The sequence below is a fragment of the Rutidosis leptorrhynchoides genome, chromosome 1, assembly GCF_046630445.1.
Source record: "Rutidosis leptorrhynchoides isolate AG116_Rl617_1_P2 chromosome 1, CSIRO_AGI_Rlap_v1, whole genome shotgun sequence".
Taxonomy (NCBI): domain Eukaryota; kingdom Viridiplantae; phylum Streptophyta; class Magnoliopsida; order Asterales; family Asteraceae; genus Rutidosis; species Rutidosis leptorrhynchoides.
Genome location: NC_092333.1, coordinates 46641641 through 46713729, shown reverse-complemented (window position 1 = coordinate 46713729; position 72089 = coordinate 46641641). Strand labels below are relative to the sequence as shown.

The following is a 72089-nucleotide window of genomic DNA, read 5'->3' as shown; positions in this document are numbered from 1 at the left end:
GTCGGAAAAATTTAACTCGTTGCGAGTGAGAAGATACGACCCGTTGAATATTTGGGTGGAGTTTATTTAAGATTTTTTATGAAAATGGTTATTTGACACTTTACCCCCTGTTTGGAGGGTTGATTTGAAATTTTCAAAAAAGTGTGGGGGGCTTTGTTGGTAAAATGAAATTTAGTTAAAATTAAAAAGGAAAAAAAGGTAAAAAGTCGAAAATGCCCCTGATTACTATTCGTAACTTTTGTCTATTAGTTAATATGTAAATAATAGAGAGAAGCAGAGAGTTTATTGTAAACAAACGTAAGAACAAGAAAAAATTGTTGGATGCAAAAAATGATAGAACCAAAATAGTCACACAATTACTTTGAATAATTAATGTTCGATTATCAAAATAAAAGAAAAGACTGAGTGAAAGTTGTGTTGTGATTGAACCAAACCTCAGGGCTGTCTCATCATTTTTGATGGCCATGTTCAAAATGTAAAAATGAGCCCTCATTATTTAGGTCAAGACGGAGATTTTCAGGAGCATGAGGGGTCAGATATCGTGGATAGTCCCAACTTTTTTCGTATATATTAATAAGTTCAATAATATTTAAAAAATTGTCATAAATACTATTATTATTAAAAATAACGATTGCGAAAAACCTCATATCAAATAATTATACACCAATATATATATATATATATATATATATATATATATATATATATATATATATATATATATATATATATATATATATATATATATATATATATATATATATATATATATATATAATTATAATGAATAAATAATTCAATTTAATCATAAAATCACACCTAAGCAAAAACCTTTTTGATTTATACATATGTATAGATATATGTATAAATCTATCTATACACATATATATAAATCAAAAAGGTTTTTGCTTAGGTGTCATTTTATGATTAAATTGAATTATTTATTCATTATATATATATATATATATATATATATATATATATATATATATATATATATATATATATATATATATATATATATATATAGTTATTTAAAACTTTAAAATGATGATATCATCATTAACCTAATTACCCTTTACTTTTCATAATGATGATATCATAATTATATATTAATTTAATAAAAAAAATGTGAAATCCTTGTAACATCCCCAAATCCGTTTACCAAAACGAAACATTTTTTTTATAAGTTAGGTCCCATTAATACATTACATTTTCGACTCTGTTTTAACCAAAAACATAATATCGTATCGATACGTTTAACAAATTAAAACGACCTTTGGTACACAATTAATGCATTACAAAAGCATTTGTAATAATGACTCAATCACACGCAATACGGGTTAATACTCAATAACCAAACTCGATACCAAGAGCATAATCCCGGAGACTATCACATCCCCAATCCGCGTCCGATAATACAAAAGCTACCCCATCGAGCCTAAGTGCTCCTACGCATCTAGTCTAACGACTAACTAGCTTCACAATCACAATACCTGTAAAAAGCTAAACAACGAGAGGGGTAAGCTTGAAGCTTAGTGAATGCAATAATTATACATATACATATATAATCTACTTACTTGCAATCACTTACAAAATACCTCATACAAGCTAGCAATTCAACAACCATGCAAACGTTATGCATAAACCAAAAACCGCAATTCACAATGAGCTAGCAATACCAATAGCATATAGTTCACAATTAAATATGCTAATACAAAAATCACACAATCATGGTTAACCAATCGTACAAGGGAACGGTACTCGCGAGAGACCATCGGAGTTAATAACATCCATTAGTGTACTTAAAAACCGCGTAATCACTAATCCCCCAGGTGATGTCTTAAACACCGCGACTAACTCACCCCCACCGAGAGACCATCGGAGTTAATAACATCCATTAGGAGGTATGTGTTTGGTTCGGTCACTTTTGATATACCCTTCTTTCATCTGTGCTATGCAAGCTGCATTATCTTCATAGATAATTGTTGGACTTTTATCGCGTTCTAGTCCACAAGAATCAGTAATGATTTGTGTCATTGATCTCAACCAAAAACATTCCCGAGTAGCTTCATGTAATGCAATCACTTCGGCATGATTTGATGATGTAGCAACAAGTGTTTATTTTTGAGAACGCCATGATATTGCAGTACCTCCATTTAGGAATACATATCCAGTTTGAGATTTAGCTTTATGTGGATCAGATAAATAACCTGCATCAGCATAACCAACCAAATCTTGTTTTGATTCGTTAGAATAAAATAATCCTAAATCAGTAGTTCCTCGAAGGTATCGAAATATGTGTTTGATCCCATTCCAGTGTCTTTTGGTAGGAGCAGAGCTGAACCTTGCCAACAAATTAACTGCAAAAGAAATGTCAGGTCTTGTACAATTTGTAAGATACATAAGTGATGGATTTCAATACATAAACAAAGTCACAAACCCATTTTGTTACATATAAATTCGTGTGTATATGTATATATAAAGCGGAAGCAATTTCAAGTTTATGCATGTAAAGTTTAACCCTTTAAATTTGAAATCCATTAAAGATCTAGTCTTGAAAATACACTTAAATGTAAATAGAGCTAGTTAGATGTTTATACCTACTCCAAAATGGAGGTGAAGAACTAGGATGAAGAAGATGATGTAGATGAAGAAAACTTCTAACTTGAAGCCTCAAATCTTTGATACCCACAAGCAATAATCAACACCCAAGACTTGGTTAGGATTTTAGACACTTAATTACTTGCAAAAATCAACCAAGAATCCCTTGAAGAAAGGAGAGGAAATTGCAAATATTATTTTCAAAATGCTAGAGTCAAAGAGTGTGTTAAAGTTGCACCAATGCATGTGTATTAGTCATAATTATATGGAGTAATCAAGGAAGGGTGGTTGGCACCTAGGAGCCTTCAAAAAAATGGCCCCCCACCCCTTCCATTTATTTTATATTTTATTACATATTTATAAAACATACATGCATTTAGTTGTAAGTATTTTATTTTATAAGCCTTTTATAAAATAAAATGCAACACACATATGTTACATACACTTTATATTATTTATAACCTATATAAATAATATACAACATGTAGTAACTTATAATTATCCAAATAATTATATCTAGCATTTATTTTAGAAAACCAATTTCTAAAATTCAAGTGTCGTGTATTTGCTTTAATGATCCGATTGTCAAAACAAATACATAAAGTGTTGATAGCTTGTTATTGGGTATGACCCGACTTGGATCACAACATGTAAGCCACATTAATTTATTATGTCTCTCGGGCACAAGAAAATCCTTCAATCTCCCACTTGCACGAGAAACATAAGGAATTAATGCAAGTGACAGATACCACCTAACGACCGTCCATCACCCCCAACATGTTATGACTTAGTGCCATTCAATAACATCATCCCTTTCGAGTTTCCATTTCGAATATGATTTAGGTGAATCTTTCAATATATCCTTTTGCCCTAGATGTCATGTTAAATCCAAGAGACATAGAATGATCACTCTCTTATAGATTTAACTTTGTCAGGCCTTAGACATCTGACTCTCAACGAATAAGAGGGACAAATTCCATCTTGACTACATACGTCCTAGACATTACACTTCGTACCATACCTGAAACCTCCCTTATGTACTACCATGTTTCAGAATAGCGAAGGAAAGAATCAAGGCACAATATTCGGTGAATATCTGAACCCAATATGTGTCTCAGGTCAGAGGATATAATGATATTCTCCTTTACTCAAGATTACATGTGATCAACCACAAAGGTTCCATATAGTAATCTTGAGAGCGGGTCTTCCAATATTTGTGTCCCACAAATATCTATGAACCTTGGTTGCAACCTTGCCCTACATTCACCATTTGAATGTTAACCAATCCAAGTTCATAATAGTCTAGACCTCACACTTGTTCCCACAAATGTGATCAACTACGGAATTTAGAATAATAATTTATTCATGGATAAAATATGCTAAATTGGAACATGACTCATAATTTAAATTAATACCATAATTATATTAATGAGTTTGAACTAATTCGTTCCGTTACAATACATAAAGTAGATCAATTCCAATCACTAGAATGTCGAAGCCCTAATGCACAAACATGTCCCTCATGTTTTGGCCCATGTAAAAGCTTCGTGAGTGGATCCGCAACATTTTGATCTGTGTGAACTTTGTGAATACATATCTTTCCCTTTTCAACCTCATCCCTAATGTAGTTGAATCTCCGCTCAATGTGACGAGTCTTTTGATGAGCACGAGGTTCCTTGATTTGAGCAATCGCACCCTCGTTGTCACAAAAGATCTCAAGAGGGTCCTGAATGGAAGGGACCACTCCTAAGTCGTCGATGAATTTCTTCATCCATGCAGCTTCCTGAGCTGCCAATGAGGCGGCAATGTACTCCGACTCTGTAGTGGATAACGCAACAACTTCCTGTTTCGCACTCTTCCAAGAGACCGCACCACCATTTAACATGAATACATAACCGGATTGTGACCGAGAGTCATCTCGATCAGTTTGGAAACTCGCGTCCACGTAACCTTTTACAACGAGTTCCTCCTCACCAGACCCATATATTAGAAACATATCCTTAGTCCTTCTAAGGTATTTCAATATACATTTAACCGCAGTCCAATGACTATTTCCTGGGTTATTCTGGTATCTACTTGTCAAGCTTAGAGCGCATGACACATCCGGTCTAGTACATATCATTGCATACATGATAGACCCAATAGCAGATGCGTATGGGACTTTCTTCATTCTCTCTTGTTCATCTTTCGTGGTAGGACACTGAGATGAACTGAGAACGGTTCCTCTTTGAATAGGTACCAAACCTTTCTTAGAGTTTTCCATCTTGAACCTTTTCAAGACCTTATCAATGTATGTACTTTGACTTAAGCCTATCAATCTCTTGGATCTATTCCTATAGATTCCAATCCCCAATATATATTGTGCTTCTCCAAGATCCTTAATGGAGAAGCAACTTTTTAACCAAGTTTTGACCTCTTGCATTGTGGTTATATCATTCCCAAATAATAATACGTCATCCACATATAGCACAAGGAACATTATGGAGCTCCCACTAGCCTTCTTGTATACACAAGCTTCATCACCATTTTTAATAAAGCCAAATTTCTTTGCCTCTTCATTAAAACGATGATTCCACATTCTCGATGCTTGTTTCAACCCATAGATTGATTTCTTTAACTTGCATACTTTTTTAGGATTTTTCGGATCGACAAAACCTTCGGGCTGTGCCATATAGACATCTTCCTCAAGATATCCATTTAGGAAAGCGGTTTTGACATCCATTTGCCAAATTTCGTAATCATAATGAGCAGCGATGGCAAATAATATCCTAATAGACTTTAGCATTGCCACAGGCGAGAAGGTCTCATCATAGTCAACCCCTTGAGTTTGAGTGAAACCCTTTGCTACAAGTCTAGCTTTGTATGTATCCAAGTTTCCATGTATGTCGGTTTTCATCTTGAAAATCCACTTGCAATCAACTAGCTTAGAGCTAGGAGGTTGCTCAACAAGTTCCCAAACTTGGTTTTCATACATGGATTGCATCTCGGCGTTCATGGCTTCCTGCCATTTATCTTTATCTATCCTTGATAAAGCATCTTTGTAGTTTGTCGGTTCATCCAAATCAACCGTATAGCAACCATCCACGAGAAACCCATATCTCTCGGGAGGATTACTAATCCTACTAGATCTTCGAACGTCTTGTGTACCTTGATCATCCACTTGATCATTTTCAGCATCCTCATGTTGAGTGCTAGTGTCAACCAATTGTGTATCATCGGCTTGATCTTGTACCTCTACAAGATCTATTTTTCTTTCACCATCACCTTCCATAAGGAACTTGGTTTCAAGGAATTCCGCTTTCCGAGCTACAAATACCGTTTGCTCGGATGGATCATAGAAGTAATATCCCATGTCATCTTTGGGATATCCTATGAAGATACACTTTGTGGATCGAGCATGTAGCTTATTTGCTACATAACGCTTAGGATAAGCTTCACATCCCCATACTTTCAAGTATGAAAGAGAAGGAGGTTTTCCAAACCACATCTCATGAGGAGTTCGTTCCACTTTCTTGGTTGGGGCCATATTTAAAATACGAGCCGCGGAGCTTAGACAATAACCCCAAAATGATAGAGGTAACGAGCTTCTAGCCATCATAGATCGAACCATATCCATTAGGGTTCGGTTCCTCCTTTCGGATACTCCATTAAGTTGGGGTGTTCCGGGTGGAGTAAGTTGTGAGATGATCCCACAACTCCTAAGATGATCTTGGAAGGCATCGCTTAGGTATTCACCTCCTCTATCGGTACGAAGTACCTTGATTGTCCTATTGAGTTGATTTTGTACTTCGTTTTGATATTCTTTGAATGCTTTAAACGTTTCGTCCTTGTGTCTTAGTAAATAGACATATCCGAAACGACTAAAGTCATCAATGAAAGTAACAAAGTATCTTTCACCATTCCTAGTTATGGGTTTAAAGGGTCCACATACATCCGAATGTATTAAACCCAATAAATCTTTAGCCCTTTCATGAGTGCCTTTGAAAGGTGCTTTAGTCATCTTGCCTTGTAAACAAGATTCACATACATCAAACGAATCCATTTCATTTGATTTCAAAAGTCCATTCCTTTGAAGTGTATGCATTCGGTTCTTGTTTATATGTCCAAGGCGACAATGCCATAAATAGGAATCACTCAAATCCCTTTTGAGTTTCTTGGTGCTAGTATGGTATATTGAGCTATTAGATGATGCATCATCATGAACCAATTCATAAATTCCATTTGAAGGTGTAGCCTTGAAATAGAATATATCATCTTTAGAAAAATGGATATCATTATCAATAAAATTAACATTGAAACCACATTGTCTTAAGCGAGAAATAGAAATAATGTTTCGACATAAATCCGGTGCATACAAAACATTTTCTAAAATAAGCTCCAATCCACTTGGAAGCTTCAAAACAAATTCTCCTTGAGCTTTAACATGCACCTTTGCACCATTGCCCATATAGAGACTTGATGTTCCCGCTTTATGATCACTTCTTTTGAACCCCTGCAAAGAATTGCAAATATGAGTTCCACATCCCGTGTCTAATACCCATGTATTAGAAGAAGTAATACTAAACTCTATATATACCATATATATATTACCTGAGGTTTGCCCTGCATCCCTCTTGTCCTTCAACTCTTTAAGATAGACCGGACAGTTTCGTTTCCAATGACCCATCTCACCGCAACCGAAACATGGGTCTTCCTTGGGGTTTGCCTTCTCGGCTACCTTTTGCTTCTTGGCCTTGTTGATGGTTGGGGTAACCATCTTCCCCTTCCCTTTGCCTTGATGGACGGGTCCTTTTCTCTTAGCCACCTTTGGCTTAGAGGTGTTACCTTTAGACCCACCTTGATCGATTGCTAACACGGGTAAAGCTCTTTTACCCATGCTTGTTTCCGCCGTCCTAAGCATACCATGAAGCTCACCTATGCTCTTATCCATCCCATTCATGTTGTAATTAATTACAAATTGATCAAACCTCTTTGATAGGGAGTTAAGGATAAGATCGGTGGCTAACTCATTAGATATGTTAAGGTTGAGACGGTTAGCACGATCGATAAGGCTTTTCATCTTAAGTACATAAGATGAAACCGATTGGGATTCGTCCATACGACAAGCATGAAGCGCCCGAACCGTTTCGAAACGCTCAACACGTGCTTGTTGGAGAAACATCTCCTTCAATTGTGTTATCATGTCGTAAGCGCTATGATGCTCGAAATCCTTTTGGAGTTCGGGTATCATAGTCCCAAGCATTAAGCATGAGACTTGAAGGGAGTCGTGGCAATACTTATCGTAAGAGGCCATTGCCTCCACATCACTCTCATCCGGTTGGTCGGGAATGGGGTCCTCAATCACATACATTTTATCCTCTTGTTTGAGGACAATCCGAAGATTGCGGAACCAATCCATAAAATTTGTATGGTTGAGTTTGTCTTTCTCGAGGAGAGACCGTAACGATAGGTTGTTAAAGTTAAGTGGTGCGTTGTTCATGTTGTTGTTGTTATTAGCGGCCATCTACAAAATTCAACAAAGTTCTTTTAAGTATCGATTTGGATTTAATAAACAATACCCTTTTAATTTGTTTTATTAAATATTAGAATCCAACGGTAAATCAAATTTCGGTTAGGTGACCTTTATCCCGTCATTTGATTTAGCTAGGTAGTCATAATGACAATTGCAATCCTTTTGCAACTTCTAAGTTATGGGATCATGCAATCCTTTTGCATGGCATATTAATCCCATCAACGCCTATTTGTTCCTCATGCTTCGGTGACCCTAAGTTCATGATTCCCAAATCAAGTCGTCCTACTTGTGTAGACATGTAGACTTAACATACAAGTGGTTAGGTGACCTTTATCCCACAAGCATGCAAAGTGTACTTTATTCATATTAGTTCACTCATGACGGTTAGGTGACCTTTATCCCATCATGAGATTCCTAATATGTCTAAGTGTTTCCACAAAAGGATGGCGTTTAACTTGTTTATCTTGTATTAGTAAAGGGATTTTAGGTTTTCTACATTCTAGTTTAGAAAACAAAGTGCTATACACCAACATGCATTTGGTGTGTAGTATGTTTATGAAAAACCCATTTTCATGTGCCTTTTAGTAACCAATTACTAGTTTTAACCATTTCATTACCTTTTTAAATAAACCATTTTATTCAAGTCTAATAACCAATTATTAGTGTCATTTTGTTATGTTTTATTATAACCATTTTATAATGTATTATGCAAGTGTAATCATGTGATGATCTTGTAGCAACCAAACATACAAACATACACAAACATGCATAGCAAAGTGTTCACAATCAAGAGCCATTTTGGTAGACATTTGTTTAGCCAATAAACAAATGTCACCTAAGGGGTTAAACCAAAGTAAGAGATTTTACCAAAATCTCCCACTTAATCTTGTAATCTTCAAAACTTCATCTTGTAATCTTCTTCATGAATCTTCACTTTCATTTTACAAAATCATATCCTAATACAATTTTTCTAGAAAATGAAATAACAACCTATTCTATTTTACAAACCAAAATAGAACAAATTACATACAAAATACAAGATTAATTACAACTTTTACAAACCAAAATTACAAAATAATTACAAGCCATATGAATGAATATTACACCCATGAATAATCACCAAATCAATCAACCAAACAAACACATGGCCTAGGCTCGATTGTGAACAACAACATAACATCAAACATGGCCAAAACTTGAAATCCCAAACCCATTTTTGGGACCAAATATTTCGGCCATCACCATACACCCACCAAAACTCAATATTTTTACATTCTACTTTCATGCATGTTGGTAGATTGTAAAGAAAGTGAGTTTACTAGCCAAAAACAAGAAGCATATTAACAAGACTTTGGCTCTAGATACCATTGATGGATTTCAATACATAAACAAAGTCACAAACCCATTTTGTTACATATAAATTCGTGTGTATATGTATATATAAAGCGGAAGCAATTTCAAGTTTATGCATGTAAAGTTTAACCCTTTAAATTTGAAATCCATTAAAGATCTAGTCTTGAAAATACACTTAAATGTAAATAGAGCTAGTTAGATGTTTATACCTACTCCAAAATGGAGGTGAAGAACTAGGATGAAGAAGATGATGTAGATGAAGAAAACTTCTAACTTGAAGCCTCAAATCTTTGATACCCACAAGCAATAATCAACACCCAAGACTTGGTTAGGATTTTAGACACTTAATTACTTGCAAAAATCAACCAAGAATCCCTTGAAGAAAGGAGAGGAAATTGCAAATATTATTTTCAAAATGCTAGAGTCAAAGAGTGTGTTAAAGTTGCACCAATGCATGTGTATTAGTCATAATTATATGGAGTAATCAAGGAAGGGTGGTTGGCACCTAGGAGCCTTCAAAAAAATGGCCCCCCACCCCTTCCATTTATTTTATATTTTATTACATATTTATAAAACATACATGCATTTAGTTGTAAGTATTTTATTTTATAAGCCTTTTATAAAATAAAATGCAACACACATATGTTACATACACTTTATATTATTTATAACCTATATAAATAATATACAACATGTAGTAACTTATAATTATCCAAATAATTATATCTAGCATTTATTTTAGAAAACCAATTTCTAAAATTCAAGTGTCGTGTATTTGCTTTAATGATCCGATTGTCAAAACAAATACATAAAGTGTTGATAGCTTGTTATTGGGTATGACCCGACTTGGATCACAACATGTAAGCCACATTAATTTATTATGTCTCTCGGGCACAAGAAAATCCTTCAATAAGAGCTCCAATTGCACTAAGATATGGTACTTCTGGTCCAAGAATATCTTCATGATCTTCACATGGACGAAATGGATCAGTTTCAACATTGAGTGATCTAACAACCATAGGAGTACTTAATGGTTTTGCCTTGTCCATATTGAAACGTTTCAAAATCTTTTCAGTATATGTTGTTTGATGTACAAGTAAACCATTAGGCATATGCTCAATTTGTAAACCAAGGCAATACTTGGTTTTTCCGAGATCTTTCATTTCAAATTCTTTCTTTAGAAGTTGAATGGCTTCATAGATCTCTTTATTTGTACCTATGATGTTAAGATCATCAACATAAACAGCTATGATCACATATCCGGATGTTGTTTTCTTAATGAAAACACAAGGGCAAGTAAGGTTATTTGTATACCCTTTGCTTATCAAGTAATCACTTAATCGGTTATACCACATACGTCCCGATTGTTTTAACCCATATAAAGATCTTTGTAATTTAATCGAATACATTTCTTTGGGTTTTGCATTTGATGCTTCTGGTACCTTAAATCCTTCAGGTATCTTCATATATATATCACTATCAAGTGATCCATATAGGTAAGCAGTCGCAACATCCATGAGATGCATTTCTAAATTTTTAGAAACTGCCAGACTGATTAAGTACCTAAAAGTAATTGCATCCATAACAGGGGAATAAGTTTCTTCATAATCAATTTCCGGTCTTTGAGAAAAACCTTGAGCTACAAGTCTAGCTTTATACCTTGTAACTTCATTTTTCTCATTTCTTTTTCGGACAAAAATCCATCTGTATCCTACAGGTTTCACATCTTTAGGAGTGAGAATGATGGATCCGAAAACTTTTCTTTTATTGAGTGATTCTAATTCAGCTCGTATTGCTTCTTTCCATTGAGCCCAATCATGTCTATTTTGACATTCAACCATAGATGTTGGTTCTGGATCATCATCATTATTCATGATGTCATATGCAACATTAAATGAAAATTTCTCATCAAGATTTTTCATTTCATTTCGGTTCCATAATATTTTTGAATATGCATAATTGATTGCAATTTCTGTATTGACATCATCAATCTCCTCTGCAGTAGGAGTACTGATTTGTGGTTCTTCCTGAACACTTTCTTTTACTTCATTATCAGCTGATTTTCTTTTTCGAGGATTTTTATCCTTTGAACCAATTGGTCTTCCACGTTTCTGACGTGGCAAAGATTCATGAGTGACGTTATTGCCAGCTTTTGGAATTTCAATTCGAGCTGGAGTATTTACTGCTGGTATATATGATTTTGTCACCGTTTTTGTATCTGTAAATGCATCAGGCAATTGATTTGCAAGTTCTTGTATATGCATTATCTTTTGAACTTCTGTCTCGCATTCTTTTGTGCGAGGATCAAGATACTTTAATTGAGGTTCACACCATGAAACATCATTTTCTTTATTTTTCATTTCTCCCCCTAATCTAGGGAACAATGTTTCATTAAAATGACAATCAGCAAAACGTGCTGTAAAAACGTCACCTGTCATAGGTTCAATATACCTTAATATTGAAGATGTTTCATATCCAACATATATTCCCAACCTCCTTTGAGGACCCATTTTTGTACGTTGTGGTGTCGCAATTGGAACATACACTGCACAACCAAATGTTCTAAGATGGGAAATATTTGGCTCTTGACCAAAAGCAAGTTGTAGGGGGGAATATTTATGACTTGCACTTGGTCTGATGCGAATCAATGCAGCAGCATGTAAAATTGCATGACCCCATATAGATACAGGGAGTTTTGTTCTCATTATCAATGGTCTAGCGATTAACTGTAAACGTTTAATCAATGACTCGGCTAAACCATTTTGTGTATGCACATGAGCAACAGAATGTTCAACAACAATTCCTATAGACATGCAATAGTCATTAAATGCTTGAGATGTAAATTCACCAGCATTATCAAGTCTCACCCTTTTAATGGTGTAATCAGGAAAATGAGCTCTCAATTTAATAATTTGGGCAAGAAATTTTGCAAATGCCACATTACGGCTTGATAACAGACAAACATGAGACCATCTGCTAGATGCGTCTATTAGAACCATGAAATATCTAAATGGTCCACATGGTGGATGAATTGGTCCACATATATCACCTTGAATTCTTTCAAGAAACATTGGTGATTCTTTCTCAACCTTAAGTGGTGAGGGTCTAGTTATCAATTTTCCAAGAGAGCAAGATGTACATGGAACCATTGTATCATAATGGATTTTTCTATCCTTTAGTGGATGTCCATGAGTACATTCAATAATCCTTTTCATCATTGTTGATCCTGGATGGCCTAATCTGTTATGCCATAAACTGAATACACCAGGATCAATATATTTTTCGTTAACTACCATATGTATTTCTGGTACATTTATATGTGTATAATGTAATCCAGAACTAAGTCTTGGCAGTTTTTCAACCACATGACTCTTGTCAGTGATACTTAAATATTTCTCATTTTCTGTTGTCACTGACTGATAATCATACCCGTTAAGGTATATGTCGGAGAAACTCAATAAATTTCTGCTTGACTTGGGAGAAAATAAGGCATCATTTATTAAAAATTTTGTACCATTTGGTAGTATGAAATTTGCCTTTCCTATCCCTTTTATCAAGTTAGCAGGTCCTGATATTGTATGTATAGTTCCTTCCGTTGGTTTTAGATCAATAAAATATTTCTCGGATTTAAGTATAGTGTGTGTAGTTCCACTGTCTGCTATACAGAGATCTCCACCACTTGATTGATGTTGTATTCCAGCAAAATTCATATTGAACTTCATATATAAGAAATAAATAGTGAGTACATTAATATTACACAATATTTTAAACGCAAATAGATAGTACTGAAACATTTAGCAAACATAATGACAAAGACAGACGATATTAAATCGTTTATTTTTCGAAAGACACACAACTTAAACATTCAAGAAATCTTCATATAAATCAGATGGTTTCTCAGTGACTGTTGGATCGACGTTATCCACAAAGTTTACTTCCTTTTCTTTATCTTTCAGCGAATCCTGATACATCTTAACAAGATGTTTAGATGTTCGGCAAGTATTAGCCCAGTGGCCCATTCTACCACATCTGTAGCAAGATTCTTCAGAATTTTTAGAAGAATTTTCTTCAACATCTTGTTTAGTGGGCTTGTTTTGTGGTTGATATTTATATTTTCGTGGATTATTATTTCTTTGACCACCATGGCAACGACCACGACCACGTCCTCGCCCATTACCATTACTATAAGGATGGTTTCTACCATAGTTATGGCTTTTGGCATGATGATGGTGATGGTTATTATAACCACGACCTTGCCCGCGTCCTTGTCCCTGTTTATAATTATTTGCAGTATTTGCTTCAGGGATTGCAAGTGTACCAGTAGGACGGGATTGCTGATTTTTCATTAATAGCTCATCATTTTGCTCTGCAACTAAGAGATATGAATTAAGTTCAGGATATGTTTTGAACTTTAGCATTCTCAAATTTCTTTGCACTGTGATGTTTGCAGCATTCATTGTGGAGAAAGTTTTCTCCATCATGTCTGCATCACTTATTTCATGTCCACAGAATTTAAGTTGTGAACATGTATTATACAGAGCTGAGCTATATTCATTTACTTTCTTAAAGTCTTGGAACCTTAATGTTCTCCATTGTTCCATAGCAGCTGGAAGTAAAATTTCTCTTTGATTATTGAATCTGCTTTTGAGACCTTCCCATAAAACATGGGGATCTTCTACAGTCACATAATTATTTTGTAAGCATTCATCAATATGTTGATGAATAAAGCAACATGCCGTTGCTTGTTCTTTTTCAGAACAAGTGTTGTTTTCATTTATGGCTTCAAGAATACCCATTGATTTAAGATGCATTTTTACTTTTATAACCCATGGCATGTAGTTGTTTCCAGTTGATTCTAAAGGAGTAAATTTAAGCTTTTCCAGATTCGACATTTTCTATTAAAACAAACAACATGATAAATTATAGTCACTTTATATTCATAAGTATATAAAAATTAAACATAAATTTAATATAACATAAATGATAAGTAGGTGACAGTGTCGACCATATGTAAGCAATCATTAATAAATGTTATATAACATAAATATAAATATTAGTAAACATAAATGATAATTAGGCGACAGTGTCGGCCATATAAATGTTAGATAATAGAAATATAAATGTTAGTAACATAAATGATAATTAGGCGACAGTGTCGGCCATATAAATGTTAGATAATTGAAATATAAATGTTAGTAACATAAATGATAATTAGGCGACAGTGTCGGCCATATAAATGTTAGATAATTGAAATATAAATGTTAGTAACATAAATGATAATTAGACGACAGTGTCGACCATATATTATTCAGGTGGTATAACCGACCATATATCATTTAGGTGGCAGAGCCAACCATAATTAGTATTAAGATTATCGTGCTGATAACGTGTTATAATTCAGTAGGCTTATAACTACCTTTAGTGGTTTGATTCTTGATGTTATAATTCAGTAGGCTTATAACTACCTTTAGTGATTTGATTCTTGATTTAGAATACTAATAATGAAGTGTAAGAACAAAGATGATAATGGAGAGAAAGAATTAAACACTTTGTAAGTGTGAGAAATGGTGCAAGTTTAATGCTTGCATTCATGGCTATTTATAGCAAAAATATCACAAGTTTAGGTAATACAATAATATTACTTTTGTGTATTAATAATTGACTATCCATTTATATATATATTTTTATATATTATAACAACTTTTAATATATTTGAAATAATAAACATAGTAAATTAAATATTTTACTACAACAATTTTTTTTCCCAACGCCAACCTTTAACAGTTGATTATACTCCGTATTAAATTAAATTTTTGGTTACATTTCTTGGTTCAATAATATTCAATTCGTGTTAACGGCAGCATTAAGTGGTTTTGTTAGAAAAATCCAATAGTAATATTTTATAAATTATAATAAAATAATTCATTTAATTTAAATAATCCAAGGATGTACTGTCACTCTATCACTAAATCAATCATTAAGTTTTACACGAATAAATAAATTTGTAAAGCTTGCGTATTTGTTGCAAACCGTACTTAGTGACCGCTCACATTTGTTTATTGAGGTGATAGGTCCATTTGAGCCCAAAATTTTGGATGAAAAAAAATAATAAAAAATACAAAATTGCTGACGTCATCATGTTACAATTACTACTATTCATTCATATCCGCTGATATACTTATTGTAAATAAGATAAGACATAAGATATATATATATTTTTTTTTATATAAACTAGTTATCGAACCCTCGCTTCGCGCCGGGGGTTCGGTTTTCAATGTATTTTATTGCGTTTAGTAAAATTATTTTGTGGCTAACGATAATGTCGTTGAAGCGCAACTCGAGTCAAACTAAAAGGTATAACCCGTGAGAGATTTAAATGTTATTTTAAATTAACAATATATGTGCATCTCCGCGTTTCGCTATGGAATTGTCGACTTTTAAAAATTTAGCGCAAAATCAACGTGTATGAAAAGTACCCCAAATATTTAGCGTTTTTTAAAAAGCGTCCGTTTTGCGTATAGCTAATGACATTGTGTTCCTAAAATTATTTCGAGTTAAACGATGGTGTCGGAAAAATTTAACTCGTTGCGAGTGAGAAGATACGACCCGTTGAATATTTGGGTGGAGTTTATTTAAGATTTTTTATGAAAATGGTTATTTGACACTTTACCCCCTGTTTGGAGGGTTGATTTGAAATTTTCAAAAAAGTGTGGGGGGCTTTGTTGGTAAAATGAAATTTAGTTAAAATTAAAAAGGAAAAAAGGTAAAAAGTCGAAAATGCCCCTGATTACTATTCGTAACTTTTGTCTATTAGTTAATATGTAAATAATAGAGAGAAGCAGAGAGTTTATTGTAAACAAACGTAAGAACAAGAAAAAATTGTTGGATGCAAAAAATGATAGAACCAAAATAGTCACACAATTACTTTGAATAATTAATGTTCGATTATCAAAATAAAAGAAAAGACTGAGTGAAAGTTGTGTTGTGATTGAACCAAACCTCAGGGCTGTCTCATCATTTTTGATGGCCATGTTCAAAATGTAAAAATGAGCCCTCATTATTTAGGTCAAGACGGAGATTTTCAGGAGCATGAGGGGTCAGATATCGTGGATAGTCCCAACTTTTTTCGTATATATTAATAAGTTCAATAATATTTAAAAAATTGTCATAAATACTATTATTATTAAAAATAACGATTGCGAAAAACCTAATATCAAATAATTATACACCAATATATATATATATATATATATATATATATATATATATATATATATATATATATATATATAATTATAATGAATAAATAATTCAATTTAATCATAAAATCACACCTAAGCAAAAACCTTTTTGATTTATATATATGTATAGATATATGTATAAATCTATCTATACATATATATAAATCAAAAAGGTTTTTGCTTAGGTGTCATTTTATGATTAAATTGAATTATTTATTCATTATATATATATATATATATATATATATATATATATATATATATATATATATATATAGTTATTTAAAACTTTAAAATGATGATATCATCATTAACCTAATTACCCTTTACTTTTCATAATGATGATATCATAATTATATATTAATTTAATAAAAAAAATGTGAAATCCTTGTAACATCCCCAAATCCGTTTACCAAAACGAAACATTTTTTTTATAAGTTAGGTCCCATTAATACATTACATTTTCGACTCTGTTTTAACCAAAAACATAATATCGTATCGATACGTTTAACAAATTAAAACGACCTTTGGTACACAATTAAAGCATTACAAAAGCATTTGTAATAATGACTCAATCACACGCAATACGGGTTAATACTCAATAACCAAACCCGATACCAAGAGCATAATCCCGGAGACTATCACATCCCCAATCCGCGTCCGATAATACAAAAGTTACCCCATCGAGCCTAAGTGCTCCTACGCATCTAGTCTAACGACTAACTAGCTTCACAATCACAATACCTGTAAAAAGGTAAACAACGAGAGGGGTAAGCTTGAAGCTTAGTGAATGCAATAATTATACATATACATATATAATCTACTTACTTGCAATCACTTACAAAATACCTCATACAAGCTAGCAATTCAACAACCATGCAAACGTTATGCATAAACCAAAAACCGCAATTCACAATGAGCTAGCAATACCAATAGCATATAGTTCACAATTAAATATGCTAATACAAAAATCACACAATCATGGTTAACCAATCGTACAAGGGAACGGTACTCGCGAGAGACCATCGGAGTTAATAACATCCATTAGTGTACTTAAAAACCGCGTAATCACTAATCCCCCTGGTGATGTCTTAAACACCGCGACTAACTCACCCCCATGACAATGTGGTGTCTTAAACACCGCGACAATCCCATATGTCAATCAAACCCATGAGTGGTGTCTTGAACACCGCGACAATCCCACTCCCATGATAATGTGGTGTCTTAAACACCGCGACTTTCCCACATGTCAATTAAACCTATGAGTGGTGTCTTGAACACCGCGACAATCCCACTCGTTACGTAGAATGTGGTGTCTTGAACACCGCGACTATCCCACATTCACGCTACACAAATAAATACATTATATACATACGTGCATAATTATTCCACTCACCTTGGAATGCCCGCACAAGTCATGTACAACATGATATTCGTCCTCAAATCCGAGCAAGTAACCACCTATATCACACATAGGTACAATATACACATAAATAGCCATTCTCTAAAAGAGAACTCGGCACAAACATCCCTTAGCCGAGGGATCATACCTTGCTCGCCAAAACCCGCCCATTTAATCACCTAATGGACACAAACCAATTACCACTTCGGGTGGTAATTCAAACCAACACAACAAAGTACGATTTAACCTAAATCATACTTTTACACTAATTAGACCAAACCTAGGTTTTAACACTAAATTACTACTTAGGTAGTAATCATTTCAAACGTCAATTACACCAAAACCCCAACACGTGCTATATTGACCCATATTGCTTTTGACTACCTTTGACTTATGTTAAGATATCACTTTAACCCAAAATTACTTCTCGCGAGTAATTACCTTCAAAAACATCATTTAATACTTAACAAAAGCGTTTAACATTCATTTAATCCAAAATTAGTGTCATCATCAATTTTGACCCAATTCAAAGTCAACCCATTTGACATAAGTCTAAAAAACGTCCAAAATCACTAACGGCTATTGATTATATTTCAAAAACACCAATTAACACTTAAATAAAGTATTACATACTTGATTCACCAAAACTTGTCTCAAAACTCATTTTGACACCAAACCAAGTCATCACCCATTTTGACTAGTAAACTTGTTCTTAAGAACATCAAAACCACCAATACACTTGCAAATTAGTGACTGACACCCAAATTCGTGACAAATACTTCCAAATTCGTCATCAAACCCTAAACCCACAATATTCAGGTTTTCTTACACATTACATACAACAAAACCCCCAATTTCATGAGAAATGTGGTTTAGAACCCTGACTAGCACAACCCTAAACTCAAACAAGAATCTTAAACAATGAAATTCGGATTCGAGACTTACCACTACAACCAAAACGTAGCTAGGAACTAAAGGAACAACTTTAACACTTGAGACCCGACCCGAATCGTTCTTCTTCTTCTCCAAATCCCCAACTCTCTATCTCTCTAGAACCTCTCTCTCTCTCTCTAGGGTTTGATGTGTTCGATTGGATAAGAAATGAGGATAAGATAAGTTTGGAACCAGTTTTGTGGCCAAAAACTCGGACCTGAAGTGAAAAGACCAAACTACCCTTCTTTTAAATTACAAAAATCATAAGTATGCTGAATCAGGGGGTGTGCGCGCCGCGCACACTTTAGTACGCGCCACGCGCACCAAGTGTAATTTGTGTGAGCTGCGCACGTAAAAGCGCGCCCCTCACAAATGCGTTTGTGAGCCGCGCAGATAAAAGTGCGCCCCTCACACCAAGTGCAAATTTTGACTGGTTGCTTTTTCTTCATACGTGCGCGCCTCACACCATAACTAGCGCGCCTCACACATTCCAAACTTCAATTTATGGACATTTTCTTGCACTTTAAACCATTCGGACTTATACCCACAACCTATATAACCCACGATAACATACGGGCTTCAAAATATAGGAAAATAACACGATTTGCGCGATAAACACTTTAAAACCCGAATCCTCCAACTTTAATCATTATACACTTTTGAAATTAGGGTCTTACAACTCTCCCTCACTTAAACTTGATCACGTCCCCGTGATCTCCGTCACTTAACAAACCGGACCCACACTCAATGGTCCTCCGACATACCTCCAAACTCGATGTCAACAACGATTTCCATTAACTCAAATATCCCCCCACACGCTAATAATCACTAGCGTGCATTACCGCAACAAACGGTATCTCATACCCTCAACGTCCAAATGCCCACTTAGGAAATACGAAAAACACCATTATCTCTTCAAGTTCTCTCGGCTTAAACTCGCAACAAGCTACACCCATAACTATATCACCCAACGCGATCTACTAGGTCGACTACGCTGTGAACCAAGTCTTGCATTAATCCAAATCAAGAAGGATCCATGCCTCATTAAAACTCCGTACTTCATTGGTTCATAAACACATCACTCAACCGGTCAATCGCGAATGTTCTCCGAAATCAAGAACCAACTTCCCCCGTCACCACCATCGGGTTATTCCTTCAACGAAGAAATTTCGGTATCCCCAAATAATCATACTGGGAACACAAACTTTCCCATCAATCAATCCGCACACGACCATCAGTCTCTGGATTAATCCAGGACGACAACAGTACACCACGAGCTAGACAAAACATCAACACTCGACACAGGGTTTCTCCCCTAAACACTCCAACATATCCTTACAATTACGGCTTCCTAGTACTAGCATGGAAACTATTCGTGTACTAGAATCCCGTCAACAGCGAGTTATCATCACAACAAGTTCGCAATTCACCGCACGAACCACAATAATATCCACCAACGCCTGGCGAATCCTCCTACCTAGACCGTACGTTAAGGATGGCCTCGACATTTCAATGCAACCTTCGGGTCACATCACAAGGGTACACACTCTCACAAACAAACAAGATTTGCGTGTCCCGATGTGAGACAATCGAAACCAACACTCTCCGCCTCACAATCATCCATAAAATGGAATAATCGACTGACAATTTCCACGATCACGTTTCTCGACAGGGAAAATACAGTATATATCACGATATCGAACTCGTTCCCATTCAATAATCCTGTCCGAGTTTCACGACAACCTAGATTTTCACTACGAGAGCACCCGCAACGACAACTTCGTTTTCTCACTTCCGCGACCTCAAACTTCACACTTGATCTCATACCGCACTTTGGCGCTAAACGACCACCTTACATAAGAAGATTTACGCTTCATTTGATCACGTCATCACAACTCTACACATAACATTTAGGACTCGTAACTCACAATCGTAACGCACGATCTCGAGTCAACATCAACAACCCGTCACTCTTCCTCGTTTGGGACTATGAATCCCTATTGAGGCTTAGCACGGTACACTCGGAGACTTTAGTATACAATACACCACCTGATCTTCCTCGAGCGGCAGTAAAAATTCCCCCACTTAGGATTCATCTTCACATTCTCACCGCCAATATGATAACACCCCGCGGAATTGTCATTCCACGACACACATGACCATTCACATCGTTGGTCATATACTCCAAATCACCACAGATTCACTTTAGGCTCTCAAATCCGTCATACACATTTACTCTAAATGTCGTACATGCGACGACATCGCACCTTCATACCACGAATCACAATCAACTGCCTTAATCGTTCGCAAAGCGAACTCCGCTAAAAGTCCCACATACGCCTCTAATCCTAGGCACATGCCACTCCGCTTAATCAGTCGTGTATCTCAGTCGAGTTCACCTGACCTTCCCTTCAACGAACCTTTATCAAAAATTGCTCACTCAGATGGAGAAGAGTGACCAATCCAACACAATAATTGCGTCAACCGCAATATCAACACTTCATCATAACCTTCGACCTAACCGACCATTAAGTACATCACCGGCTCACCGGTCATCATTAATCGTCTAACACCTAAGAGCAACAAGATTCGCTCATCCGTCACTTTATAAGAAGTATTTACCGCAATACTTTTAAACTTCAACTATCGTAACCGTCGAATTACTATCACCCATCGATCACTATTATCATCCCCGTTGCTTCTAAGGGTATCTCACAGTCACCCTAATCACAAAGTGATCACACCATCACCGGAGTTGAATATCACACTTTGCAGGTATAAAGGGGCACATGACGTAGTGTCATGCAGACTCCCACCACAATCTACCAAGATTTAAAAACTCGATCTTTGGGTTCCATACACCCGATGTCACCCATCTCTCCACAATAATGACCCGAGGTCATACTTACCCGACAAACCTTACGGTTTATTGTCTTCTCGAAAGTTCCTAGCGATCACACGCTATCCACAATTTCCACAAAGCCAAAACGATATTGCCTCATGAACCCTTTCATTTAACCCTAAAGAGATGCTTGGAAACACCAAGTCTTACACCCTTCCGCACATCGGCACGACCACTACAACAAGGGATATTCCGTTAGGAATGTTACCCTACAATCCATAACACGCTAACACACTAACGCAATCATTGTCATACGGGTCCCACTCCCATGAGTTTAATGACCCCAAGACTCCCCGATTTGCCAATTCCAAGGCGGCTCACTACTAGAATCCTTACACGATCCTCAAACCACACACTCTATCGAGTGCAACCCCAAACTACAATCATTAGACTTGTCGTATTCCATTATGTAATTTAAGTCCTCGACGCACACACACATACAATAATCGGTCATCCTAGTTACGATGGGTAACTACAACCAATGACAAATCCCAACAGTGCACCCACTACCTAGGGTGACTACGCACGCGCCGAACTCGTGAGTTGCTCACTCACCTTAGCTAACCGAAACCATCGTAACACTTCCCGACTCACAAAGAACCCGATGTGACAACAAGCACATCACTCGAGACCACTATATCCTAGGAACCAATAAAAGATTCTTAACTCGTCCCGTTCTACCCCAACCATGCCACGTTTCCTCCGCTCGGTACTTGTCATGTTATGCTTGGTGTCAAGATACATTTTTGTAATAATGGTGATCAGTCACTATTACAAATGCGTACCTTACTATTTTCACATGGTCACGCAAAGTACTTTACCCGGACTGACGCAACATTTACACAAGATAACACGCGATAACTCCTAGTACCCGAATGACCAAAGTCCTTACCGCGAACTTGATCACCCAAAACTGCCAAATATTCGAATCTCTCCAATAGATTCGTCCCTAGGACACCGCACAGTTAGTGTAACGACCCGTCAAAATCGCTATTGACGCGGCACGTTAATCATTGATTCCACAGTGAGGTTTTGACCTCTATATGATACGTTTTGATAAAATATTGCATTCATTAAAATAAGTGACTTTCTAAACATAGAAAGTTATAAACATGTGGGCAAGTGCTTAGGTATAAGCAAAACCCCGAAATACATAAGTCTTTAATTTACAGGTTGACATCACAGTCCAATTATTTATTACACAACGCAGTTTTATTTTGAATGCAATAAACTTTGTACAAAGCATGAGAGACTCCATGCAGGCAACAAGCACATCACAGCGGAAGCATTCTAAGGACCTGAGAATAAAACATGCTAAAAAGTCAACACGAATGTTGGTGAGTTATAGGTTTAATTGCTCGAGTCATAAACATGTATAAAGATAGACCACAAGATTTCATCAAAAGTTTATCAATAGATTCTACGTAACAGAGCACCCTGGTAACTAAACTTAACGCTATAGTGATAATTACCCCATTCGTTTTAATACACGCAAACCAACGTGTCTTAAACTCAAATAACATACGTCCGTTAAAAGGCTAGCGCTCTAGCTCGGACGGGGATGTCAAGCCCTATGGATCCATATACAATTATTCGCGCCCACCAGTCCATATCCTATGTACTGGCAGCTACTAGTTACCAAAGCTAAGGGATTTTCGGTTTAACTCAGTGTAGAATTTTGTATGTACTTGTGTCTTATTGCGTTTAAAATAAATTGCATGTATTCTCAGCCCAAAAATATTTAAAGTATTTAAAAAGGGAGACTATAACTCACAGTTCAATATTGCGATTCAATATTGTAGGCAAATTGCGTAGACGTAATGATGGTAGACGACTGTATGGTTGGTCTTGGATTCAAGAACAATACCCCGAACAATACCCAAAATTTTCTTATTTTAAAACGGTTTGAAACCCGAATTAAAAATACTCTCGAATATACTTTATTATTATTAAACTTAAAATTAAAATTATAATTATAAATATAAAATTTACGTAAAGAAATTATTATGAAAAATTCGTCGAGCAAAACTGACCTTTTATAGTACTTTTCGATTTACTGTAGCTCATGCGATCGCATGAGTTTCCGGTGTTTTTGCCATGCGATCGCATGGCCGCCTTTTCTGTTTTTGTTTGCTAGTTCGTCGACATCAAATAGTGTTTACTGTAGCAAATAGTGTGTTACTGTAGCAAATAGTGGTTACTGTAGCAAATAGTGTTTTACTGTAGCAAATTGTGTTTTACTGTAGCAAAGTAATTTTTACTGTAGCAAATAGGGTTTTACTGTAGGAAAGTCGTTTTTACTTGTACATATATATATACATACATATAATTGTTCATGAATCGTCGAGAGTAATCAAAGGTAATTGTATATATGAAACAGTTCTAAAATTTTGAGACTCAATCTAACAGACTTTGTTTAGCGTGTTAAAATAATAAATCGTATAGAGAATTGGTTTAAATAAGTCAAAAAATTTCGGGTCATCACAGTTATATACCTGTATATATACACTAATATACAATATAATAATAAACGTACACAAGTACACCGCAACAACAAGTCAACCTACAACCTAGATGACTATCACTTAAGACAACGTCCAAGTTCGCCTACTTACATTAGGCACTAGCAATCTAAGGCACTAATTTACACACAAAATAAGGCCCCACATAATCACGCTTTAGACAATCACAAGTCCTAGTTAGTCACCTACTCTAAGGCACTAACAAATCTCAAACCGACCCGTAATCCTACGAGTCCCTCAAATAACGCACAACCGTCAATAAGTCTAAGACTAGGCACCTATTCCAAGGTCACCTAATTCCCTTAGACTATGCTCTGATACCACTTGTAACATCCCCAAATCCGTTTACCAAAACGAAGCATTTTTTTTTAACAAAGAGAGGGGTAAGCTTGAAGCTTAGTGAATGCAATAATTATACATATACATATATAATCTACTTACTTGCAATCACTTACACAATACCTCATACAAGCTAGCAATTCAACAACCATGCAAACGTTATGCATAAACCAATAACCGCAATTCACAATGAGCTAGCAATACCAATAGCATATAGTTCACAATTAAATATGCTAATACAAAATTCACACAACCATGGTTAACCAATCGTACAAGGGAACGGTACTCGCGCGAGACCATCGGAGTTCATAACATCCATTAGTGTACTTAAACACCGCGTAATCACTAATCCCCGGGTGATGTCTTAAACACCGCGACTAACTTACCCCCATGACAATGTGGTGTCTTAAACACCGCGACAATCTCACATGTCAATCAAACCCATGAGTGGTGTCTTGAACACCGCAACAAATCCCACTCACATGACAATGTGGTGTCTTAAACACCGCGACTTTCCCACATGTCAATCAAACCCATGAGTGGTGTCTTGAACACCGCGACAATCCCACTCGTTACGTAGAATGTGGTGTCTTGAACACCGCGACTATCCCACATTCACGCTACATAAATAAATACATTATATACATACGTGCATAATTATTCCACTCACCTTGGAATGCCCGCACAAGTCATGTACAACATGATCTTCGTCCTCAAATCCGAGCAATTAACCACCTATATCACACATAGGTACAATATACACATAAATAGCCATTCTCTAAAAGAAAACTCGACACAAACATCCCTTAGCCGAGGGATCATACCTTGCTCGCCAAAATCCGCAAATTTAATCACCTAATGGACACAAACCAATTACCACTTCGGTGGTAATTCAAACCAATACAACAAAGTACGATTTAACCCAAATCATACTTTTACACTAATTAGACCAAACCTAGGTCTTAACACTAAATTACTACTTAGGTAGTAATCATTTCAAACGCCAATTACACCAAAACCCCAACACGTGCTATATTAACCCATATTGCTTTTGACTACCTTTGACTTATGTTAAAATATCACTTTAACCCAAAATTACTTCTCGCGAGTAATTACCTTCAAAAACATCATTTAATACTTAACAAAAGCGTTTAACATTCATTTAATCCAAAATTAGTGTCATCATCAATTTTGACCCAATTCAAAGTCAACCCATTTGACATAAGTCTCAAAAACGCCCAAAATCACTAACGGCTAGTGATTATATTTCTAAAACACCAATTAACACCTAAATCAAGTATTTACATACTTGATTCACCAAAACTTGTCTCAAAACTCATTTTGACACCAAACCAAGTCATCACCCATTTTGACTAGTAAACTTGTTCTTAAGAACGTCAAAACCACCAATACACTTACAAACTAGTGACTAACACCCAAATCCATGACAAATACTTCCAAATTCGTCATCAAACCCTAAACCCACAATATTCGGGTTTACTTACACATTACATACAACAAAACCCCCAATTTCATGAGAAATGTGGTTTAGAACCCTGACTAGCACAACCCTAAACTCAAACAAGAATCTTAAACAATGAAATTTGGATTCGAGACTTACCACTACAACCAAAACGTAGCTAGGAACTAAAGGAACAACTTTAACACTTGAGACCCGACCCGAATCGTTCTTCTTCTTCTCCAAATCCCTAACTCTCTCTCTCTAGAACCTCTCTCTCTCTCTAGGGTTTGATGTGTTTGATTGGATAAGAAATGAGGATAAGATAAGCTTGGAACCAGTTTTGTGACCAAAAACTCGGCCCTGAAGTGAAAAGACCAAACTACCCTTCTTTTAAATTACAAAAATCATAAGTATGCTGAATCATGGGGTGTGCGCGTCGCGCACACTTTAATACGCGCCCCGCGCACCAAGTGTAATTTGTGTGAGCCGCGCACATAAAAGCGCGCCCTTCAAAAATGCGTTTGTGAGCCACGCACATAAAAGCATGCCCCTCACACCAAGTGCAAATTTTGACTGGTTGCTTTTTCTTCATACGTGCGCGCCTCACACCATAACTAGCGCGCCTCACACATTCCAAACTTCAATTTATGAACATTTTCTTGCACTTTAAACCATTCGGACTTATACCCACAACCTATATAACCCACGATAACATACGGGCTTCAAAATGTAGGAAAATAACACGATTTGCGCGATAAACACTTTAAAACCCGAATCCTCCAACTTTAATCATTATACACTTTTGAAATTAGGGCCTTACAATCCTCTATTGAATAAAATACTAATCTCTCATAAATTATAATTTTAATTTTCTAAAAAAATTTAAAAGGCATTTATTATTACTAATAATAATTATTATTATTAAAAATATAAATACTCAACTTTGAGCGAACTTTATTATTATTATTATTATTATTATTATTATTATTATTATTATTATTATTATTATTATTATTATTATTTACTTTAGTATAATAAATTATAATTAAATTAATTATATAATTAATATTTATATAGATTCTTTTTACGAAATTAATTACGTTACATATGTATGCGAAAATACATGTCTCTATATATTTGTAAAAACAACGACAAGTTTTTTAATCAAACGAGATAACGAGTCATTAAAATAAATGACTTTAGCATTTACATTCACTTAATACCTAAAATATGTCATTAAATTATTTCGTTTAAACAAACCCGTGATTTCACGGGTCATTTCACTAGTATATGTATATATATATACTAGATTTATGAGCCCATGCGTTGCACGGGGGCTCATCCGCACAAAAAGTAATTTGATAACGTTATTCCAGTAAGAGTCAATAGTACTGTTGTGGTTGAATTAGTAAAATATGTTTTTGTAAGTAACACACATTAGTAAGTAAGTGCTTTGCACGGGGACTCCTAATCAAACAGATAGAGAATAGCAATTAGTTCAATCTGTAATACAAATTCTTACACAATCACTCATTTTAGCTTAAAAAAGTACTTGTATCTTTAAAGATACAAATAACGAATAAATATAAACAAAGTGTAGTTTGGTTACAACTAAAAGTTTTACTTATTTCCTTTCTGCGTTGGTCAAAAGACAAGGAGAAAGATGGTTGTGAGTTAGCAATTATAAGTTGTTTTACTATTACTAAACACGTTGACCAATCTGTTTGATTTAGTTTAACATTTATTTAACTATCAACATTTGTTTAAGTTTTTGAACCAGTTTGAATTGTATTACATTCAAGCCTAAATATAACAGTTTAATTCAAGGTTTTTATTTTTTATTTATATTTTTATTTATTTATTTTTATTTTTTTGCAATTTGACACTTCTGAACATTGACCCATTTTAACACTTTTAAACATTTGCTCTTATAACATATTGACTCATTGTATCAAAGTGTACACTATGTGCAGATGCACTTTTATCAAAGCGCACTTCAGAACATTGACCCATTTTAACACTTTTAAACATTTGATCTTATAACATATTGACTCATTGTATCAAAGTGTACACTATGTGCAGATGCACTTTTACCAAAGGGTGGGTTCGACGATGATCCTTCACACCATCTTCCCTCTTTTCGTGGTTCTTGGCATACTATTATTAATGCAGGAAAGCAAATCGATAGCATGGGAATTCCTTACAATTCTGCCTTCGCCAAATCAGTAGGTAACGGCGCATCAACTTTGTTTTGGGAAGACAGATGGATCGAAGACGAATGCTTAAAGAAAAAAATACAACAGACTTTACAACCTAGAAAGGGTCAAGGAGGATACTGTCCAATCAAGAGTTTTGCGGAATGAAGATGGTCACACAGGTTCATGGTCTTGGATCAGAAACCCAACAGGTCGGGCTCTTGGTGATTTAGCTTCAGTTAGCGACAAAATCGGAAACTTTTCTTTTAAAGATGATGAAGCAGATGATTCTTGGATTTGGAAAGAAGCTCCTAACGGCAAATTTTCTACAAAGATTTTAAATGAAAAAATTGAAGAAAAAAGAAATGCAGGTCAATCGCTACATTTGGAGGTGCAAAGAAATTATTTTGTTCCAAAAAAGATAGAGATTTTCATATGGAGAGCAAGGTTGAGAAGATTACCGGTTCGGGTGGAATTAGATAAAAGAGGTTTGGATCTTGATTCGGTTATATGTCCCTTATGCAAATGTGATATCGAGTCGGTAGAACACGCGTTAATATTGTGCAAACACGCCATGAAAGTGTGGGAAAAAATTTATCGGTGGTGGGGCTTCTCTAATGTGTCAAACCTTAGCGTTGGTGAAGCGTTTGTTGGAAGAGCACCTCATCAATTATCATCAACTCAATCAAAAGCATGGGAAGCGGTCGAGTGGTCAAGTGGATATCTTATTTGAAGAAATCGAAACCAAAAAGTGTTTAAGAATAAATCATGGAATGGTCCTATGGCTCTAAACGAGATTCAAGTCATAGAGTTAAAGGGAGGTCGATCGATTGGCTAACGTGGTTAAGTAATCCAATTTCGTGTTTTTCCTAGTTCTTGTTAGTTTGTGGATGTTTGCTCAACATCTTCTCTTGCGAGATCCTTTGTTGTTTTTTATTTTTTGTCGTGTTTGAGGTTTCCCCATCTCTTGGGGCTGCTTTGTATCGTTCTTGGCTTTTAATAAAAAGTTTGCTTTTCAAAAAAAAATCAAAGTGTGAACTTAATGTTGACACTTTTGTTTAACAAAAAAAATTAAAAATAATAAAAATAATAAATAATAAAAAAGAGTTTGACATCAGACTTAAAATGGATGAAACGTAGCCCGAAATGGATGAATTTATCCTTTAGTCTCCAATTGCTAGTTCATACAACTTGATGATATTATGATTTGTAACATTGATCCTTCGATAGACGTTGAACCTGATGTACCATAAAGTGTAAACACTGAAAAGAAATAATCATAATAAAAAATGTCCCACAACTTAAGTAATGTCCCACAAGTAAGGGGCTCAATTACTATGACAACGGTGGGTGCCGTGAAAGTTCTGGTGAACTGTAGTCACTTCCTAAACATGAATTGACACTAACAAAATCAGTCACTTTGAAGAAAATAAAAATGCTTTGTGATTACATACTAAAAAGTGTTAAGTTTTAAAATCTACACAATTTCTACACCAAGTAGTTATTATGGTTCCAATAAAATCTATAGCTATGTATCCACACACTAATAAATCATCACCTTGATATTGTTCATTTCGGTTTGGAAGTTTGACTCAAGATAGAACAACTAATACACTAATGTACATTAATGATGTCCCCACCTTAGTATTTAAAGAATCCAACCCAATGTAATAAATGATCCTACTTACAGATGGGATAATCAGTTTGAATTGTTGTTGCTATAAAAAAATATTAATGACTTATATTATGCAACTAATGAATAAACAAACACAACACAGTAAAACCACATCAAAATAAAATAAATGCAAATGTTATCTAAAAAACATCATACCATTTTGAAAAATTGGGTTAGCTGTAGTACCCTCTGTGTAACGACCCGTCAAAATCGCTATTGACGCGGCACGTTAATCATTGATTCCACAGTGAGGTTTTGACCTCTATATGATACGTTTTGATAAAATATTGCATTTATTAAAATAAGTGACTTTCTAAACATAGAAAGTTATAAACATGTGAGCGAGTGCTTAGGTATAAGCAAAACCCCGAAATACATAAGTCTTTAATTTACAGGTTGACATCACAGTCCAGTTATTTATTACACAACGCAGTTTTATTTTGAATGCAATAAACTTTGTACAAAGCATGAGAGACTCCATGCAGGCAACAAGCACATCACAGCGGAAGCATTCTAAGGACCTGAGAATAAAACATGCTAAAAAGTCAACACGAATGTTGGTGAGTTATAGGTTTAATTGCTCGAGTCATAAACATATATAAAGATAGACCACAAGATTTCATCAAAAGTTTATCAATAGATTCTACGTAACAGAGCACCCTGGTAACTAAACTTAACGCTATAGTGATAATTACCCCATTCGTTTTAATACACGCAAACCAACGTGTCTTAAACTCAAATAACATACGTCCGTTAAAAGGCTAGCGCTCTAGCTCGGACGGGGATGTCAAGCCCTATGGATCCATATACAATTATTCGCGCCCACCAGTCCATATCCTATGTACTGGCAGCTACTAGTTACCAAAGCTAAGGGATTTTCGGTTTAACTCAGTGTAGAATTTAGTATGTACTTGTGTCTTATCGTGTTTAAAATAAATTGCATGTATTCTCAGCCCAAAAATATTTAAAGTATTTAAAAAGGGAGACTATAAACTCACAGTTCAATATTGAGACTCAATATTGTAGGCAAATTGCGTAGACGTAATGACGGTAGACGACTGTATGGTTGGCCTTGGATTCAAGAACAATACCCCAAACAATACCCAATATTTCCTTAGCTTAAAGCGGTTTGAAACCCGAATTAAAACACCCTCGAATATACTTTATTATTATTAACTTAAATTAAAATTATAATTATAATTATAAATTAAAATTCGATTTACATAAGAAAATATGTTGTGAAGTATATCGTCGAACAAACTGGCCTTTTTATAGTACTTTTCGATTTACTGTAGCTCATGCGATCGCATGAGTTTTCAGTGTTTTTGCCATGCGATCGCATGGCCGCCTTTCCCGTTTTGTTTGCTAGTTCGTCGACATCAAATAGTATTTACTGTAGCAAATAGTGTTTACTGTAGCAAATAGTGTTTTACTATAGCAAATAGTGTTTACTGTAGCAAAATACGGTTTCACTGTTGTAAATAGTGTTTTACTGTAGCAAATAGTGTTTTACTGTAGGAAAGTCATTTTTGCTTGTACATATATATATACATACATATAATTGTTCATGAATCGTCGAGAGTAGTCAAAGGTAATTGTATATATGAAACAGTTCTAAAATTTTTGAGACTCAATCTAACAGACTTTGTTTAACGTGTCAAAATAATAAATCGTATAGATAATTGGTTTAAATAAGTCGAAATTTTCCGGGTCATCACATAACCTCCCCGTTAAAGAAAATTTCATCCCGAAATTTTGAGTAGTACCTGTTTTATGAGCGATATCAGTGAACAAATGTGGATACTTTTGCTTCATTTGATCCTCACGTTCCCAAGTAAACTCGGGTCCTCGTCTAGCGTTCCAACGAACTCTAACTATCGGTATTTTGCTTTGTTTTAATTGTTTGACCTCACGGTCCATGATTTCAACAGGTTCTTCGACAAAATGGAGTTTATCATTGATTCGTATTTCGTCAAGAGGAATTACGACATCCTCTTCAGCTAAACATTTCTTCAAATTTGACACGTGAAATGTGTCGTGAACACTACTAAGTTCTTGCGGTAGCTTTAATCGATAAGCAACTGCTCCAATTCTTTCGGTGATTTCAAAGGGTCCTACGTACCTAGGACTTAGCTTTCCTCGTTTACCGAATAGCACAACACCTTTCCAGGGTGACACTTTCAACATGACTTTGTCGCCCACTTGAAATTCTAGCGGTTTTCTTCTTACATCAGCATAACTCTTTTGGCGACTCATGGCCGTTTTCAATCGCTGTTGTATTTGAATGATCTTTTCGGTGGTTTCGTGAATAATTTCTGGTCCAGTAAGTTGTCTTTCTCCTACTTCACTCCAACATATAGGAGATCTGCACTTTCTACCGTAAAGTGCTTCAAATGGCGCTGCGTTGATGCTCGTATGATAGCTGTTATTGTATGAAAATTCTGCCAACGGTAAGTGTCGATCCCAACTGGTTCCAAAGTCAATTACGCATGCCCGTAACATGTCTTCCAATGTTTGTATTGTTCTTTCACTTTGACCATCTGTCTGTGGGTGATAAGCGGTGCTCATATCTAATCGAGTTCCCAATGCTTTTTGTAATGACTTCCAAAAACGTGATGTGAATCGGGTGTCGCGATCAGATATGATGGAGATAGGTACACCATGCCTGGAAACTACTTCCTTCAAATATAGGCGTGCTAATTTCTCCATACTGTCTGTCTCCTTTATTGGTAGAAAGTGAGCTGATTTAGTTAGACGATCAACTATCACCCAAATAGTATCATGACTACTTGTAGTCCTTGGCAATTTCGTAATGAAATCCATGGTTATTCTTTCCCATTTCCACTGCGGAATTTTCAGTTGTTGCAGTAATCCTGACGGCTTTTGGTGCTCAGCTTTGACCTTTGCACACGTCAAACATTTGCTTACATAAGTAGCAATTTCTGTCTTCATATTAGGCCACCAATAAAACTTCTTGAGATCGTGGTACATTTTCCCATTTCCTGGGTGAATTGAGTACCTCGTTTTGTGTGCTTCATCCAGTACTAGTAGCCTTAGGTTACCATGTTTTGGTACCCATATCCTACCAGCAAAATACAGGGTTCCATCGGCTTTTACTTCAAGTTGTTTTTCTAACCCTTTGCTCATTTCGCCTTTTTCGTTTTCTTCTTTTAAAGCTTCTAACTGTGCTGCTTGAATTTGCTTTGTGAGATCAGTACGAATTGTAATATTCAAAGCTCGGACCCTAAGAGGTTTTACTCTTTCTTTTCGACTTAAGGCATCAGCTACAACATTAGCCTTTCCGGGGTGGTAACGGATTTCACAATCGTAATCGTTTAACAACTCTACCCAGCGGCGTTGCCTCATATTGAGTTGTTTTTGATCAAAAATATGCTGAAGACTCTTATGGTCATTGTACACTGTACACTTGGTGCCATATAGATAGTGTCTCCATATTTTGAGTGCAAAAACTACTGCTCCAAGTTCTAAATCATGCGTCGTATAGTTCTTTTCATGAATTTTTAGTTTTCGTGAGGCATATGCGATAACTTTTGTGCGTTGCATTAATACACATCCTAAACCTTGGCGCGAAGCGTCACAATAGATCACGAAATCATCATTTCCTTCCGGTAATGACAAAATAGGTGTAGACGTTAACTTCTTCTTTAATAACTGGAATGAGGATTCCTGTTCCGTGGACCAATCATACTTCTTTCCTTTTTGAGTCAATGCAGTTAAGGGTTTGGCGATTCTAGAGAAATCTTGAATGAATCTTCGGTAGTAACCAGCAAGACCTAAGAATTGGCGAATTTGTGTTGGAGTCTTCGGGGTTTCCCATTTACTAATGGCTTCGATCTTGGCGGGGTCAACTTTAATTCCATGTTTACTGACAACATGGCCCAAAAATTGTACTTCTTGTAACCAGAAATCACACTTCGAAAATTTTGCGTACAATTCTTCTTTCTTGAGTATCTCCAGTACCAGTCTTAAGTGTTGCTCATGTTCTTCCTTGTTCTTCGAGTAAATCAATATGTCGTCGATAAAAACAATGACAAATTTGTCTAAATACGGTCTACAGATGCGATTCATTAGATCCATGAATACTGCTGGAGCATTAGTTAATCCAAAAGGCATGACTTGAAACTCATAGTGACCGTAACGGGTTCTGAACGCGGTTTTAGGAACATCTTCTTCCTTCACTCTCAGCTGATGATATCCGGAGCGTAGATCAATCTTAGAATAAATACTTGATCCTTGCAATTGATCAAACAAATCATCAATCCTCGGTAATGGGTACCGATTCTTGATCGTTAATTTGTTTAATTCTCGGTAATCTATGCACATTCTCATAGATCCATCATTCTTCTTGACGAACAGAATAGGAGCACCCCAAGGTGAAAAACTAGGACGAATAAATTCACGGTCCGATAATTCCTGCAACTGGTCTTGTAATTCTTGCATTTCTGAAGGTGCAAGTCTATATGGAGATCTGGCTACAGGTGCAGCTCCTGGTATGAGATCAATCTGGAATTCTACACATCTGTTTGGAGGTAGCCCCGGTAATTCTTCTGGAAATACTCCGGGATATTCTCTTACAACCGACATGTCATTAATGCTTCTTTCTTCAGTATCGATCTTCTTTATGTGTGCCAGAATAGCGTAACAACCTTTTCTTATAAGTTTCTGGGCCTTCATACAGCTGATAAAGTTCAGCTTTGAGTTGCTCTTCTCCCCATAAATCATTAATGATGTTTCATCCTTACGAGGGATACGGATTGCTTTCTCAGCGCAAACAACTTCCGCTCTTTTTTTGGACATCCAGTCCATGCCAACGATTACGTCAAAACTTCCTAATTCTACGGGTATCAAATCGATTTTGAAGGTTTCACCAGCGAGATTCATTTCGCAACCATGGCAAATTTTATCGGCTTTTATCAGTTTACCATTAGCTAATTCAATAGTATATTTATCGTCTAGAGGTAATGATGCACATTTTAGTTTAGAACTAAAGTCTTTACACATATAACTTCTATCAGCACCCGTATCAAACATAATAGAAGCTAGTTGATTATTAACGGTAAACGTGCCCGTGACAAGATTAGGATCCTCACGTGCTTCACTGGTACTAACATTAAATGCCCTTCCACGTGCGGGTTCTTTGTTCTTCTCCCTATCAGGGCATTGATTTATAAAGTGACCAGACTTCCCGCATCCAAAACATTTCTTGACATCGGTCGATTTTATCTTTACTTCAGAAACGGTGGCATAACAATCTTTCGCCACATGTCCTTTCTTGTTGCACTTATCACAGACCACTTGGTAATAGCCTGCATGATGTGTGTAACATCTTTTGCAGAACGGATGGGGTCAGTTATAGTTTGGACTTGCAGTTGCCCCATCTTGTTTACCTTTAAAAGTTTCTTGTTTCTTCAGGAGAGTACTTTTGCCCTTATAGTCTTCCCATTTCCTCTTTCCTTCAGTTGTCTTGACTTCGGTAATTGGTGCCTTAATCGAACTCTCTGTGATCTGGTCCATGAGTTGGTGTGCCATTGTCATGGCTTCCTGCATTGTATTCGGTTTGGACGATGTAACATTTCCTTTGATATTGATCGATAAACCGTCAATATACATTTCTATCTTTCGTTTCTCGTTTGGCACCAATTCGGGACACAACAAGGCTAGTTCCATGAAACGCTTTTCATAGTTATTGAGATTCGCGCCGATAACCTTCAGATTACGTAACTCAGATTCCATTTTTCTGATCTCGTTTCGAGGACAGTACTCCTCGATTAGCATCTTTTTCAGTTCTTCCCAAGAGATATCATATGCCGTATCTATTCCTTCTGCTTTAGCATAATTGTTCCACCAAGTAAGTGAACCGTCTTGCAACGTGCACGAAGCATATTTTGACTTGTCTCCGTTCGCACAATTACTGATTTTGAAAACGGACTCTATCTTTTCAAACCATCGGGTTAGACCGACTGGTCCCTCAGTTCCACTAAACGTCTGTGGTTTGCATCCTTGAAAAGTTTTGTATGAGCATCCGTTTCGTGAGTTTGTGTTTACGGCTGCTGCTTTGGCTGCTGCTTCGGCTGTTGCTTTTGCTGCCTCGGCTGCAGCAATTCTTTCATTCACACGTTTCTCGACTAGTTGCTCAAACTCAGCATCAGACATTTGAGACATGTTTCTTCAATAAACACAACAGATATAATTTAATCATATAGAATATTATAGGTAAAATGAGTTGTCAATAGTTAATCGTAGCATATTAATAATATGAACCGATTATTATAAAAGCTTTTTCTTCTTATTAGCATTTTATAATTATTTCTAGGGTATTACCTACCCGTTAAGTTCATACATAATAGCTAGTACAAGGAATTAACTACTAAAATCCTAATAATATTCCACTATGAAAAATTATAGCGAGTTATTACATTATTATGTAATAATAATAATAAGAAGTAGTAATAATACAAATAATCATTCCATGCATTTATTATTAATAAACCAAAATAATACAATACCATACAATACCGATATTTTACATATGCATATTTTACATAACAAGATAGAGTAGCACACATAAGCAATAAAATAGCGCATGGAAGATTTATGGTTGCGAGGTCGTTTATTCAGAACTATTAGAAACTTCTTCCCATTTGGTTCTCTCTGCCAATTGTTTGTGTGCACATGGTCCGACAGACATTCTGGCAGTGTATTTTATTTTTGGTTGGGGTTTTGAGGTACCCGTTGCCTCAATGGGTTTAATACAATAAGGGTGGTTACGGATCGAATGGTCCTGTTCCTTTTTAATAATTAAGGACTTTTTATTATTGTGGTTATTTTTATTATCTATAGCAAGTTGGAATTTCTCCTTAGTGATCTCTTTTATTTCATTAGCGAAATCCTCCTCCTTACTGATCTCGTCTGATGACAAACTGTCTGAGTCATGTGTAGGAGAATATGATGACGAACTGCGAGAATATGTACCGGTGGTCATGAACCGAAATCTGTCAGGCGTAATCGGCACAACCCGCCCGTCGGCGGTATATCTGGACCAATGTCCATATTTGTTTAGAAATGGACGATCCTCGTTTACTCCAGGGATCATGGGTCCATGCCAACGATACTGTGGCTCCGGAAAACTAAAGCTGGGTGGAGCTGGAACCTCCTCTGGGTTTACCGGGAGTTGAGATTCCCCGGCTAACACAATTTCTTCTTTAATAGGTATTGGAACCCCCTTTTCAGTTGTGGATAGAATAGATTCAGTGTCCGATTCCGAGTCGTACAAAATGATAGGATTAGAAGAAGTCATCTATCACATAATTGAAATAACAATTATGTTAGCATATAAATATATCACATATAATGTTTTTGACCAAATAATAAGCAAAAATCAGTAAAAACAGATATGGTCATAGTCCAGACTCACTAATGCATCCTAACAATTACCAGTTAAACACACTAATGTAATTTCTGGTTCCCTATGACCTCAAGCTCGGATACCAACTGTAACGACCCGTCAAAATCGCTATTAACGCGGCACGTTAATCATTGATTCCACAGTGAGGTTTTGACCTCTATATGATACGTTTTGATAAAATATTGCATTCATTAAAATAAGTGACTTTCTAAACATAGAAAGTTATAAACATGTGAGCGAGTGCTTAGGTACAAGCAAAACCCCGAAATACATAAGTCTTTAATTTACAGGTTGATATCACAGTCCAGTTATTTATTACACAACGCAGTTTTATTTTGAATGCAATAAACTTTGTACAAAGCATGAGAGACTAAATGCAGGCAACAAGCACATCACAGCGGAAGCATTCTAAGAACCTGAGAATAAAACATGCTAAAAAGTCAACACGAATGTTGGTGAGTTATAGGTTTAATTGCTCGAGTCATAAACATATATAAAGATAGACCACAAGATTTCATCAAAAGTTTATCAATAGATTCTACGTAACAGAGCACCCTGGTAACTAAACTTAACGCTATAGTGATAATTACCCCATTTGTTTTAATACACGCAAACCAACGTGTCTTAAACTCAAATAACATACGTCCGTTAAAAGGCTAGCGCTCTAGCTCAGACGGGGATGTCAAGCCCTATGGATCCATATACAATTATTCGCGCCCACCAGTCCATATCCTATGTACTGGCAGCTACTAGTTACCAAAGCTAAGGGATTTTCGGTTTAACTCAGTGTAGAATTTAGTATGTACTTGTGTCTTATCGTGTTTAAAATAAATTGCATGTATTCTCAGCCCAAAAATATTTAAAGTATTTAAAAAGGGAGACTATAAACTCACAGTTCAATATTGAGACTCAATATTGTAGGCAAATTGCGTAGACGTAATGACGGTAGACGACTGTATGGTTGGCCTTGGATTCAAGAACAATACCCCAAACAATACCCAATATTTCCTTAGCTTAAAGCGGTTTGAAACCCGAATTAAAACACCCTCGAATATACTTTATTATTATTAACTTAAATTAAAATTATAATTATAATTATAAATTAAAATTCGATTTACATAAGAAAATATGTTGTGAAGTATATCGTCGAACAAACTGGCCTTTTTATAGTACTTTTCGATTTACTGTAGCTCATGCGATCGCATGAGTTTTCAGTGTTTTTGCCATGCGATCGCATGGCCGCCTTTCCCGTTTTGTTTGCTAGTTCGTCGACATCAAATAGTATTTACTGTAGCAAATAGTGTTTACTGTAGCAAATAGTGTTTTACTATAGCAAATAGTGTTTACTGTAGCAAATCACTGTAGCAAAGTCGTTTCAATGTAGCACTGTAGCACTGTAGCAAAATACGGTTTCACTGTAGCAAATAGTGTTTTACTGTAGCAAATAGTGTTTTACTGTAGGAAAGTCGTTTTTGCTTGTACATATATATATACATACATATAATTGTTCATGAATCGTCGAGAGTAGTCAAAGGTAATTGTATATATGAAACAGTTCTAAAATTTTTGAGACTCAATCTAACAGACTTTGTTTAACGTGTCAAAATAATAAATCGTATAGAGAATTGGTTTAAATAAGTCGAAATTTTCCGGGTCATCACACTCTGCAACTTCGGAAATATTAGAACCAAAAGAGAAAGGATGTGGAACAAAACTCTCCAAGCGATTATTACGTTTCGCCTATTTAGCGTTAGCCATTGTTTTTAGATTCATATTATGGAATCACAAATTTGAACACTTTTTCTAGTTTCCCGGTTTACAAAGAAAAGTTCGTATTTCATACTCCCATTTCACAAAGACAGATATGATTTTCTTTTTCACAAAAAACTCCTTGCTTAGTCAGTAAAGTAAGTAATTAGCCTACATTTGTCAAAATCAAAACAGCAGATTATCCCATTAGCGAAAGTGCAAATCCACGTTCACACGATACTTACAGCCCATTTCATTTCATTACAGCTAATTACATACTTTTTATCATCACATAATCACTTTCATAACACACTATCAGTCACTATAAGTATATGACACATACATAAACACTTTTACTTGAATATGAAAATCATGAATGTAACATCCCGCCTTTTTCCGTTTACTTTTCTGTTTAACTATTTAAATCCCGTTATATGTTTATAACATCTCCCGTTAATACGTGTTTTAAAAATATCTCGTCTAGGTAATTCACGCACCCGCAACCGAACTTGAGGGACTAGTTTTGCCAAAATGCCAAAGAGGTGACTAGCCTTTGACTAGTCAACCCCCACCCCCATCTTTTCTTTTTCATTTTCCCTTTTCTTCTTCTACTTCCATATTTTCTCTCAATTTATCAAACAAGGAATCATCATCTAAATCCAAGCTAGCGGGTGTCTTGCAAAACAAATTACATATTTGAAATCCTTGCAACTTCCTCTTCGATTCCATACCGACTTCATCAAGTTTGGGTAACTTTCTAAAATTACTAGATTTTGTGTTCTTGATATTTTTTGAACTTATAAAGTTGTTAATTAGTGTCTATGGCTCAAGTCTAACATGAATATATGATTTATATGCTCGATTTCATTATTTGAAGTAACTAGCTTGAGTATGAACTTTGGTGTGTTTGATTTGGTGATTTGGTTGTTTGAATGTTGTTAAATGTTATAAATGCATGTATTAAATGTGTTCCTAGTATCACTAGCTTCAAATTGATGTGTAGGTTGCTTGAGAAAACTCCATAAACTTGATTAGTGATTTTGGTGAATTCGGGTTAGGGTTTGATAAGCTTGAAATGAATATTTGATGCATTGAATGACATGAATTGTAGTTAGTAAGTAGTTAGTTGTATTGTATGCTCGATTACCTACAAAACGGCATGTTATATGTATGCATTAAATGCCCGAATCGTAAATGTGCACTTATCAAATTTGTGTATTAAATGTGTGCATTAATTGATCATTTACTTTGGAAAGCCGATTGTTACAAATAACATTTTTGGTTGGTGAAATGTATTTAGTTGTGTTCTTTGTCAAATTACCTTTCTAACGATTTAAGATACGAGTTCTAAGTATTAGCGGTTTGCGAGTTATGCTTGAAAGTGTTTGGAATTGAGACTTGGACATTTGAGACTGACCAGGTACCAGTTCCCGTGTATTGTCGCGGCGCGACAATTTGGGGCCGCGGCGCGGCCTAAGCCGTGTCCAGTTTCTGACCTCTTTGGTCAAAATACGAAAAATGTTTGGCACACTATGGACCTCCGATTCACATGAGACTTGTTCTAACATGCTTATATATGAATAAAAACCTCAGAAAAATAGTTCGGGACCCGACCCGAACGTGTTGACTTTCGTTGACTTTGACCGACCAAAGTTTGACTTTTTGTCAAACTTAACCAAATGATTATGCAACCTTCCTAACTTGTTTCTGTACTTGTATCTTGCATGAAACTTGACAATTTGATTCACATGCTACATAATCGAGTCGTAACGAGCCATAGGACTAATTAAACATCTTTGACCTATCGTGTTTACCGTTATTGATACGACCTATTGGTTTAGGTCAAGACTAGCACTATCCTTCGCACACGTTACTTTGTAAAGTACTTTTCATACGTGCACTCAAGGTGAGATCATAGTCCCATCCTTCAAACAACTTTTATGCTTTAAACTATGGGATGAGAAACATATACGTATCATACTTTTACACTTTGAACACAAGTACGAAAACGAACATTTCACGTACGGGTTTGAACAAAAAGCCTCAATTCAATTATAATTAGTTACACTTGCAGGGTGTAAACGTGAACTTATATTATGTGATCACATGGGCTTGACGAGCCTCATTCGGACGGTTCGCTACTGTTAGCGGATGAAATATATTTTCGGGTCTAGTGTATGTTCTAACACTACGCGAAGGGTGCAAAACAGTTAAGTTTGATAATTGGGTGCCCGCGAAACAAATAACAACTTTGGAATGCAAATGATTTAGATAATCATATTATATTAAATCTTGTGGTTCAAATGCAACGTTTACTAAAACACCTATGATTTCACCAACGTTTTCGTTGACAGTTTTCTATATGTTTTCTCAGGTCCTTGAAAGCTACTTGATACATGCTTCCGCACTCTTTTTGATACTTTCTTGGATGTCGAGTATACATGCATAGATGGAGCGTCATTTGACTACTTTAAATTGTGTCGCATAGGTTTCATTCGTACGTTAAACATTGTAATGTAACTAGTCTTTCGAACTACATTTGTAAACTTGAAACATCCTTTTTCTTATAAAATAAATGCGACATATTTTGGTCAAAAGTCATAATAAAGACTTATGACCACGCAACGGGACCGAAGTAGTCGGCGCCATCAAACATGATTTGGTCGGGTCATAGGGTACATTGGTGAGTCTAGACTACAACCGGTGTCAACCCCGAGTCATAGGGTACATTGGTGAGTCTAGACTACAACCGGCATATAGACTCGAAGTAGGAATTACTTGACTATTTGTGCATTTATACTCGAACGCTTCTACTCATATCTACTCTTATTTCATCTAAATCTCACGTTGTTTAATTTGATTGACACGCCACCTTGACTATATGAAATAATGTCGAATGCACATATGAATCAGGGTAATATAATTTCCGGGATTATATTACGGTGACTCATATGAACGTTCCGACATTATGACATAAAGAATTTAAGGCGAGTCAAGAAAAATTTTCTCTCTATCTTTATTCCATATCACGGTTAGTATTATTTAGAATACTAACCAACGGTATTCTTTTGTTTTGAAGGAACAATGCCTCCTCGTCGTGCACCACGCCGTGAAACACCCGAACAAGCTCTACAACGCATGATAGCCACCGCCGTAGATGCGGCCATGGCCGGTCACTCATCCAACAACAATAACAATAATAATAACAACAACCAAAACAACAACAACAACAACAATGGAGCCGGTAACTCAAACGAGGGATGCTCCTATAAAGCCTTCATGGGGTGCAAACCTCACACTTTTGATGGAACCAGGGGACCGGTTGTGCTCACCCGATGGTTTGAGCAAACGGAAGCCGTCTTTAGCATAAGTGGTTGTCGGGACCAAGACAAGGTCAAATACTCCACTCACACTTTCGCCGGTGTCGCTCTTACATGGTGGAATACTTATGTACAATCGGTGGGTACCGATGAAGCTCACGCCCTCTCTTGGGCCGATTTAAGGGAAAAGATGGTCATCGAATATTTCCCTCGCGAAGAAACCCGAAAGCTCGAACAAGAGCTAAGAACCTTGGAGGCGGTCGGAAACGATCTCAATGCCTATAATCAACGATTCGCCGAACTATCCTTGATGTGCCCAAACCTCGTGAACCCCGAATCTCAAAGGGTCGAACTTTATATGTATGGTCTTCCAAAGAGCATAAAAAAAGGGGTGATGTCATCCAAACCCGCTAACCTACAACAAGCTTTGAACATGGCCCGCCAATTGATCGAAACGGTTGATGAAATCGTAGTACCGGCGCCTAAAGCCGAGGACAAGTCGGGTAACAACAAAAGAAAATGGGAAGCCCCTGAATCAAGCAACAACTACAACAACAACTTCACCAAAAAGCCTTTCACCTCCGACGCCAAGAAAAGTTATGGCGGAAATAAACCCTTTTGCAACAAATGCCACAAACACCACTATGGTGAATGTAGCAATCTATTTTGCCACCTGTGCCAAAGGGGTGGTCATGTGGCCAACGATTGTAGAAGTGCCGCCCCCGTCGCTCAAAAGGTGCCTAATGCACCAAAATCGGGTACTTGTTATGAATGTGGCCAAACGGGTCATTTTAGAAATGCCTGTCCGAAGAAGAAAGCCAACCCCAACACACGCGGCTGAGCTTTCAACATCAACACCGAGGAAGCCCGAGATGACAATGAATTAGTCACGGGTACGTTTCTCCTCAACAACACTTATGTTACTTGTGTATTCGATTCGGGTGCCGATAAGAGTTTTGTATCCAAGACTTTGACTCATTCTTTTAGCACTCCACCACTTCCACTAGATACCACTTATACCATTGAAGTGGCTAACGGGAAACTATTAAGTGCCGACACATATTACCGGGGGTGTACGTTAAACATTTTGGGTAAGGAATTTGAAATTGACTTGATACCCATGGAACTAGGAAGCTTTGATGTAATAATCGGTATGAATTGGTTAGTCAAAACGAAATCTCACATCCTTTGTGATCTTAACGCAATCCGAATTCCTATCGAGAATGGTGAACCTTTGATTGTTTATGGCGATAAGAGTTGCACCAGACTCAACCTCGTTTCGTGCCTTAAAGTTAGAAAACTACTCCGTAAGGGTTGTTTTGCGATCCTTGCCCACGTTAAGAAAGTCGAGTCCGATGAGAAGCATATCGATGATGTGCCTATTGTTAGTGACTTTTTCGATGTATTTCCCGACGAATTGCCGGGTCTTCCACCCCATCGACCGGTTGAATTCCAAATCGATCTTATTCCGGGAGCCGCACCCGTAGCACGTGCACCATATAGACTCGCTCCATCCGAAATGCAAGAATTTCAAAGTCAAATCCAAGAACTACTTGATCGTGGTTTTATCCAACCTAGCCATTCCCCTTGGGGCGCTCCGATTTTGTTTGTTAAAAAGAAAGACGGATCCCTACGAATGTGCATTGATTATCGTGAACTAAAAAAATTGACGGTTAAGAACCGATATCCTCTTCCTCGCATCGATGACCTCTTTGATCAATTACAAGGGTCTTGCGTATATTCAAAAATCGATCTCCGCTCGGGTTATCATCAATTAAGGGTTAAGGGGGAAGATGTCTCCAAAACCGCTTTCCGAACTCGTTATGGTAGTTATGAATTTCTTGTAATGCCATTTGGTCTCACTAACGCACCGGCGGTGTTCATGGATCTTATGAACCGCGTGTGCAAACCGTATCTTGACAAATTCGTTATCGTGTTCATCGATGATATTTTGGTCTATTCAAAAAGCGAAGAAGAACACGAGGAACACCTCCGACTTGTGCTTGAACTTTTAAGACAAGAAAGACTCTATGCCAAATTCTCCAAGTGTGAATTTTGGTTGAAGGAAGTTCAATTTCTTGGTCATGTTGTAAGTGACCAAGGTATTAAAGTCGATCCATCAAAAATCGAAGCCATTAGTAAATGGGAAACTCCTACTACTCCGACTCACATTCGTCAATTCTTGGGTCTCGCCGGGTACTATCGTAGATTCATCGAAAACTTCTCTTTGGTTGCACGTCCTCTAACCGCATTAACTCACAAGGGAAAGAAATTCATTTGGGCGACCGAGCAAGAATCCGCGTTCCAAATCTTGAAGACAAAGCTTACCACCGCTCCTATCTTGTCACTTCCCGAAGGCAACGATGATTTTGTTGTGTATTGCGACGCCTCGAAACATGGTTTTGGGTGTGTGTTGATGCAACGAACGAAAGTCATTTCTTATGCTTCTCGACAACTCAAAATTCATGAACGAAACTACACGACACATGATCTCGAACTCGGAGCCGTTGTCTTTGCACTTAAAATGTGGAGACACTATCTTTATGGAACCAAGAGTACTACCTTTACCGATCACAAAAGTCTCCAACACATCTTCGATCAAAAGCAACTAAACATGAGACAACGAAGGTGGATTGAAACCTTAAACAATTACGATTGCGAACTTCGTTACCATCCCGGGAAGGCAAACGTAGTAGCCGATGCCTTAAGTCGAAAAGAAAGAGCGGTGCCTCTTCGTGTCCGAGCCTTAAACATCACCATCCACACCAACCTTAATTGCCAAATTCGGGTAGCCCAAGATGAGGCTCTCAAGGATGAAAACGTTTCACACGAGCTCTTGAACATTCTCGTCTCTCGATTCGAAACTAAGGAAACCGGACTCCGATATTTCGCCGGAAGGATTTGGGTGCCTAGTTATGGGAACCTACGAAGTCTCATTTTAGATGAAGCCCATAAGTCACGATACTCGATCCACCCCGGTGCCAATAAGATGTACCACGACCTTAAACAACAATATTGGTGGCCGAACATCAAAAGGGACGTAGCTACTTATGTTTCCAAGTGTTTGACATGTTCCAAAGTCAAAGCCGAACACCAAAGACCGTCCGGACTACTTCAACAACCCGAGATCCCGCAATGGAAGTGGGAAAGGATAACGATGGATTTTATCACCAAACTACTGATGTCAAAGCTAAGGTATACGAAATAGTTTATATTTTACTAGGAAAAACTATTAAATACGATACAATTTTACACAAGATATTTATTTATTTATAGAATGGATATACTTAAACCTTGCTACAACACTTATAGGCAGTGTACCTAATCGTAAAGTAGTGTAGTTTTTAGTAAGTCCGGTTCGTTCCACAGGGAATCTTTTTTAAACAAAGCTCAACGCTATAATAGTTTACTTTTATAAAAATACAAACATATATATAAGTAATATTATTATTATAAAGGGGGTTTTTACCGTTTAATGACCGGTTTGTCGATTTTAAGACTTTAGTCGCAGTTAAAACCTAATGTAAAATATAAAATAAATACAAGACTTAAATTAAAGCGTAAAGTAAATAACGATAATGAAATTGCGAATAATAAAAGTGCGATAAAATAAACTTGCGATAATTAAAAAGTACGATAATTAAAAATGCGATTAAATAACAATAAATAAAAGTGCGATAATTAGAAGTGCAATTAAATATAAAATAAAGGAAATTAAATATGAAATAAAAGAATTATGCTTATTTAAACTTCCGTAATCATGATGTTTCACGTGTTGATTTTAGTTTTATGCCCATGGGTTAATTGTCCTTTGTCCTGGATTATTTAATCTGTCCGTCTGGTTTTTGTCCATAACAGTCCATCAGTCATAAATATAAAGTGCGAGTGTCCTTGTCAAATTATTATTATACCCGAAGTTAAATATTCCAACTAATTGGGGATTCGAATTGTAACAAGGTTTTAATACTTTGTTTAATGAATACACCAGGTTATCGACTGCGTGTAAACCAAGGTTTTACTACTTTGTTAACAATTACACCAATTACCCTTGAATGTAATTTCACCCCTGTTTTAATTATTCTAGTGGCTATTAATCCATTCCCGTGTCCGGTTAAATGAACGATTATTCGTACATATAAATACCCCGCCCATCGTGTCCGATCGAGTGTATATGGTAATTTATAGGGACGCCCAATTGTAAATCTTTATATTAACATTAACAAACTATCATTTAGTTAAACAAATATAAAGCCCATTAATAGCCCATAGTCTAATTTCCACAAGTGTCGTTCTTTTGTCCAAACCCCAATTATGGTACAAAGCCCAATTACCCAATTTTAGTAATTAGCCCAACATCATGATTACTTCGTTTTAAATAAGCATAATAATAACTTAGCTACGAGACATTAATATAAAAAGGTTGAACATAACTTACAATGATTAAAAATAGCGTAGCGTTACACGGACAGAATTTTGACTTACACCCTTACAACATTCGCTAACATACCCTTATTATTAGAATTAAAATTAAAATATAAATATAAATTATATATATATATATATATCGTTTACGTATGATAAGAAGAAAAAAAGATTATGAATTGCGATCAGAATTCGGTTGCTTTTATAGGAAAAGTCGAATTTTGGGGCTCCGCGACTCGCGGTGAAAACCTCTTCAAACTCCGCGAGTCGCGGAGGTTACTTTTACAGCTCAGAGGAGTTTGGCTCTTTGTTTACCGACGGTTTATAATATATATAATATATATATATAATTAATATAATTAATTATATATTATATTATATTTATATGTATAGTTAACTTGTAATTTTTAGTCCGTTGCGTCGAGCGTTATGAGTTGACTCTGGTCCCGGTTCCGGATTTTCGAACGTCCTTGCGTACAATTTTATATTTTGTACTTTGCGTTTTGAATCTTGTACTCTTGTGATTTCGAGACGTTTCTTATCAATAATTGGAACCTCTTTGATTGTCTTTTGTTCTTTTGAGCTTTTTGGTCGTTTGCGTCTTCAATTCGTCGAATCTGTCTTTTGTCTTCACCTTTTATTATTTAAACGAATATCACTTGTAAATAGAACAATTGCAACTAAAAGCTTGTCTTTCTTGAGGAATAATGCTATGAAATATATGTTCGTTTTTAGCATTATCAACTATTCCCACACTTGAGCGTTGCTTGTCCTCAAGCAATATCGTCTTGAAATACAAGAATCACTTCTTTATTCTTCACACTTTGTACATCAGTGATTTCTATACGGTGATATAAACAATGGTAGTAACGATATGGTTTACAGTCCCACATGACTATAAAAATTTAGATCCATTAAGGAAATTGGATCTTTATGAAAACATTTGATCTTTTGAAATCTAGTTTTTACCCTAGATAAGTTTTCCGGAATAACCCTTTACCGGTGTTTGCAAAATATTTTTGTGGGTTTGGTGGGTTTCAGATTTGAAAATTTTAGCTCAAAACTTGCGGTTTTGTGTCACCCACTTGCTAACCTTGTATTTGGAAAGCAACACGTCCAGTTTACTTGTCTCGTATATTACCTTTCGGTAAACTACCGTCCGGTTGTAAAGGAAAGCGTTGAACAAGCAACTGTTAAGGCAATGTCCCCTGACATGCTTTTAATTATGGTCTATAACGTGTCGGACGCAATTACTATCCTTGGTAGGAGCAATAGTAAAGCTCACCCTTATAATTTTTCGGTCTGGCACAAGGTCCTGTCTTTGACCATGCTATGCAACCACCGTTCTTACGGTTGACACCCGATTTAGTTCAGGTGACCTAATGAATTCCAGGTGAATTCCTAGGATTTTACGTTCAATGGTAATGAACGCATTGAAAATAGGGTTTTCAGAAAACAAATCGGTTTGTAATTTTGATCAAAATATTTTCTCGTTCAAGCTCGAGTTTAGATATCATTGAATTCCATGAGTTTGTAATTCTCAATCTTTAAGGTCAATCTCTAGGATTGAGTAATATCAGTCTTAAAAGCTGATTTTTAATCTTTAAGGAGATTATCCTTTCTGGGGATCTGATTCATTAGTCTTATCCAGCTAATTTGCATGGTGCCCCCCATTATACGAGATAAATCCTTCTTATGGTTAGGATAAATCTGACCACTTGGCGACCCTGTTTAATGCTGAGGTCCGTGGATTTCCTGCTGATTTTAGTGATGACTTTTCTAGATTTTTCGTCAACCTACAGCTGGTCTGGACGACAACTTCATGACCTAAATCAAGAAGCGCGTGTCTTTTTCGGAAGACTTTACTTCCTTTTAATGATGGAATTGATTCATCATGTAGATCCATCTCTTCTTTTCTTTCATCGGGTAAAAACAGTTTAGTTTAGTCCAAAGCAAAAGTATTTTCAGTTATTTGTTACAGATATATGTGACATATGTTTAAGATAACTTGGTAAATTTTCCCACACTTGGCTTTTATTTTCCTTTTTATCGTCCTCTATTCCATTTTAAATGAATTTTAACATTTTAGTTTGTTTCTTAATTTATGTCCTTTCCGAGGTAACAATAATTTCGGTGTTAAAACCTAGTTTTATCGTTCATAAATATGTATAAACATGATTTTGAATTCATTTAATTGAAAATTTTGAAAAATTTTACTAGAATTGGGTAGTCAGTATATAAGACTAGGGCTGTTCTTTTTTATCAGAGAGCACTAGATTCTAATACAACTACTGCTTTACTAGTATTTTTAATGGTAACCAAGTGTATAAAGTAAAAAATTTTAAAATCCGAAAGAATTTAACCCCTTCCCACACTTAAGATCTTGCAATGCCCTCATTTGCAAGAAATCAGTAACAATTTAAATTATTGAGGGTGATTTGTGTGAAAATGATTAAATTTTTACCAAAGTTTCCAAATATATTGGCGTTTGTTTGCTGAATGATAAATGGTGCACATCATTTGTTCATTCCGCCTTGTTGTTATTTCACATATATTTTGCATCTTGTCGTCAAAATTAGTTGCTTTTGCTGAACTTAATGCCAGTCTTTGAAAATGCGTTGTTTTACCCTGTTGTGTACATAAGATAAACTGCAAACATATATACATATTTTTGAAGTTTGGTATATTACCCCACATTCAAAAATTATTAAAATCTAAGAATAAAAGTTAGACAATTATAAAAATGATTACAATATTAACAAAAGTATTAAACGTATCAATAATTACAAATTACAAAATAAAAAATAAAAAAAATAATAAGTATACTAAGGATGATATTGGTACCAATAGGGGTTCCAGGCATAACCATAGGTGCTATAGAATGCTTCGGCAGGGTCATACGTAGGATACGGTGGCTGCATCTCTATAGACCAAGGAGGGAAGATGGGTTTCGGTGTAGGAATATAGTTTCTACCTATATGTTGGCAATGAGCTATGATCTGGTTCTGATGAACTTGCCAATCTTCAAATGCTCTCTGTCTAGCATTTTCGTATTCCTGAGAAGCTATAAACCTATGCATTTCTTGCATCTCATTCCCCCTCCTACATTACCTTGTTGTTGGTTTCTCTCCACCTGTGGATGTCTACCATGGTATCGTACTGCGGCGTTATTTCGCCTTTTCAAAACTTTCGCACCATGGTATACATTTAAACCTATAGTATCGCGGGGTTCTGGTTCTTCTACTAATAATCCCCCCGACTTATATCCACACCGAGATATTCACCAATCAAAGTAATAAAAATACCACCTCCTATTATGCTATGCGGTCGCATCCCCCGAACCATAGCTGATAAATAATAACCCACACAATATGGTATACTTACAGCGCTTTGTGGGTCTCGAATACACATATGGTAAAACAAATCCTGTTCATTTACCTTTTCCTTGTTTTTACCCCTTTGTGTAATTGAATTAGCTAAAAACCTATGTATCACTCTTAATTCGGCTCTATCTATATCCAAATAAGAGTAATTTCCCCCTTTGAAACGGTGATGGCTTGTCATTTGACTCCACACACCGTGTGTATCAAAATTTTTATCTATCTTTCTACCGTTTAGTATCAATCCTCTACAATCGGCAGACGCTAACTCCTCAGGCGTATATATACGTAAAGCCTGAGCCATGTCCAGTAAAGACATGTGGCGCATCGAACCGCCTAACAAAAATCTAATAAAAGAACGATCGGTTAAACTAGCTACCCGATCATTCAACTCTATACTACATAACAATTCTTCACACCATACTTTATATACAGGTCTACGCATGGTGAATAAACGTACCCAGTCATTAAAAGAAGAATTACCATACCTCTGTACAAGTAATTCCCTAATTGGCCCGGCCAATTCTACAGCTTCTAAGGGTCCCCATTCTATGACCCTTGGTACCTCAACAACCTTAGAATGAAGAGTATGCAAACCCCGTTGATATTTTGGATAATCTATCCAAAGTCTGTCAAATCTCAGGTTCGGGTGCAACTCTTCCAAGTGCATATCGGAAAAGGTCATGACTGGATGAGGTATATCCTGCTTGTAGTAGTTATCCACCTCCTGTTGTTCCAAATTCTCAGCAGGAGCATTGCGGGCTTGGGATGAAGATTCACCCCTTTCATTCTGCAAAACACATCAAACACAATTTTTGTGCATCCAAATATGCATTAGTGTCAGCAAAATCATCAATCAAAATAATTACAATGACATTATCAATTTATATCAAACTTAAGCTCATTTTCACATTTTTATCAAATCTACACTTTTTCAAATAAGCATATACGAAAATGTTCGCCAAGTTCATAAGCATTCAACTCAAATAACATGTCAAAATAATCATTACTAGCAATTAAACAAGTCTCAAATGGCATTATCTTTCAAAAATCAAGTTCATGAATTTTAGACTTGAAAAAGTCCACTTTAATTCTCAAAATCATGTTTAGGCTCGAAGTTTGGATCATTTAACTACCTAGACATGTTACACTACTCAATTTAGCAACAATTCATGACAAAAATCGGCCATAACCTGTTTATATCAAAAAGCCCCAAATTTGCTCAAGAACACAAACCCTAGATTACTCAAAATTTGAAGTTTAAGGCTTCTAATCATGTTAAACAGCATCAATCTAGGTTATACAAGCATAATACATAAACAATTTAAGCCTAATTACACTAAAAAGCATCAAAATCAAATTGGAAAAAAAATTGCTCAAGAACATCAAATTTCGAATTAAATGGTTTTTAGGTGTAGAAATTTACCGTTTTTCTTGAGTAATTCTTAGATAGCATCCTTCTCAACATGATTTTAGCAAAAAATTTGGTGATTAACGGTTAAAAATTGTGATTTTGGGGGTTTTTTTTCGTGTTTTTGCGGAGTGTTTTTCGTGCAGAATTCGCAGTATGTTTTTGTTTTGGGTTGGGGACTGATCTGTTCTGCGGGTATATTTTTTTTCTGATTTTTAGTCCCTCCGCGAGTCGCGGAGATTTAAGCTCCAAACTCCGCGAGTCGCGGAGTTTGGTAATTTTTTTTTTTTTTTTTTATAATCATTAACTTATTAAAACAATTAAGTAATTAATTTTAAAATTTTGTTTCCCTTGTTATTTAGGACGAGGTCGTTTCGGATTGATGTCCTAGTCCGTCCTTCGACAAAATTTTAAAATTTGTCTTTTTGTAGCGATTGTTTTAAAAGCTAAGATTTTTGGGTTTTTTCAATGTTTTTGGCATACTCTAATTCAATAAGATTAAAAATAATGATAATAAAAGTTCTCGTCCCTCCCTCGGGTAAAGCAATTTCGGTTCAAAGACCTAGTCTTCAACTTACGACGAATTTTAAAAATCATATTCTTAACTTAATGAGATAAAGTAAATTTTTGTTTTTAAATTCACACAACTTAAATATAAAATTCAAAATTATTATTAAAAATTCACACCAAACTTAAAATTTGAAATGCATAAAATTAAAAATTTATATTTTTAAAAATTCACACCAAACTTAATTTAAAAATTCATAAATTCATATCAAACTTATATTAATTTTTCAAATATTTACAATTTTAAATATATTGTTTTTACAAAATTTACAATATTAATTTAAGATTTAAATATTAATTTTAAAAACATGGTAAAAATAAATTTAAAAATCTTTTTGTCTTTTTATCCCACTTTAATCAATCAAATATTATCAAAAATATGCGCCCCTCTTTTCGGTAAAGTAATTTCGGTTCCAAGACCTAATTTAACTCATGACGAATTTTTGAAATATTTTGGTTTGATTGATTAAAGATATTTATACCTTAAGAATAAACGTTAAATTTCGCAGTGATGTAATAAATTTTTGAATGATATCAATAATTTCGGTCGCTAAACCTAATTTTATTCAATACCAATTTAATACTTTTTAGCGAACAAATTAGCGTTTATTATCAAAAGGTTAAAAATAAAAATAAAAATAAAAACTGTACAGACATACCTGTGAAATAGATTTCTTAGTTATATGATCTATCCCATTCATAAGATAGTCGGTTTAATTGGTTTTCCATGGCTACATAGGCGTAACCTCGAGCATTCAGTGTCTTTTCTTCTAAACATATGAACGGTCCGTCTCTGCATAAAGTAACAAATTCGGTATTTGAATAGGTTTGATTATTGGAACATTTACCTCCATGTGACCATTTTCCGCATTTGTGACATCGTTCTAGGTGTCGTGCTCTTCTTTTCGCTGCGGATTTTGATTTTCCTTTACCAAATTGTAACTTATTATCTTCGCATCTGGATTCTTTTCTAACTCCGTCCATTCTTTCTCTGATTACTGATACTATTTCACTCGGTAGTATGTCATTATTTCTTTTAGTGATCAAAGCGTGTAGCATTAGACCATGGTTTAGTTCACAGGCAGTCTTCATTTTGTAAAAAAAAAACCTAAATAAAATAAAAATTCAGAATGGGGGGAGAAGACTAGTTCTTTAGGGTCTGCTAGGGAAAGACCATTCGGGTTCCATTTTCGAGAACTACACGAAAACAGACAATCTAACTCTAACAGAAATACATATTATCCTTTAAAGACTTGATTCTCCCCACACTTAGTTAGATGTGGTGTCGAAATTGTGATTAACTTCGTTGTCGACTTCCATCGGACCATGTATGTAATGTTTAACTCTGTGACCATTAACTTTAAATTCAATCCCATTTGAATTTATTAATTCTATCGTTCCGTATGGGAAAACTCTTTTGACTATGAATGGTCCAGACCATCTTGATTTCAATTTTCCAGGAAATAGCTTGAATCGTGAATTGAAAAGAAGAACTTTGTCTCCTTCTTTAAATTCTTTTGAACTTCTGATTCTTTTATCATGCCATTTCTTCGTTCTTTCTTTATAGATTAACGAATTTTCGTATGCTTCATGTCTTAATTCTTCTAATTCATTTAGTTGACTTAATCGTAGACGTCCGGCTTCATGTAAATCAAGATTACATGTCTTCAAAGCCCAAAATGCTTTGTGTTCAATTTCTACTGGAAGATGACATGCTTTTCCATAAACAAGTCTAAAAGGTGTGGTTCCAATTGGAGTTTTGTAGGCTGTTCTAAAAGCCCAGAGTGCATCCTCCAATTTAATGGACCATTCCTTCGGATTTGATCCTACGGTTTTCTCTAGAATACGTTTTAAAGCTCGGTTGGTATTTTCAACTTGTCCACTTGTTTGTGGATGATATGCGGTGGAGATTTTATGAGTTACTCCATATCTTTTAAGAACTTTCTCAAGTTGATTATTACAGAAATGAGTACCCCGATCACTTATTAAAGCTTTCGGTGTTCCAAACCTTGCAAAAAGACGTTTTAAAAAATTGACTACAACTCGTGCATCGTTAGTTGGGAGAGCTTGTGCTTCCGCCCATTTAGATACATAATCAATGGCTACGAGTATATATAGATTATTATTAGATTTTGAAAATGGACCCATAAAGTCAATACCCCAAATGTCAAATACTTCACATACTTGGATGACATTTTGTGGCATTTCATCACGTTGACTTATTTTTCCGGCCCTTTGACATGCATCACAGGATTTGCAAAGAAGGTGTGCGTCTTTGTAAATTGTAGGCCAATAGAATCCAGCTTCATAAACTTTTCTTGCTGTTAGTTGAGGCCCATAATGCCCTCCTGTTGGTCCTGTGTGACAATGGTTTAAAATTTTACTAGCTTCATCTCCAAATACACATCGGCGTATTATTCCATCGGGACAACTTTTAAACAGATGTGGATCTTCCCAAAAATAGTGTTTTATATCACTGAAGAATTTCTTTCGTCTTTGGTACGATAATCCTTTTTCAAGGAATCCACAAACTAAGTAGTTTGCATAGTCTGCAAACCATGGGATTTCTTTATAATCTATCTTCAATAGATATTCATCAGGAAAGTTGTCTTGTATGGCTGATTCATTTAGAACTTCTAATTCGGGATTTTCAAGACGAGAAAGATGATCAGCGGCGAGATTTTCTGCTCCTCTTTTATCTCGGATTTCAATATCAAACTCTTGTAAGAGTAAGATCCAACGGATTAATCTTGTTTTAGCATCTTGTTTTGAAAATAGGTATCTAAGAGCAGAATGGTCGGTATAGACCACCGTTTTTGCTAGAACGAGATATGATCGAAATTTGTCAAAAGCAAAGACAATAGCAAGGAGTTCTTTTTCAGTAGTTGTATAGTTTGTTTGTGCTCCTTGTAACGTCTTACTAGCATAATATATAGGTTGAAATCGTTTTTCAATCCTTTGTCCTAAAACGGCTCCCATTGCAAAATCACTTGCATCGCACATTAGTTCAAATGGTAGATTCCAATTTGGTGTTATCATGATCGGTGCATTAGTGAGTTTCTCTTTAAGAATATTAAAAGATTTGATACACTCATCTGAAAAGATGAATGGAGCATCCTTTTCTAGGAGTTTATTCATAGGAGTGGCAATTTTTGAAAAATCTTTTATGAAACGTCGGTAAAAACCGGCATGCCCTAGAAAACTCCTAACTCCTCTAACATTGGTGGGATGTGGAAGTTTAGCAATTACATCTACTTTAGCTCTATCCACTTCAATTCCTTCTTTTGAAATTTTATGTCCAAGAACGATGCCTTCTTTAACCATGAAATGACATTTCTCCCAATTAAGTACTAGATTTGATTTTTCGCATCTAATTAGCATTCGTTCCAGATTAACTAGACATGATTTAAATGTATCACCGAAGACTGAAAAGTCATCCATGAATACTTCCATGCATTCTTCTATCATGTCGTGAAAAATCGCCATCATACACCTTTGAAAGGTTGCAGGGGCGTTGCAAAGTCCAAATGGCATGCGTTTGTAAGCAAAAGTACCATAAGGGCACGTGAATGTGGTTTTCTCTTGGTCCTCGGGTGCTATTGGAATTTAAAAATATCCGGAAAATCCATCTAGAAAACAATAGTAACTATTTCCGGCTAATCTTTCCAACATTTGATCTATGAAAGGTAAGGGAAAGTGATCTTTTCTGGTGGCGTCATTTAATTTTCTATAATCAATACATACACGCCATCCTGTTACAGTCCTAGTAGGAATAAGCTCATTTTTCTCATTTGTAATGACAGTCATGCCACCCTTCTTAGGTACGCATTGAACTGGGCTTACCCATGGACTATCAGAAATTGGATATATCAAACCTGCATCTAGCAGTTTAATAATCTCTTTCTTAACTACATCTTGCATATTAGGATTTAGTCTTCGTTGGCGTTGCACATACGTTTTATGACCTTCTTCCATAAGGATTTTATGTGTGCAATACGAAGGACTTATTCCTTTAATATCATGAATCTTCCATGCAATGGCTGGTTTATGAGCTTTCAACACAGAAATGAGTTGTGATTTCTCATTTTCAGTAAGAGAAGACGATATTATTACAGGTAATTCAGATTCACCATGTAAATAAGCGTATTCCAAATGGTTTGGAAGTGGCTTTAACTCTAATTTCGGAGGTTCTTCTATCGATGATTTATATCGATATCTGTCTTCTTCTTTTAGCATTTGAATTTCTTCTGTTGTTGGTTCATATCCATTAGCTATAAGTGTAGCTAACATTTCAGCTTCATCAATTGGTTCATTACCTTCTCCTAAAGAACATTCTCCTGTTCCTTGTAATTCTGGAAATTCTTCTAATAATTCTGCATGTGCATCTATAGTTTGAATATAATAACATGTATCATCTGCAGATTATGGTTGTTGCATTGCTCTATCAACTGAAAAGGTAACACTCTCATCCTCTATACTTAGGGTCAGTTTCTTACCGAACACGTCTATCATTGCTTTAGCCGTGTTTAAGAATGGTCTTCCTAATATGAGAGGAACTTGAGAATCTTCTTCCATGTCCAAAACAACAAAATCTACTGGAAATACTAAAGTACCAACTTTAACTAGCATGTTCTCCATTATCCCTCTAGGATATTTTATTGATCTATCGGCTAGTTGTATGCTTATTCTTGTTGGTTTCAATTCTCCAAGGTCTAGTTTAGCGTATAGTGAATACGGCATTAGATTTATACTAGCACCTAAGTCTGCCAATGCTTCTATTGAACTAAGACTACCCAGAAAACATGGAATTGTGAAACTTCCTGGATCAGATAGTTTTTCTGGTATCTTATTCAACAGCACTGCTGAACAATTAGCATTCATAGTAACAGCCGAGAGTTCTTCCATTTTCTTTCTATTTGAGATTAGATCTTTCAAGAATTTAGCATATCTTGGCATTCCTGAAATCACATCAATGAAAGGAAGATTTACATTTATCTGTTTAAACATATCCAAGAATTTGGATTGCTCGGCTTCAAGTTTTTCTTTCTTCATTTTACTCGGGTAAGGAAGTGGTGGTTGGTATGGTTTAACATAAGGTTTATCCTTAACTGTGTTATCTTCATTAACTTTTTCAACTACCGGTTCTTTTTCCTTATCTTGATCAGGTTGTGGTTCTTGTGGAGTAGGAATAGTTTCATCAGAAGTTACAGGTATTTCAGGTGGTTTAAGTGTTGTACCACTTCTTGTGGTAATAGCTTTAGCTGTTTCATTCCGGGGGTTAGCATTTGTATCGCTTGGTAAACTTCCCGGTTTTCTTTCACCTATTAGTCTTGCTAGGTTACTTACTTCTTGTTCTAGATTTTGAATAGAAGCTTGTTGATTTCTAAATGCTTGAGCATTTTGTTCATTAGTTTGTTTTTGAGATGTGAAAAACTGCGTTTGAGTTTCAACTAGCTTCGTCATCATATCTTCTAAATTCGGCTTTTTATCATCGGTTTGTTGTGGTGGTTTGTTTTGAAAATTAGGTCTTTGCTGATTGTAAGTATTATTGGATACTTGTTGATTGTTAGGACCTTGTTGGTTGTTGTATGGAATATTTCGGTTATAATTCTGGTTTTGATTGTAAATCGGTCTTGGCGGTTGATAATTATTCTGATAATTATTTCCAGGCCTTTGGTTTATGTATGAAATATTCTCTCTTTGTTCCATTGTTAATTCAATACTGAGACAATCTTTTGTCAAATGTGGTCCTCCACACTGCTCACAACTAATTCGTATTGAGTGAATATCTTTAGTCATCTTTTCCATTCGTCTCTCCACAGCATCTATCTTTGCGGAAATGGAATCTAAGTCATGGCTAGAATCGGCTCTAGCTGCTTTAGATGATCTAACGATATCTTTTTCTTGGTGCCACTCATGTGAGTGGGAAGCAGTGTTATCAATAATTTTGTAAGCATCAGTTTCGGTTTTCTTCATAATAGAACCACCAGCTGCTATATCTATGTCTTTTCTTGTAGTGATGTCGCATCCTTGGTAGAATATTTGTACTATTTGACAGGTGTCTAAACCATGTTGCGGACATCCTCTTAACAACTTTCCATATCTTGTCCACGCCTCATATAGAGTTTCATTTGGTTTCTGTGTAAACGTAACAATTTCTGCTTGAAGTCTTACGGCTTTAGATGCAGGAAAGAATTGTTTAAGAAATTTGTCAACTAAAACGTCCCATGTATCGATCGCCCCTTCAGGTAACGATTCCAACCAATCTTTGGCTTCTCCCTTTAAAGTCCAGGGAAATAACATGAGATATATCTGTTCATCCTCCACTTCTCGGATTTTAAATAGTGTGCAGATCCTATTAAAGGTACGTAGATGTTCATTTGGATCTTCCTTCGGCGCACCACTAAATTGGCATTGATTAGTCACCATGTGTAGAATTTGTCCTTTGATTTCATAATCTGGCGCATTAATGTCTGGATGAGTAATTGCGTGACCTTGGCCAGTGCGTTTAGCTCTCATTCGGTCTTCCATACTTAAAGGTTCCAGATTTTCCATAATTGAATTTGTTGAATCGGTATCACTAGATGATTCTGATTTAATGGTTCGTTCCTCAACAATCTCTGTTTGAATGATTGGTGGCTCCGGAGGAAAGTTTAATGGTTCAGGATCTACGAACCGTTCCTGAATATTTTCCGGATTCTCAATTGTGAGGTCGGGTTCAAAAAATGGATTATCGAAAATTTGAACTGAAGTACTTGGTCTACTGGATGACGATTCTAAAGAAAAATCAACGGCGGTTATATTTGCTAAATGTCTTGATCTAGTTACAGGTGGTGAACGTACAAAAGGTGGTGATCGTCTTGCTCGGTGCATTCACTGAATATCCTATTAGTTTTAAAAAGGAAGAAAAATTATAATAAGTTATCCAATTAATAGACTTTTCTGATTTTGCCCACGTTTCGAATAGCCAAAAGATGCAGCAGAGGGGCAGGATTCGTTTGGTCTCAATATAATTGAGGATTGTTTGGCTCCAATAACCCGGTCCACGTACAAATCCAACTATTACTACGAACCAGAAAATTTTGATGTCTATTAATTTAACCACTTAAAATAAATCTTCGTAATTTTAAGAAATTTAGATAAGAAGTAGAAAAAATTCTAAGTCCTAAAAACTAGAATGGCGAGAAATAAGAGAGAAAAAGAGTTCGTCGCAAAAGGTAGAAAAAGAAAAAATGGTTGAAAAATAAAAGGTGACGGAAAAATAAAAGAAACTTATAAAAACTTAAAAATACTTGACTAACCTAACCTTATTACTACAACTAACTTAAAATTATAATCGCAAATTGAAATTACTAATTGGAATGATAATTGATACATAGTAAAAGGTGTCTAAAAATATTAAAGCTTACAAGAAAAACTAAATCCCAAATGGAAATAACTTAAAAAGAAACTAAAACTTAAAAAGGCGTCGCAAAATTCTAAAGCACCTAAATCTTAGTCTAAAGAAAAAGCACTTAAGGAATTCTACGGCAAAGCCTAAAAATCTAGGAGTAAAAATAACTATAGCAAAAACTAAGTTTAAAATTAAATATGAGCTAAAAATACAAAAGTTATGCTACAACGATTAAAAAGGGACAAAATATAAAAATATATAAAAAGTTGTAAAAAGTACAATTTTTATAAAAATATTATTTTTATATTTTTTTATTTAATAAAACTACTAATTTTACAATTTAATAAAACTAATTAATACTAAATACATAAATTAAATAAAAAGTAAAAGTTAAAATAAAATTAATTATAATAATAATAATAATTAGGGTTTAATAATAATTAATTAATAATTACCGTAATAAATGCAGGATTAGGGTTTCTGTTCGTGTGTCAGGTACCCTCCGCGAGTTGCGGTAATTTATAAAGAAAACCCCGCGAGTCGCGGGGTTCAGAAATTCAGATGACAGCTTATAATTTCAACGCGTTTTTCTTTATTTATTTATTTATTTATTTTTTTTCTGTTTTTTATATAAATAAAAGATATTTAAATAAAACTTATATTTTTTATAAACTAAAATAAAAATAAAGAAACTTATAAAACTTTTTAACAAACTCTTAAAAATATATAAATTTTTGTTTTTCTTTTTATATTTTCGAATATTCAAAACGTATTTTAACAAAAGCGAATTTTAATAAAAGTAAATAAAAAATCTTTTTTTTTTATTAGCGTTGCGCTTCCGGCTTTTAAGATAGTTCCCCGGCAGTGGCGCCAAAAATACTTGATGTCAAAGCTAAGGTATACGAAATAGTTTATATTTTACTAGAAAAAACTATTAAATACGATACAATTTTACACAAGATATTTATTTATTTATAGAATGGATATACTTAAACCTTGCTACAACACTTATAGGCAGTGTACCTAATCGTATAGTAGTGTAGTTTTTAGTAAGTCCGGTTCGTTCCACAGAGAATCTTTTTTAAACAAAGCTCAACGCTATATTAGTTTACTTTTATAAAAATACAAACATATATATAAGTAATATTATTATTATAAAGGGGGGTTTTTACCGTTTAATGACCGGTTTGTCGATTTTAAGACTTTAGTCGCAGTTAAAACCTAATGTAAAATATAAAATAAATACAAGACTTAAATTAAAGCGTAAAGTAAATAACGATAATGAAATTGCGAATAATAAAAGTGCGATAAAATAAACTTGCGATAATTAAAAAGTACGATAATTAAAAATGCGATTAAATAACAATAAATAAAAGTGCGATAATTAGAAGTGCAATTAAATATAAAATAAAGGAAATTAAATATGAAATAAAAGAATTATGCTTATTTAAACTTCCGTAATCATGATGTTTCACGTGTTGATTTTAGTTTTATGCCCATGGGTTAATTGTCCTTTGTCCTGGATTATTTAATCTGTCCGTCTGGTTTTTGTCCATAACAGTCCATCAGTCATAAATATAAAGTGCGAGTGTCCTTGTCAAATTATTATTATACCCGAAGTTAAATATTCCAACTAATTGGGGATTCGAATTGTAACAAGGTTTTAATACTTTGTTTAATGAATACACCAGGTTATCGACTGCGTGTAAACCAAGGTTTTACTACTTTGTTAACAATTACACCAATTACCCTTGAATGTAATTTCACCCCTGTTTTAATTATTCTAGTGGCTATTAATCCATTCCCGTGTCCGGTTAAATGAACGATTATTCGTACATATAAATACCCCGCCCATCGTGTCCGATCGAGTGTATATGGTAATTTATAGGGACGCCCAATTGTAAATCTTTATATTAACATTAACAAACTATCATTTAGTTAAACAAATATAAAGCCCATTAATAGCCCATAGTCTAATTTCCACAAGTGTCGTTCTTTTGTCCAAACCCCAATTATGGTACAAAGCCCAATTACCCAATTTTAGTAATTAGCCCAACATCATGATTACTTCGTTTTAAATAAGCATAATAATAACTTAGCTATGAGACATTAATATAAAAAGGTTGAACATAACTTACAATGATTAAAAATAGCGTAGCGTTACACGGACAGAATTTTGACTTACACCCTTACAACATTCGCTAACATACCCTTATTATTAGAATTAAAATTAAAATTAAAATATAAATTATATATATATATATATATATATATATATATATATATATATATATATATATATATATATATATATATATATATATCGTTTACGTATGATAAGAAGAAAAAAAGATTATGAATTGCGATCAGAATTCGGTTGCTTTTATAGGAAAAGTCGAATTTTGGGGCTCCGCGACTCGCGGTGAAAACCTCTTCAAACTCCGCGAGTCGCGGAGGTTACTTTTACAGCTCAGAGGAGTTTGGCTCTTTGTTTACCGACGGTTTATAATATATATATAATATATATATAATTAATATAATTAATTATATATTATATTATATTTATATGCATAGTTAACTTGTAATTTTTAGTCCGTTGCGTCGAGCGTTAAGAGTTGACTCTGGTCCCGGTTCCAGATTTTCGAACGTCCTTGCGTACAATTTTATATTTTGTACTTTGCGTTTTGAATCTTGTACTCTTGTGATTTCGAGACGTTTCTTATCAATAATTGGAACCTCTTTGATTGTCTTTTGTTCTTTTGAGCTTTTTGGTCGTTTGCGTCTTCAATTCGTCGAATCTGTCTTTTGTCTTCACCTTTTATTATTTAAACGAATATCACTTGTAAATAGAACAATTGCAACTAAAAGCTTGTCTTTCTTGAGGAATAATGCTATGAAATATATGTTCGTTTTTAGCATTATCAACTACCAAAAACGACGGGCGGTTATGATACCATTTGGGTTATTGTTGACCGTCTCACCAAATCCGCACACTTTCTTGCCATGAAGGAGACCGACAAAATGGAGAAACTTGCGCAACTTTACATTAAAGAAATCGTAGCCCGACACGGTGTACCTTTATCGATTATCTCCGACCGAGATGGCCGTTTTGTTTCTAGATTTTGGCGTACCTTGCAAGAAGCGTTGGGAACGCGTTTAGACATGAGCACCGCATATCATCCTCAAACCGATGGACAAAGAGAACGTACAATTCAAACCTTGGAGGACATGTTACGAGCTTGCGTGGTTGATTTTGGAAAAGCTTGGGACAAACACTTACCTCTCGCCGAGTTCTCTTACAACAATAGTTATCACGCGAGTATTAAAGCCGCACCTTTTGAAGCGCTATACGGCCGAAAATGTCGTTCACCTCTTTGTTGGGCCGAGGTAGGCGACGTGCAAATCACCGGACCCGAACTCATTCACGAAACCACCGAGAAGATCGTACAAATCCGAGATAGGCTCCGGACGGCCCGGAGTCGTCAAAAGTGCTACACCGACAAAAGACGCAACGACCTCGAATTTCAAGTCGGTGACCGAGTAATGTTAAAAGTTGCACCTTGGAAAGGTGCAATCCGTTTTGGGAAATGCGGGAAGCTAAATCCGCAGTATATTGGTCCTTTCGAAATCTTGGAGCGTATTGGAAACGTTGCTTATCGTTTAGATCTTCCGCCTCAATTGAACTCCGTTCATCCTACCTTCCATGTATCTAACTTGAAAAAGTGTCTTGCCGAACCCGATATCGTCATCCCTCTCGAGGAACTTACTATTGATGACAAGCTTCATTTTGTGGAGGAACCGGTTGAAATTGTGGACACCTCCGTCAAGACATTGAAACAAAGCCGAATTCCGATTGTTAAAGTCCGTTGGAACGCCAAAAGAGGACCCGAGTTTACTTGGGAAAGGCAAGATCAAATGCAAAAGAAATACCCTCATTTATTCCCAATTCCGGAAACGCAGGATTCCGAGGAAGAAACAACGACTACTACGCCTACTTAAATTCGGGACGAAATTTCTTTTAAGGAGTAGGTAATGTAACATCCCGCCTTTTTCCGTTTACTTTTCCGTTTAACTATTTAAATCCCGTTATATGTTTATAACATCTCCCGTTAATACGTGTTTTAAAAATATCTCGTCTAGGTAATTCACGCACCCGCAACCGAACTTGAGGGACTAGTTTCACCAAAATGCCAAAGAGGTGACTAGCCTTTGACTAGTCAACCCCCACCCCCATCTTTTCTTTTTCATTTTCCCTTTTCTTCTTCTACTTCCATATTTTCTCTCAATTTCTCAAACAAGGAATCATCATCTAAATCCAAGCTAGCGGGTGTCTTGCAAAACAAATTACATATTTGAAATCCTTGCAACTTCCTCTTCGATTCCATACCGACTTCATCAAGTTTGGGTAACTTTCTAAAATCACTAGATTTTGTGTTCTTGATATTTTTTGAACTTATAAAGTTGTTAATTAGTGTCTATGGCTCAAGTCTAACATGAATATATGATTTATATGCTCGATTTCATTATTTGAAGTAACTAGCTTGAGTATGAACTTTGGTGTGTTTGATTTGGTGATTTGGTTGTTTGAATGTTGTTAAATGTTATAAATGCATGTATTAAATGTGTTCCTAGTATCACTAGCTTCAAATTGATGTGTAGGTTGCTTGAGAAAACTCCATAAACTTGATTAGTGATTTTGGTGAATTCGGGTTAGGGTTTGATAAGCTTGAAATGAATATTTGATGCATTGAATGACATGAATTGTAGTTAGTAAGTAGTTAGTTGTATTGAATGCTCGATTACCTACAAAACGGCATGTTATATGTATGCATTAAATGCCCGAATCATAAATGTGCACTTATCAAATTTGTGTATTAAATGTGTGCATTAATTGATCATTTACTTTGGAAAGCCGATTGTTACAAATAACATTTTTGGTTGGTGAAATGTATTTAGTTGTGTTCTTTGTCAAATTACCTTTCTAACGATATAAGATACGAGTTCTAAGTATTAGCGGTTTGCTAGTTATGCTTGAAAGTGTTTGGAATTGAGACTTGGACATTTGAGACTGACCAGGTACCAGTTCCCGTGTATTGTCGCGGCGCGACAATTTGGGGCCGCGGCGCGGCCTAAGCCGTGTCCAGTTTCTGACCTCTTTGGTCAAAATACGAAAAATGGTTGGCACACTATGGACCTCCGATTCACATGAGACTTGTTCTAACATGCTTATATATGAATAAAAACCTCAGAAAAATAGTTCGAGACCCGACCCGAACGTGTTGACTTTCGTTGACTTTGACCGACCAAAGTTTGACTTTTTGTCAAACTTAACCAAATGATTATGCAACCTTCCTAACTTGTTTCTGTACTTGTATCTTGCATGAAACTTGACAATTTGATTCACATGCTACATAATCGAGTCGTAACGAGCCATAGGACTAATTAAACATCTTTGACCTATCGTGTTTACCGTTATTGATACGACCTATTGGTTTAGGTCAAGACTAGCACTATCCTTCGCACACGTTACTTTGTGAAGTACTTTTCATACGTGCACTCAAGGTGAGATCATAGTCCCATCCTTCAAACAACTTTTATGCTTTAAACTATGGGATGAGAAACATATACGTATCATACTTTTACACTTTGAACACAAGTACGAAAACGAACATTCCACGTACGGGTTTGAACAAAAAGCCTCAATTCAATTATCATTAGTTACACTTGCAGGGTGTAAACGTGAACTTATATTATGTGATCACATGGGCTTGACGACCCTCATTCGGACGGTTCGCTACCGTTAGCGGATGAAATATATTTTCGGGTCTAGTGTATGTTCTAACACTACGCGAAGGGTGCAAAACAGTTAAGTTTGATAATTGGGTGCCCGCGAAACAAATAACAACTTTGGAATGCAAATGATTTAGATAATCATATTATATTAAATCTTGTGGTTCAAATGCAACGTTTACTAAAACACCTATGATTTCACCAACGTTTTCGTTGACAGTTTTCTATATGTTTTCTCAGGTCCTTGAAAGCTACTTGATACATGCTTCCGCACTCTTTTTGATACTTGCTTGGATGTCGAGTATACATGCATAGATGGAGCGTCTTTTGACTACTTTAAATTGTGTCGCATAGGTTTCATTCGTACGTTAAACATTGTAATGTAACTAGTCTTTCGAACTACATTTGTAAACTTGAAACATCCTTTTGCTTATAAAATAAATGCGACATATTTTGGTCAAAAGTCATAATAAAGACTTATGACCACGCAACGGGACCGAAGTAGTCGGCGCCGTCAAACATGATTTGGTCGGGTCGCTACAATGAAATACGAACTCACCTTCCACTAAGCTACGAACCCGCGCCAAAATACAAACCCGTTTACTCTTATTGCTCAACCCATCTCCCACATGTTCATCATTACAACCCATATTTTCTGCGAATGTAAATTATTTTTATTAGGTGCTGTAAGAAATATGAAACTATATCCACAAATGTGAACTTGAAAATAAAACACCAAAGATGTTGTTGGTGCAGGTATTGTGTTTCAGACTTCAGCAGAGCAGTACAGACAATAAAATAGGCAGCAAATGAGTAACTCGCAATATGGATCAGAAAAGATCATTATTTGGTCGGGTAGAAAAATGGCCAAGTCGGTAGTGTAGACACAAAAAAGACTGGTCCAAATTCGTGTTAAACGCAAAACAACCCGTACATATGTAAATGGTTTGAAATTGCAACCACAAATTTTCAAGCCATGACAAATGGGTCACCCCACCATCAACACTTCTTTTTGTCATTTATATTTTATATGCAAAAGGTGCACTTCACATAAAACATTGTAAATTACTTGAAGACTAAGAACATAAAAAGTCGAATCATCAAGAGGCAAAAGCACTAATTACCTCAGACGTGTCTTAGACTTCAGTTACAATGGGCAGATCATAAGTTACATTCACCTCTTATCAAGTTTGACTACATTATTAGATGAAAATGTAAATTGTAGGTATAAAATCTACTATGTAATATCTAAGTATTAACCTCTAATATTACATTGAACATAGTACTATTTATCCATAGAAATTTCTAACATCTATTCAACGAACTTATGCATATCTCTTTCAACGAACTTATGGTTAACAACCGTAACATGTCATTATCAAAGCAATTTTCAATACTAAACAAAGAGTATAGTTCTGATAATAACACTTGCCTTTGAATGACCCTGTTTCTAATTCTTCTTCTTCATCTTCTTTTGACTTGGCAACACTTTTCACCAGAATAACTGATAAAGACATCTTTCCTCTTTTTTCATTTGTAATTATAACAGGTTCAAGTTTACCAAGTTTATAAAATTGGGCCTGCAATTTAAATAAAGAAGAAAGGATTTGCCAGGTGTAATTAGTAAGATCAATGTTCAAGTTTACCAACTTTCTTACATCAACGATTAATCAACACGCATAAAACTTATAACAAAGACAGACCTCACTGAAAATTCTTGCTCGAAATATCACTTCATCACTTAACAAATCCTTCAAAACCTGCAAATAAGCATATCAAATAAAGAAGTAAGGAACTAACAGAAAAATCAACAATCTTTGTTTTCTAGAAAGGAAAAAGATGAGCAATCTTGGCTCAGGAAATGGAGATTCAACCAAGTACCGATTTTTCTTAAGTACAAGCTTCACTTTACCATAATTGGCTGTTGAATCATGAACGAAATCGATCATCTCCTTTGGTAGTTTAGTCTTTGACAGCTTGTTCAAAACAACCCGCATAATGGACTCAGTTTCTAGACCCAATCATACAGCCGCATAAAGTGAGTGAGGAGTGAGTTTGTATTCATGCATTAATTATGGCCTATAAGCACACAAAAAATCCCAATTTAAAAAAAAAATAAAAAAAAAAGTTAAACTATAAGAGCTTAAATAATGCATATATTACCTGCAAATATGTTCTGCAATAGCAATTAAAAAGTCATAAGCTTGTTTATAGAATGATAAAAACGTCTCAAGAAAGATCTGGCCATCTGCGCACGCCCATAACGGGCGAATGGCGTGATCGGCTTTAAGTTCCAAATTCATATAATCCCTCTTATTGCCCTCACCATCAGCTTAAATACATATACAAAATTTATTCATCTGGTATTTCAACCAACTCGAAACCAAGAAACACAAAACAGAGTCATGAGTCACAAAATTTAAATAAAAATACCATCACGATGTAAGAATTTGTATGAAGATAAGTAGAATTATACCTGCCATATAACTTCAATGCTTTCGTTATTTGTTGCATAAGAACCTACCAAAAGCCATATTTGAGACAAACTTAATTCATTATAATGTTGTATTTGTAGGTCCCAAATATTCACAGGTAGAATAGCTTCATACAACTATCCCTGAATGGTTTTTAAGGTGGAAATTCAAATCTCTTAACCTGAAATTAACAACATAGAACAAAATTATCAACAACAACCAAAATCACTAAATTTTTGTGCAAGTAAAGACTACACAAGAAAGAACCTTAATTTTGTACTATTCAAATACATCAGAAGATAAAGCCCAATTTTTTTGAAAAAAAAAATTAGTAACATCACGAGAAAAAACCTTAACTTAGTAACAAAATCAAAAGTAAAACCTTGATTAAAAAAGAAAAGAAAAACTCTGATAAAAAATGTACAACAATTACTTATTACCTCATGTGTTGCATCCTCAATTGCTTACTTATCATGATCTTTTCAAGAAACCAAATCAATGCCACCCTAGTACTAAAAGACCACCATACACAAAATTTGGATCAATGAGAAGGAAAATTATTTTAACATGTATCAAGGATAATATCTACCATCTACCATAATAAAAGAAAGAAACTCGATAACATTCAAATATATTTAATAAAAACCCTAATTTTGGATAATTAAACAATATCAAATTTCAAAGGACTCAACAAAATCAAAAGAAAACTAATATAATTAAGAAACAAACAGTATCGGAAAAAAACTAAATTCAGCAAAATCAAAACAAAAACCCTAATTTTATACTTTTAACGCTATCAGAAGAATAAAAAACACTAACCTGGTAACAACTTAAAAGAAAAGCTTGGCGGAGTGCCCTGCAAAAATACGAAAACATCTATTGCTCAGCATTACGTCCCATATGTTGACCATCATAGCCTGTCGTAAGCTGATAAAATGCAACAGAAAAATAAAGTACACATACACTAACTTAAGAAGGAAAGATTTTAGAGCTTCTATTGCAATTGTCGCTGCAATTTGATCCAATTCAGAAAACAGGTATATATTTAAGTAAATGAAAGACTTACTTAAACAAATATCCAATTCAGAATGTAAGATTTTACAGCTTCTATTACAACTTAACCCTAGGAACATACAACAACTAAATAATTTTCTGATACATTAATCTTACGTATATTTTTAATTAAATGATAAAACATACAGAAAACAAATCATTACAAGGAAATACCTTTGATAGGACTGACAGTAGTGACGACGATTTGAGGTGAATCACGAATTCCTGCTCGAAATCTCAAATTGCTGGTATGAAATCGAAGAATCACGGGTTAAATAATACTCGCACATCGCTGCCACAAATAAAAAAAACCGATGGTTAAATGATAATCGAACAGAAAAAAGCAACGAAATCAAAAACCCTAGGGATAAATCGTAAATTCAGTGACGAAATCAAAAACCCCAAGATGAAATCGCATTATCGCTGTTGTTAAAGCAAAAACCCTAGTGTTAAACGTCAATCGCAGCATAACATCACCAAATCGCCTTCCCTATCGCCTAATACTTGCATAATACGGCCTCATGAAGGCGTACGCGCTGGTGATAAAGATACGTGAGGAGAATTCTGGTGAAAAAGAGAGAGAATAGGAGGGTTAAGAAGAAAGTGAGTGAATTAAACGGGTTTTGTTAGAGGGACACGCGTCAGATTCATAAAATTAGGGAATTTTTTAATTCAAAATTATGAGAAAATTAGGATTTGTGTGGAGAAATCTGGTGCTCTACACTACCGGATTAGTAATATAGAAGATATATATATATATATATATATATATATATATATATATATATATATATATATATATATATATATATATATATATATATATATATATATATGGGTTACAATTAAGTTAAGATATAAAATAAAACGTAAATATTAAAAGAAGACTTGTGTTTGGTGTAACTATTTGCAGCATAGTAGCGAAGATTTTGACTACAAAATTGAAAAAGATTTTAATACAATGATGCTTGGGGGAAGAAGGAAAATTACACCAAACACTTATTTTATATCAATTTACTCTACTATTTCGATAGAAGTAGATTATATCACGATTGAATCTACACTTATTATTTATAGACAGTATATATTTAACAATAATGTATATATTTAACAATAATAATTCATATTCTATAGTACATAAACACACAACTCACTTCCATGGTTAATTTGGTGCTATTAAATATACTCAAGCACTACCAACGCAAACGTAATAAATTGTATTCGAAACGGAGTTTCGATGCACTACCAACAGTTTTTTTAGCAATAAATATGAAAATAATTTGAATTTACAGTTTAAGTCCTCAAAATATTTATGAACACACAAATATAACTATTATAATATTAATTATACATGACGACTCTCCCAAATACCATTATTTTCCTGAAATGACTAACAACTTTTCTAAAATTAAACTCGCAGATTACACTTTTATTCAAAAAATAATTGTATATAATAATTATAAAATAATATAACTTATACTTTAATAATGTTACGTTCCATTACAAATTTTCAATGTACTTTAAATATTACGTAATATAACTTATATATTTAAAAAAATATGTATAGTGAAGAAAAATTGTAGATATTAAGTTACTAAGACCACTAAAAATTATTTTCAAAATTTGTCAACGTCACGGGCTTTAAAACTCAAAAGAACTTTTAAAATTCATCAACACCACAAGCTCTTAAACTCAAAAGGAATTTTTAAATTTTGTCAACACTACGGGCTATTAAACTCAAAATAATTTTTAAAATTTGTCAACATCACGGGCTAAATAATTCTTATACTTTTTCTATTTTTTTAGTATTGATATGTATATACCAATATGAATTGCAAATTAAATTTTTTATGATTTTTTATACACTCGTGCAACGCACGAACTCAAAAACTTGGTATATTTACCTATCTATAAAAAGAGGGGTTTTATTACTGTGGCAGCATATTAGTAGCTCTCCACGTTTTCATCATTTTTGCAGTTTTTAGACTCAAATGCATATTTTATCGATTTTTGTTTATACGATTTTGTTTTATTACTCCTTTAATTAAATTTAAAATTCGACCCAATTACAACGGCTTTCGTCTTGCTCACAGTTACTTCAAATGTATGGACACGTGTTAACTTCATATAAGTGGACATGTCCCTGATAACACATTCCCAATCTTCATACGTGCATAAACTTTCTCCTCCTTCTTGCTAAAGATTACATCAACACGTGTCCTAATGACTCATCTCTAATCTGATCTATCCTACATAAACATTTTGTGACACCATATTCTTCTCAGTTTTGAACAAGAAGGTGTTAGAAATCAGGGTATGAATTGACTACCGGATTCGTTCTTGAATCGTGTAATCACTTTCTCTATAAAGTATTTCGACCCTACGATTGCCTTGGTTGCACGAAATCTTTACAGGGATAAGATAAGAACGCAATCAGTGTTTTTGGCAATGAAATTACTGATCAAATTGTTAGAGAGTATGTTTGTGTTTTCTGTTTGTTAAAAAAATGAAAGCAAAACCATATTCCTATATTTATAGGAAGCGAAAAGGTGCGAGTGAAAGTACGCAACCTTTCAACCAAAGGATGTAACCCTTCAACGAAAAGACGCAACCCTTCATTTACATCTTTTAGAAATAACATCACTCTTCATGAAGAGATGTAACCATTCGTGGTTACCTTTCCATGAAAAGATGTAATTTCTAATACCTTATCGAATTAACCCGAACGAGCGTGCACTCCGCACTCTCCAAACTCGTCATTGAGCTTAATTCGATAAGCCTTTGCTTTCTAGTAAATCTCAATTAACTAAAATGACTGTTGATAACACTAAAATCACCAATAAATCCCCCCCATTTTAGTGTAATCCTTGATTTACTAAAATAATTAAACAAACAGAACAAACTAATGCATAAATGAAAATGTTTTAGAAATTGAATTTTCACTTAGTATAATATTTACGAGAA

The 72089-nt window shown here is 35.2% G+C and overlaps 1 protein-coding gene across 13 annotated transcripts; it reads right to left on the bottom strand.

Moving 5' to 3' along the window:
* Window positions 1-39231: 39231 nt before the first annotated feature.
* On the bottom strand, window positions 39232-69704 carry LOC139859536 (uncharacterized). Of its 13 annotated transcripts, none has more exons than XM_071848331.1 (12): window positions 69300-69698; window positions 69036-69081; window positions 68892-68928; window positions 68513-68584; window positions 68208-68253; window positions 68075-68118; window positions 67762-67974; window positions 67511-67677; window positions 67302-67358; window positions 67031-67178; window positions 66158-66253; window positions 39238-39486 (listed from the first exon to the last, which is right to left on the bottom strand). In XM_071848331.1, the coding sequence occupies exons 8-12, from the start codon at window positions 67529-67531 to the stop codon at window positions 39482-39484; spliced, it is 327 nt and encodes a 108-aa protein (XP_071704432.1). In that variant the 5' UTR covers window positions 67532-67677; window positions 67762-67974; window positions 68075-68118; window positions 68208-68253; window positions 68513-68584; window positions 68892-68928; window positions 69036-69081; window positions 69300-69698; the 3' UTR covers window positions 39238-39481. The 13 variants fall into 13 exon arrangements, 10 of the variants coding, with proteins under 10 accessions (XP_071704457.1, XP_071704432.1, XP_071704429.1 ...); XM_071848328.1 differs by having other exon boundaries at window positions 67762-67958; XM_071848351.1 differs by having other exon boundaries at window positions 67762-67930.
* Between the last annotated feature and the right edge of the window lie 2385 nt (window positions 69705-72089).

What these genes read in the sequence shown, in the direction of transcription:
- LOC139859536 (XM_071848316.1), bottom strand. Translation starts at nt 67,531, where the DNA reads ATGATTCAACAGCCAATTATG. An exon ending in TGATTCAACAGCCAATTATG is followed by an intron (nt 67,359 to 67,510) that starts GTAAAGTGAAGC and finishes GCTTATTTGCAG; the next exon opens with GTTTTGAAGGATTTGTTAAG. An exon ending in GAGCAAGAATTTTCAGTGAG is followed by an intron (nt 67,179 to 67,301) that starts GTCTGTCTTTGT and finishes TTTAAATTGCAG; the next exon opens with GCCCAATTTTATAAACTTGG.